General features: G+C 42.0%; 2 protein-coding genes, 1 long non-coding RNA gene and 6 other non-coding genes across 11 annotated transcripts in view; 6 read left to right on the top strand and 3 right to left on the bottom strand.

The window, feature by feature from the left end:
* The first annotated feature begins 857 nt into the window (after positions 1-857).
* LOC116699125 (uncharacterized) lies at positions 858-2,334 on the top strand. Its single transcript, XR_004334373.1, has 2 exons — positions 858-1,837; positions 1,957-2,334. It is a non-coding gene; the product is annotated as an uncharacterized LOC116699125 (long non-coding RNA).
* A 2,741-nt stretch (positions 2,335-5,075) lies between these two features.
* LOC116698873 (double-stranded RNA-specific editase B2) lies at positions 5,076-41,594 on the bottom strand. Of its 2 annotated transcripts, none has more exons than XM_032531097.1 (10): positions 41,363-41,594; positions 19,902-19,988; positions 17,540-18,486; positions 12,806-12,923; positions 11,653-11,821; positions 10,852-11,006; positions 8,027-8,180; positions 7,342-7,523; positions 6,278-6,462; positions 5,076-5,259 (listed from the first exon to the last, which is right to left on the bottom strand). In XM_032531097.1, the coding sequence occupies exons 1-10, from the start codon at positions 41,469-41,471 to the stop codon at positions 5,095-5,097; spliced, it is 2,271 nt and encodes a 756-aa protein (XP_032386988.1). In that variant the 5' UTR covers positions 41,472-41,594; the 3' UTR covers positions 5,076-5,094. The 2 variants fall into 2 exon arrangements, with proteins under 2 accessions (XP_032386988.1, XP_032386987.1); XM_032531096.1 differs by having other exon boundaries at positions 5,076-5,265.
* On the bottom strand, positions 14,578-14,659 carry trnas-uga (transfer RNA serine (anticodon UGA)). Its single transcript has one exon. It is a non-coding gene; the product is annotated as a tRNA-Ser (tRNA).
* On the bottom strand, positions 15,268-15,349 carry trnas-cga (transfer RNA serine (anticodon CGA)). Its single transcript has one exon. It is a non-coding gene; the product is annotated as a tRNA-Ser (tRNA).
* Positions 24,714-24,795, top strand: trnas-cga (transfer RNA serine (anticodon CGA)). Its single transcript has one exon. It is a non-coding gene; the product is annotated as a tRNA-Ser (tRNA).
* Positions 25,295-25,376, top strand: trnas-cga (transfer RNA serine (anticodon CGA)). The gene has a single exon. It is a non-coding gene; the product is annotated as a tRNA-Ser (tRNA).
* On the top strand, positions 25,889-25,970 carry trnas-cga (transfer RNA serine (anticodon CGA)). Its single transcript has one exon. It is a non-coding gene; the product is annotated as a tRNA-Ser (tRNA).
* Positions 26,525-26,606, top strand: trnas-cga (transfer RNA serine (anticodon CGA)). The gene has a single exon. It is a non-coding gene; the product is annotated as a tRNA-Ser (tRNA).
* A 12,714-nt stretch (positions 41,595-54,308) lies between the features above and the next one.
* The window catches only part of LOC116698872 (solute carrier organic anion transporter family member 5A1), a 65,114-nt gene continuing 47,576 nt past the window's right edge, over positions 54,309-71,846 (top strand). The window contains exons 1-2 of one of the 2 annotated variants that reach the window (XM_032531095.1): positions 54,309-54,887; positions 54,981-55,775. In XM_032531095.1, coding sequence (XP_032386986.1) covers positions 54,809-54,887; positions 54,981-55,775 — 874 coding nt within the window. In that variant the 5' untranslated portion in view covers positions 54,309-54,808. Of the gene's footprint in view, positions 55,776-71,846 lie in introns of both variants that reach the window. The other variant, XM_032531094.1, reaches the window with a different exon arrangement.

Genomic DNA, 71,846 nt, shown 5'->3' on the forward strand with positions numbered 1-71,846 from the left:
GGTGTTTCTTTTTTACATCCACAAATCTTAACTTTTTGAACTATTGATTTGTATACAAACCTAACGATGTTACTGAACATGTGAGTCATTGATAAATCCACACAGAGAGAACTCTTTGTACTAACATGACCATTTGGACTGAACTCCCACAAAGCCCGTTAGGTCTTTTTAAAAGAAATTGAGAGATTTACCCACAGTTCTCATGTCGGGGCTGTTGTGCTGTCTTCAATAGAGAGAGGCAAATAATTTGCCTTTGTATCTCACTTTATTGTATATATAGATTAGATTAGATTCAACTTTATTGTCATTACAGGGGTACAAGGCAACAAAATGCAGTTTGGGTCTAACCAGAAGTGCAATAGCAGCAAGTGCAGGATATACAATTTGTCCTATGAATACAATATATAGATAACTAGTATTGTGAACAAGATTTACAGCTGGATATGTACTGAATATGATATAAAGGTAGATACTACTATAAATAGAATTAGTAATAATGAAAGCTAATCTGATTCAATAACAGTGATCCATTTAAAACTGGCGTCAGATTTGATCCTCGGATGCTCAGCCCTGCCGACGTACCGATACTCGACATGAATGTAAAACAACAGCTTTATTTTAAGGTTTACTGTGGTGCCCTTTAGTCGTTGGTGTTGTTGGGGGTTCTGTCAGTGTCACATTTCTTATTTGGTACTTTAAAACTAGAAACTACAAATCTTTTGAGGAGTTTTGTGATGCATTTTGCTGTCCCACTGCCTAGACACACTAAGTGTGTGTGGTGTGTTGTGTGTGTGTGTGTGTGTGTGGGGTGTGTGTGTGTGTGTGTGTGTGTGTGTGTGGTGTGTGTGGTGTGTTGTGGTGTGTGTGTGTGTGTGTGTGTGTGTGTGGTGTGTGGTGGGTGTGTGTGGTTGTGTGATACAAATCAACGTCAAATTGTGTTAAAAGTTGTGATAACAAGCAGGTCAACTATTGTACTCTATGTCTAGATTGTGGAGCGTTTGCTGGTTAGTAAAAAAAGCCCTCATTCAACAGTAGTGTGTGTGTGTGTGTATTTGGTAACACTATACAGCTGCCTTTTTTCTGTTTTTACCCAGCAAAATGTATTTCTAACAATAGAAAATCCTTTTGTTGAAGTGAATTTGGATTTTTACAGGTGTATAAAGGCCATAGTTACATTTAAGATCAAATAAATGTGGATGTTTGACAAACTAAAGTGAATACAGTACTTGTCAAAAGTAAAGTGTTAACACCCTTTTTACGTTAAAACTAACATTTGTGTCATAAATTGTAATATATGAAGAAAGTAGCCCGTTTTTGGCTGTGTGTATTTCAGCTGCAGCAGTTGTATTAGCCTTTAAAACTTCATGACATGTTAGTTCATCTGCCAAAGGCTTTAATAATTTAATAAAGGTAATTTTTTCATTTTTACCAGGGATGGCGATTGTAGTTAAAAGTTTTCATCTGGATAATTATAAATTAGACTGATGCTAATCATCAGTCTGCCTGATAAAAGTCACAAATGTCAGCTGCAGACTAAACTCTCTTAAAAGCAATTTTTCATTATTCTACATTATGTTGAAATACCTATTATTCGTTCCCAGGTGTGTATTTTTAAATTGTATTTTTTTCACTGTAGGAATGCACTTTTTGCTCAAAAGTTCTTCAACGATCTGTAGCTTTATTTTTCACTTTATTTAGCTGCAGTAAGCAATTATTAAAAATAAATTGAGCAGAAATGGGAGATGTGTTTTCTCCTTTCTGAAGGAGTCATCCCTGGTTTAACTGACAACTGTGTGTGTGTGTGTGTGTGTGTGTGGTGGTTGTGTGTGTGTGTGTGGTGTGTGTGTGTGTGTGTGTGTGTGTGTGTGTGGTGTGTGTGTGTGTGTGTGTGGTGTGTGTGTGTGTGTGGTGTGTGTGTGTGTGTGGGTTTGGTTGTGTGTGTGTGTGTGTGTAGAGATCTCTACTTTATCCAATACTGTTTTCTTCCATCGCACTGAACTGCATTTTCTACCAACTCTGAGCCACTACGCTGCCACATTCATACTAATGTTAATAATGTTCAGACTCAATAATCACAATTAAAAACCCGATGACATCATCACCGAGCATCGGCCGTCGCCGACCCACCGTCTGCTAAACCGTGGCTCCTTGGTGTGAACAGTGTTTTGTGTGACCAACGTGGTCGATGTAGAACAAACCCCACGGCTCGCTTCTCAGAAGAAGGAAAACCGCCGTGGGGGATTGACCTAACGGCGGTTTTGTGGGTTCTAGCTGTGTCATAGGTAACGAGCCTCTGCTTGTTAAAAATAAACCGTGTTGTGCTGTTTGAACATTTGGGTGTTTTGAGATTTTTTGGGGGGTTTTCTTTACAAAGCATTTCAGAGATTTTTCTCAGATGTTGGTAGCGACCAAAAACGGAGCTACAAGAGAATTTGACGTACGTTCCTCAGGTGGACGCAGATTCCTAATGAAACATCATGTGGCTTCTGGATGTGTAAATAAGCAACAGTTTGCTAACAAGTCCATCATATCGACTTAAAAGATACGTAATGTTGTGTTCACAGCTCGTTTCCACTGCCCCAAGTGCCATTATTGCAGGTTTTAATATCCTGTTAAAGTGTACTCTTATTTTGAAAAGATGCATTAGAAGAAGTGAACTGGACTATTATGATCCTAAACTCTTTTTAAAATCAGCATTGTAACTCTAACAGGTTTCTTTTAAAAGCAACTCCTTTCTTTCAAATAGGTTTGTCACAATACTATTAGGACATTATTTTAAATTATCTACATTTTGGACATAAGTAGACATCCAGTAACTTCCATTGTCTGAACTGGGGATGTCATCATGTCTTGCGCTTGTGTTTACACACAAATCACACGTAGTGTGTGTGAGCTCAGTGGCGCAAAAAGTGGGTTAGCAGCACAACCTTACTGCATAATAGTTTATCTTATCTGATGCCATCACTAGGCTGATTTAACAGTTTAATTTTCAGGCTGCTGTAATGAACAGTGAGTTCATTTTTTTTATTCAGGTGTGAGGATGGTGGATCAGGAGAGACAGGTGAAGGCATCAGGAAGGTCTCACGTCAGGTGGAAGTGTAGGAGGAGACACTTGATAACAACAGATCCTTTTCCTAATATTAAAATGGAAAAAAACTCAAATGGAAAATCTAGTACATGTTTATTTAACAATATGTTTTAGTGGAGGTCGGCGATGGCATCAAGTAGGAATTCTACTAGTTAGACCATTCAAGGATGGATGGATGGATGGATGGATGGATGGATGGATGGATAGATAGATACTGTAGATAGATACTGTAGATAGATACCATTTAATTATGGTAGGTCTGAAGTGGCTGATATACTTAACCCTCGTGTTGTCTTCCATTATCCATGAACTTGTCCTTCCAGGTCAAAATTGAAAATGAAATTTTTGTTTGCGCTTTTCCGATGTTTTTGTCGCTTTCATTTGTTTTATTTGTCACTTTTTCCAGCTTTTTGTGCTTTAAAAAAAAAAACAAAAAAAAAAAAAAAAACCCTGAGCTGGTTTAATGATAGGTTTTTACATTTATTCTTGGAATTCGTGGTCAACAAACACACGTTTTTAGTTAAAAAGGCGGAAATGATGAATTATTTTGACTAATAGTTAATATCAGAGGATGTTGAGTGGATCTCAGGTGGGTAGATGTCAAAGTTTAGTCCGGATACTGGTTTGAAGCCATTTAAAAAAAAAAAAAAAATGCTATAAGATTAAATTAAACACCCAAACAATTCAATGGAAGTACACATTAAAATTACCCGAGTCATCAATGTTATTTTTGGGCAATTTGATTGAAAGAAATCCATATTCCTGATACAAAACACTTTGAAACGGGTCTATTTGACCTGAGGACTACACAAGGATTAAAAAAAACTTATTTAAAGCCCATACATGATGATGTCTTGAGGGGGGGGGGGGGGGGGGGGGAGTGCCCAAATTGATGCTGCATACCCCTCTGACATTGGGTAGTCTGCCTCATCTTATCAATTATATAAAGTGTTTTTTAAACAGTGTGACGCAATCTTGTAAATGACCATTTTTTACATAACAGATTCGGAGCTTTGAGTCTGAAGTGAAAGAAACAAGAACACAAATAGGATCATTTATTCCCAGTGATAAAAAATAGTACTGACCAATATAGACTACACACATTCTGCATTCCTAAATAATAAAAGTTTACATACCGTTCCACACATCCACACCTTTCAGTAGAAGTACTCTTTTTACATTCCTTTACCTTTTTAGAAAACTATAAATAAACAAGAGGCTAACAACGCGGGAATTTAGTCTTCAGAGAACTAAAAGCCTTTCGGGTGTTTGTAATTACACTGATAATTTAAAGAGATAAATGGAATAAATCTAGAGGGCAGGAAATAAAGGGAAACACACAAAAAAGAAAAACTGGACTCTCCATCTTGTAATGCACACAATATTCCTCTAGGGGGCGGCATGCCTTCACTCCGGAGCCTCATATGCACTCTGGCACTACCCAACACAGTTTAAAAAACATGAAGGGTGAGAACCGTTGACATAACTGAACAGGTGAGACATAGTTACATCAAAGTTACATTACTGAGGGCGACCGGTAGCCCTTTGCTGCATATCATCCCCCCCCCCCACACACTCTCTCTCTCATGTCTTCAGCTGTCCTGTCAATAAAGGCCTAAAAATCTTAGTTACGTTACTGAAACAACAGAACACACATTTTCTGGAAGTAAACAAACACAAATAAGTTGTGAAGGGGAGAAAAATCTGCTTTGTGAGGACCAACATGGGGTTTTAGTTCTTGTGAGGACCCTATTGCGATTTAGTTAAATTTCGCCCAAACACTGTATATTGCTTAGTTACACTCACAGAAAATATCTTCAAAGTTACTCCAGTGAGCTAGCTAGCAAGCTAAGTGGCTAGCTAGTTAATCATGTCTCACGTGAGATGAATAAAGATAAAGTTACCAGCTTTCTCTTCTATCTAGTGTCACATTCTTGGTTCCTCGTTCACTCAATGAACAAACGTACATAAACGTCACTCTCTACATTCAGCTTTCAACAGTTTTGTCACACACTGACGTTGAAGTGACCAAGTTCTGGAGGTTTTCTGAGCCACGACCCCAGCCCCCCACCCTGCAGAGCGCCGGTAAACTGCTGCATCGCCCTTTGGTATCGTCTGGCAGCCATCTTGGAAGCAGAATATGTCCCTGGAGTGGTGTCTGCAGCTTTAAACTGAGAAAGTAAGACAGAAACATGCATCCAGAAATACATTATTGATCCCAGAAGGGAAGTTATGTGTTACAGTTGCACAACGTATATAAATATCAGAGTAGAAATATAAAGTAATATAAGGAGTGTGGACATGCACAGTATTTACACAGTTAAAAGTAATGTAGGTAAAGGTAACGAAATAGTCGACTTACACTAATTAAAAAAAAGTGAGATTTATGGGTATTTTGCAGTTTCGCAATAATATCCACTGTTTCTTTCAGTTTGACTGTGGCGGAAGAAGAACTTAAATAAAAAGTACCCCAATGTGAAAATTATGCACCACAAGTAAAGTCCTGCAAACCTTATTTAAAGGTGCAGTAACACAACGTTCTGTCATATTTGCTAAAACTGACCCTATGTTTGAGTAGAACTACATGAAGCAGGTCATTAAAAAAAAAAAAAAAAAAAAAAAACAGCTCTTCTGGCAGCAGCTTCAGCTTGTGGTGCAATTTGCAAAAACAACACTCACTGGTCAGATTCAACAATTAGGGCCGACGAGGGGGGGGGGGGGCAAACGCATTCATTCTCCCTTGTGTGGGGAGGGGCTTAGGGGACCATTTTGGGCTTAAGCTGAACGGCGGGAAGGACCGGGAAGTTGTCGATGTTCAGATGTTCTGGTCCTGGATTTTCGCAAGCCTACGTACAGCAACTTTAACCCTTGTGTTGTCTTCCTGTCAACCATGAAGAAAACTAATGATTGAGATATTTGGTCACTTTTTTTTAACATCATCATCATCATTATCGTTTTTCCCCCCCCAACATTTTTGTCACCTTTTCAATGTTTTTGGTGTTTTTTTTTCCCCCAAAGTTTTTTAATTTTTTCAACATTTTCTTTTTTAGCGCTTATTCCGACGGCCCATTTTTGGTGGTTTTAACTGAAAACGGGTTAATTTCGCCCTGGGACAGCATGAGGGTTAAGTAAATCAACCACTTCTCTGCCAACCCCCCCCCCCGAGGAGATTCAGGGTCTCGGACCCACCTGCTGCTGCAGCCTCAGCCAGCGTGCGAACATGGAGCGCTTGCAGAGCCGTGACGGCGTCCCTGAGTCCGTCCTCCTCCCAGTGGAGGTGCTGATCTCCTCCAGGCCTCCGTCACCACGGCTCCAGTTCACGCTGACGTTCGGCGCCCGCCCCGTCGGCCGAACCTCCGTGCTGCTGCTCAGACCTGTGCAGAGAGAAAAGGTAAAGGGTGAGAACAGATACCGTGACAAACGTTGGGTGGTTTGCCAGGAAATTTCACACATTCGTGTTCCCCTCGGAATGAATTGGAAGATGTTTGGTGATCCTCTGGCTTTTCATCTCGTGTCATCAGGTCAAAATGTTTTGGTTTACAACCAAATACCTGCAGAACTAATGACATTACCATCAGCCTCAGCTGTATTAATGTTAGCATGCTAAATCATGCTAGATGATAAACATGCTAAACATTATGTGAGCTTGATAGCATGTTTGCATCAAGGTAGCTCAGTCGGTAGGGAGTTGGTGTTGGGAACCTGAGGGTTGTGGGTTCAGGTCCCCATTCGGGCCAAAGTACAGAGTGTGGACTGGTAGCTGGAGAGATGCCAGTTCATTTCCTGGGCACTGCCAAGGTGCTCTTGAGCAAGGCACTGAACCCCCCCCTCAGCCGCTCAGGGTGCTGGTCCGGCACTAGCAGCCCACTCACTCTGACATCTCTCCATCGGTGCATACATGGGACCTGAGCATGTGTGTGTGTGTGTGTGTGTATTTCAGGCCTGTGTGAAGTGTGTAATAACAACAGAGAGTAAAATGTAATTTACACTCTGTTGTAAAGTGTAAATAAGTGTAAATTGTAATTTACACTCAATAAAGAGTATACATTATTATGAAATTATTAAAGTACCACACTGCCTAAGTAGAGTCTCACGTAGTAGTACAGGAAAAATGTACATTTTGAATTTGAAATCGCAATTCTTTCTTTTATTCCTCTCAAATGAAGCGGAAACTTTCTGTGAGGTGATAGTCTGAGTGAATTAAATTGAACAAAGGAGCGTTAATACTTGACGTGTAAAACTTGTGGACCTACAGCCGAGCAGCAGTCGCTGTCGTCGGTACGGGAACGGCAGGTTCTTTACGGGCGCGAGGCGCCGTGCCATGGCCCGGCCCAGGTGACCCGTGTGGTGGAGCGTCCCCACCGTCAGGCTGTGCAGGTAAACCGGCTCCACCAGGTGAGACAGGAGGGCCCCCTGGAGGCCCACGACGCTCCACCTGTCGAGACAAGCGCTTTTTAAAAACCGAGATGCAGTATGACGGCGGTTTGACAGCTTTTCGGCTGAGATTTTCACTCCCAGCTCATCAGTGTTGGACTGTCTAGACCCATCAAGCTGTTTCTCTGCTGTAGGAACTGAGTGAATAAATCTGGGTTCCCCTTCGGAGGTGAAACTTTAAATGATTGTATCTAAAATGTCGGCAATGATCCCTCATAGCACAAGAAAACTGTACAGTAAGTATGGTATGTCAAGGTTAAAGTCAGTTATAATCTGTGATGATGTTATCAACACAGTTTCTATCGGTCATAATTTGTGTAAATTATAAAACTACAAAAACAAGACACAAGTTGTAACTGAAATTATTCTGTCAAATAAAAAGTATTACATCTTTTTTGTAACTAATACATGCACATTTTATTACACTATCATCTGAAGTTCCAACATTATACAGTATTTTATTAAATATTAGACCACCCCTTCCAGGCCGGATTATAAACTCACTTTGCCATCTTGTCAGTGCAGGACATGGTGACGGGACGTTTGCCCTGAGGTACACCGGTCCAGTTCATATTGGCCGTTGGCGCTGTGATGGGCAACGTCCCCTCGCCTCCGTCCACCTTCACCCTGAGGTGACAGTGGAACCTCCTGCTGGGATCTGACATCAGAAGTAACAGAAGATGGAGACTCAGTGGCTGACAGCAGGCGGGAGACTGCAGAGAACTAGACGTGAGGCATCACTGGTCTCCAGCAGGGGGGGACTCCTTAAACCTGCTTTCTATCTGATCTCCAGCAGGAGGAGACTCCTTAAACCTGCTTTCTATCTGATCTCCAGCAGGGGGAGACTCCTTAAACCTGCTTTCTATCTGATCTCCAGCAGGAGGAGACTCCTTAAACCTGCTTTATATCTGATCTCCAGCAGGGGGGACTCCTTAAACCTGCTTTATATCTGATCTCCAGCAGGGGGAGACTCCTTAAACCTGCTTTCTATCTGATCTCCAGCAGGAGGAGACTCCTTAAACCTGCTTTCTATCTGATCTCCAGCAGGGGGAGACTCCTTAAACCTGCTTTCTATCTGATCTCCAGCAGGAGGAGACTCCTTAAACCTGCTTTCTATCTGATCTCCAGCAGGGGGAGACTCCGTAAACCTGCTTTCTATCTGGTCTCCAGCAGGGGGGGACTCCTTAAACCTGCTTTCTATCTGGTCTCCAGCAGTGGGAGACTCCTTAAACCTGCTTTCTATCTGATCTCCAGCAGGGGGAGACTCTGTAAACCTGCTTTCTATCTGGTCTCCAGCAGGGGGAGACTCCTTAAACCTGCTTTCTATATGATCTCCAGCAGGGGGAGACTCCGTAAACCTGCTTTCTATCTGGTCTCCAGCAGGGGGAGACTCCTTAAAGCTGCTTTCTATATGATCTCCAGCAGGGGGAGACTCCTTAAAGCTGCTTTCTATCTGATCTCCAGCACGGGGGGACTCCTTAAACCTGCTTTCTATCTGGTCTCCAGCAGTGGGAGACTCCTTAAACCTGCTTTCTATCTGATCTCCAGCAGGGGGAGACTCCTTAAACCTGCTTTCTATCTGGTCTCCAGCAGGGGGAGACTCCTTAAACCTGCTTTCTATATGATCTCCAGCAGGGGGAGACTCCGTAAACCTGCTTTCTATCTGGTCTCCAGCAGGGGGAGACTCCTTAAAGCTGCTTTCTATATGATCTCCAGCAGGGGGAGACTCCTTAAAGCTGCTTTCTATCTGATCTCCAGCAGGGGGGGACTCCTTAAACCTGCTTTCTATCTGGTCTCCAGCAGTGGGAGACTCCTTAAACCTGCTTTCTATCTGATCTCCAGCAGGGGGAGACTCCTTAAAGCTGCTTTCTATCTGATCTCCTGCAGGGGGAGACTCCTTAAACCTGCTTTCTATCTGATCTCCAGCAGGGGGAGACTCCTTAAACCTGCTTTCTATCTGATCTCCAGCAGGGGGAGACTCCTTAAACCTGCTTTCTATCTGGTCTCCAGCAGGGGGAGACTCCTTAAACCTGCTTTCTATCTGATCTCCAGCAGGGGGAGACTCCTTAAAGCTGCTTTCTATCTGGTCTCCAGCAGGGGGAGACTCCTTAAACCTGCTTTCTATCTGGTCTCCAGCAGGGGGAGACTCCTTAAACCTGCTTTCTATATGATCTCCAGCAGGGGGAGACTCCGTAAACCTGCTTTCTATCTGATCTCCAGCAGGGGGAGACTCCTTAAACCTGCTTTCTATCTGGTCTCCAGCAGGGGGAGACTCCTTAAACCTGCTTTCTATCTGGTCTCCAGCAGGGGGAGACTCCTTAAACCTGCTTTCTATCTGGTCTCCAGCAGGGGGAGACGTATCAGTTGCAAAAGGAGGTCGGTTTCTGTAGAATCTGAGAAAGTGACCCATTTCTCACTTGATTGATTTGTAACCTCAGATTTACCACCTCAGTCAACATTTTCATAATGAGTTTATGGTCTCAATCATTAGTTTTAAGTCTTCTGCAACACAGAATGATGTTGAGTTTTTTTATTTATGGTCTCATTGATTTTAAAATCAGCAAAAAAGCAGGGGCTGTTTTAGGGCGTGGCTATGATGTGATTGCCAGTGAAAGTGTGTAATGTGTAAGGGCTCCTCCCTCACTCCTCCCTCTCCTCTAAAATAGTCAGATAATAGTTTGCCCGTAACGGCAAACTCAACAACTCAGAGCAGATCTCCACAAACCCATGGGTGACGTCACACGTGTGCAATCCATTAATATACAGTCTATAGTTGTGAATGTTATTTTTACAAAGCTCCTCTTATTCATACCAAAAACTGTCCTGTAGCTGTATCATTTCCTGACTCTTCTTCTGCCGAGAAGATGGATTCCCCCCCCCAGGTGTCTTTTATGTTTTTTAACTCTTTAGTTAAAGGAACTGCTGACAACATGTTGGCGTGGATGGTATTTTGCTCAGTGATCTACAAGACGAGGAAATTAAGCTAGAAGTGCTGCTTTTTTTCTTTTTTTATTAATTCATGTTTTCACAGGGCTGAAGTGTTTCATGATGGATTTATCCTTTGAAGAAATAATGACACTGTCAGGTTAGTGGTTTGTGCAGCAGCTAAGAACAGAATATAATTATCTGCAGAACAAATAGATTATTGAAGCTAAATGTGTCCACAACGAAGAACGAATTGGTAATAATATAAAAAAAAACTGACGGTGCTAATGCGCATCTAGATAAGGTACAGAAGCAGAAATGTTAGATTTCTCGACATATTTGACAGAGACAAAACCACATGAGTCAGTGTCATTTATCATCCCCATCGTCTGACTGGGTCTCACATGCAGCTGTGGTCTCGTAGGGACAGTTGAGTCGAGCGTCTCCGCACGGCGACGAGCTGACGTACATGTGGAAGAGGACGCCGTCCTGCAGCCGGACGCCCCCGCCGCCTGGGTTTGGTACGAAGATCGACTGTTCCTCGCTGGCTGCTGGATCACTTCAAAGAGGAAAAGACACAGATAAGTTCAACATAAGACAGAGTCAGGGGGAAAGGAGCAAGACCAACACAAGACACGGTATGAAACGGTGTGAAACTGTGCCTTTTTAATAATTAGTTAATAATAAATGTCAGCTTGTGTTTAATAATCTACCCTTGAAGTTCACTGTAGGCATTGGGACCCCCATTTCGTTTTCGGTGACATCACTGTAAATTGTTGTGGTTTAAATTAAATTTAGAGAAAGTGGAAATTAATCTAACTCAGCTAATCTGCTCGCAATGTGCTCGGAGCTGAGGTTCACAGAGGGAAGTTAAAGATTTAGAAAAGTGTGGACGAAACTATGGCAGCCTTTCGCTCTAAATCAACCCTCATGTTGTCTTCGGGTCAAATTTGACCCGTTTTCAAAGTTTTTTTTAAAATATCTGATATAAAGGAAGTCGAAATACGGTTAAAAATGTTGGAAAAAATGGCAAAATCTATGAAAAAAAAATTAAAAAATACAAAAACTTCATCAAAAAACGTTGTAAAAAGAAACAAAAACATGGAGATGAGGGGAAAAATGTTTTCCATGGTCAAAGGGAAGACCACACGAGGGTCAAAGCTTTTTAATTACCCTGAAGGAAAATTCTCGACTGCGGATCTTACCGGAGCAGCAGCTCCAGCTGAGCATACAGGAATCGAACCAGCGCCCTCCGGCTCAGGACTTCAGCGTGACAGTCTCTGAGCGTCCCGCCGTGGTCCCTCACGTTGTCGGAGTCCAGACACTTGGTCCCCGTGGCCAGAGACACAACCTGCGCTGATCTGAGGTCAAATCCTGGAACAGAAACAGAGGAAATGAAGACGGTCCTCCCCTTCGTTAACCGTAGTCTTCATAAATCGTTTAAAAAAGTTTAAAAGCACGACACAAAGCGGAAGAATCAGTTTATTCCCCCCTGGGAGCTCTTCATTTGGACTCTTCCCTGAGATCAGTTTATTTCCCCCTGGGAGGTCTTCATTTGGACTCTTCCCTGAGATCAGTTTATTCCCCCCTGGGAGCTCTTCATTTGGACTCTTCCCTGAGATCAGTTTATCCCCCCCGGGAGCTCTTCATTTGGACTCTTCCTGAGATCAGTTTATTCCCCCCCGGGAGCTCTTCATTTGGACTCTTCCCTGAGATCAGTTTATTCCCCCCTGGGAGCTCTTCATTTGGACTCTTCCCTGAGATCAGTTTATTCCCCCCTGGGAGCTCTTCATTTGGACTCTTCCCTGAGATCAGTTTATTCCCCCCTGGGAGCTCTTCATTTGGACTCTTCCCTGAGATCAGTTTATTCCCCCCTGGGAGCTCTTCATTTGGACTCTTCCCTGAGATCAGTTTATTCCCCCCTGGGAGCTCTTCATTTGGACTCTTCCCTGAGATCACCAAACTCCATCAAAATAAAAAATACTTTTAGCGTGTACAGAGCCATCATATTTCGACATGTAAATTATGAATTGAGGGTTTATTTAAAGCAAACCGGAGCGGTGATTGGCGGAACAGTGGAAATACAAACCGAGACGGCTTTTTGACTGATTTTTGACATTTAATTTGTTCTTTGACTTTGAATGTTTGACAATGATTAAAAAAAAAATACTGTTTATTTATATGTAGTCTGGTTGGGTTTGGCGATAGCAATTGACCAATAACATTAACACATCCCAGAAATTACCAAGCGACATAATCATTAATTTATCAGGCTGATCCTGACAACAAAATCCCCCCCCCCCCCTCAACCTAATCCTGTGACATCCGAGTTTTGACCTCTGTGTCTCCATCACTCACCCCTGGTCATCACGATCCCTGCCAGGACCTTGTGGCGGGCTTGTGAGGCGGTAGAGAAACCGTCTGTCAGCTCGGAGTATTTCTCTCTCACCAGGTGGAAAATGGACTCTGCAAAGAACTGCAGAAGAAGAAATGGAGAAGACAGTGTTTAAAGAGTGGAAAGGTGCATACTGAACGTCTCAATTTCACCCCTTATCTTAATTTCACATACGCTTATTCAGGATTATTTGTTAATATGCTGAATATGGTTGGTTATTGTCTGTCTTACTTCTTTTATTCTTTATTTTGCCATGGTAGTTAGCTCTATCTACTAAAAAGTGGTTGCTGCACTGGAGTACGTTGAGTTTCAAATACCATTTCAGCATTAAAAAACTAACAAATATCCCTTTTAAAGTTAATTTAGAGCAGATGAAAAATTGCACTTTTAAATTAAAATTGCACTTAATTTGCGATTAATTGTGATTTAATGTTTCAACTGATTGACAGCCCTTTTTTTTCTACAATGTACATAAAAAGTTGTCTGGAGAATCGGCGTGCCACAGTCTGCTAAACCTATATTTAAACCCGAGGACATTGGGACTTCTGCGTTATACTTTTCTCCAGACAACAGCTACTAAAAACAAACAACAAAGGGAAATCTTTGTCTGCAGGGAGGCACCAGCAGCTGTGACACTCGCCTGGACCACGATAGGAAGTCTCCGACAGTCTGTCAGCGATGGCCGAGAGTTTTCTCCCTCTGAACTCCCCCAGTCTGCAGAGGAGGAGCTGTCATAGTCCTGCTTGTCAAAATATGTCTAATTATATTTTTGGGCTGTCATTCTTTTTTTTGGCGTAGTTACACTACAGTTGCTACAATGCAGATTCAGGTTCACCGAAGTGCCAAGAGGAGACTAAAGACACAAACAAGTGTGGAGAATTAATAAGAGGAGGACAAGATAATATAAAATTATATGGACGGCATTTATATACTGCTTATAAAAGTCTTAAAAGCCCTTCTCATGCTGTAGGCTGCTTTACAGACTTGGGGCCCCCTCTTGCATCCGACCCAAGTGTCTTTGCTATTTTAAGACTGATGCATTTGTTAATTTCCCATCCCGCGCTCACGTCGTTTACATAGCAAATGCATCTGCGGCCATCTTTGCACCCATGGGCGTGCTGGTCTTACATCGTGGTGTGTTCAGGTGAATTCTTGGCACATTGCTATCTTGCGGCAGCAGAAAGTGGTTGTCTCGTTGTGTGTGGTACACTATTAAAGGTAGACATTTAGTTATTTAGGCTACACTGTATTCTGTTGTTATCTAATAGTTGTGTATTTGATGCAGTCGGGCCACGTCCTCCTCCTGCGCTCCATAGCGGAAAATGTGACGGTGAGACAGAGCCGATTAAACATTGAGACGTTTTTTTTTAGTTGAGATGTGAGTTTGAGGTGTTTATGGAACAATTATCAGTCAGTACAAGCGCAAATAACACTGCTGGATGTAATCTTTATGTGATAACGTGGATGATATGGCGTGAGGAAACGTGTGTGTGAGGCACCAATATAGGAAAATATTACGAGTAACTGTACTGTCTGCAGTCTGACTCTTATTCACCGCCTCACCATCTGCCTCACCAAATCACATTTTGTCTCCAAAGTGTGCATGCGGTCAGAGGCAAACCATAGGGGACCACATTTTTCTGTTTCTTTCTTTGTGTGGGAATGGTATATGCACATTTTTGGCTTCAAGCAACTGAAGATGCTTAAAGTTGAGTAGTTTTTAAATGATAGAAATTGCTGTGAGCAGGGTTTGAACCTGCATGGGGAAACCCCGTTGGATTTCAGGTCCAACGCCTTAACCACTCGGCCATCACAGCTGAGTAGCTAGCTGTTGAATTACACTGGGAATCTGAAAAGATTAATAGCATACTAATGCCCTTCGATCCACGTGTACTTGTAACAACTGCTGAGTCGAAGTTGCTCTTCTATCGGCTTGAATCGGTCGGCCCGTTCTCCGCTGACCTCTAGCATCAACAAGGCATTTCCCGCCCACAGGACGGCCGCATACTGGATGTTTTTCCGTTTTCACACCGTTCTTTAAAAACCCTAGAAACGGTTGTGCGTGAAAATCCCGGTAACTGAGCAGATTGTGAATTACTCAGACCGGCCCGTCTGGCACCGACAACCACGCCACGCTCAAAATACCTTTCTTTCCCATTCTGACATTCAGTTTGGAGTTCAGGAGATTGTCTTCCCCTAAATGCATTGAAGCAACGGTCATGTGATTGGTTGATTAGATAATTGCGTTAATGAGAAATTGAACAGGTGTTCCTAATAATCTTTTTAGGTGAGTGTCTATATTTTATTTCTGTGTTGAATTATCATGTGAGTTTGAAAGAACATCCAATTATAAATTAAGGGCCTCCTACAGACATTGGGATTTCCAAATCAGAGCCATTTTTTGGGTGTCGTTGATGATAGAAGTCGCTGTGAGCAGGGTTTGAACCTGCGAGGGGAAACCCCATTGGATTTCGAGTCCAACGCCTTAACCACTCGGCCATCACAGCTGGAAAGTTGCATGTCACAGATATTGATTGTGCTAAATGCTCTGAACTCGTCGGCTGAATACTTGAATAACTTAAAAAGGCTGCTCAGTTCATCGGTCTCTGTCCTTAGGTTTGGAGAAAAAGCAGATAAAATATATATTTGACAGTCTGAACTGAGTCCAGATAAATGGTTATGAGATGTGGCACACTCCCACCTTTATGAGGAGGTCCAACATATGTGTAACATTGAAACTCTTCATGTTTTTAACCGCCCCAAACTCCCAAAAATATTACCAAGACCCGACCTCGGTGTCTATAACTATCTTTTTTTTTTTTTTTTTTTTTTAAATGTCTCGCCTCATTTTGTAAAAGCAGGTGTTTTATTTCGTCGGCAAAAGCGAAATTCTCTGGCTCAACATTTTCTGGCTGACAGTGGCACAAGGTCGTGTGTAATGAGTGTGTTAAACAATTATCTGTCAGATTACTATGCTCTTCACACCGCCTTCCCGCTGCACCGCCGTCTCCTCGGTCCGCTGCCTCTCCTCCTTCGTCCCTAATGTGCTGTAATAATGTTCATTAATGCGTCATGGCGCCTGACAGACAGTTCACATTGAATGGGAGATGATGCTAAATGAGCAGTTGGAAAAGCTGCAAAAATAAATCATCTGCTACACAAAGAGGAGGAGGGGAAGCTTTTGATAATTGTTACATTTTTGCCTAATACTTTTGTTCAAATTTAGAGCATATAAAGGGGTTTTTTTTCATCATTTTCCTCCACAATGTACCATTGCATCCTCCCGTCTCTCTTTAAATCTCCCCGGGGTTTAATAAAATATCTACATGTCCGTCTAACAACTCCATTTTCCTTTGCATATTTGGTTGGTTATCTTCAGCTGAGCGAAGCTGACTCAGGAGACAAATCTCCTTTATTCATTAAGCATGACAGCAAAAAGACGTCAAGGACGATTCTCCGAGGCTCAGGGACATAATGGAATTGTTTAGATGCTGCAGACGATGCATACAGGACACCATCCAGCTCTCAGGCCTCAGGACATGATGGCCATGCTGATGTAAGGCACACTCCATTTGGTATCACACGGCGCACCTCAGACCCATTTATCCAGACCATTTAGAAGACGGGTGATTGCTGAAGAGATGAAGGGCCAATTCAGTGTCACCACTGATGTTTCCAAGTGAGAGAAATCTGTCTTTAACGAGATGAAGGGCAGAGAGTCGGTCTACTCTCTCTATACTATACGCTCTGTACATTTCTCTACATATTATACAATACAGTTTATAATATAGTTTTTTCTGTACGCGTTTTGTTAAGTTCGACACGATTTGATTTTCTCAGAGTGTACGAGGTACGCATGAATGCACCATGAGTTTAAGAGGTGAACCTGAATGCACGGTAAAGTCCCGTTGAAGCTGCTCGCTTTATTGTTGGTTGATTGTTTACAGAAGTAAGTGTACGCTGTGTGGTTAGCTGCACGTGATTGGCCGGAGAGCAACACTGTCGTCCAACAACTCCTCACTTGGGGGCAGGAGGAAATAGAGCAGAGAGGACAAGACACACACACACACACACACACACACACACAAACCTGGACTCACATAAATACCTGGACACTTTAACACTTGACTCAACACTGATGCTTTATGATAATTTATGGTAAGAGTCTTTTTATTATAGCCAAAGGTTTTTATTTTATTTTCATTGTTATTATTATTATTATTACTGTTATTAGATTATGTTATTACTGTTATCTTTATACTGTCTTCCTATTTTTCTCTCTTTACTCTATTCTTCTTGCTAAAAGCAGATGCTGGAAATTTCAAATTCCTTACAGTAATACTGCTATCTTTATATCTTTATATTTATGGGAGTCATCCAAAAAGGATTAATAAAGAGAAGTCTAAGTCTAAGGCATTGAAAGCTCATTTTGATCAATTTTGAATGAAAATCGTGACACCCCCAAATATTATGTCTACGCAGTAGTGATTTGGGGGGTGGAGCCACAGTTGCCCACACAGGGCCAACCAATGTTTCTCCCCATTTTTGTAGCATCAAATAACTAATAACAACCAAACTGATCAGACACTTGACACAGTTCTTTCAAATTTGGCAAATGTCCCGTCCACTTTTTGCTGCTGAAAAAAAAGACATCTTCAAATCTCAATTACTGTGGTGCAGTAAAGGGACCTGCTCACCTGAGGTAGCTGATGCTTGGCTCTGCTGCCGTGGAGGCCCAGAACCTTCCTCCCCGGTCCCAGAGTTACGTTGTAAAGGGACTGCAGGGCGGCTGCTGCCGCCTGAGCCTTGGCCAGTCTTTTACTGTGGCCACACCCTTCAAAAACCCTCCCCTCCGCTCGCACCACCATAACAAATCTCCTCGTGTGCCTGCCGTGAACCCGCTCCGTCAGGCACGTGTACCTGAGTCCTGGTCGCAGCTCATTGAGCAGCGCCGCTGGGCTGAGGCGCCCCAGAAGTGAGCTGCTAAGGGCTCGTCTTTTTGGATTGGTCGAGAATAAGTCCAGGGCGAGTTGGACGAGTCGTCTGTGGTTGTAAATGTTGTAGAAAACCTCGTTTTGTGCTGTGTTGCAGTGCAGGAGATCCCAGTTTTCAAACAGCGATGGCTGAAACTCTTTAAGGAGTGAGTCATGGATGTCCAGTTTATCCGCTGTGAAATCCGCAGGAGTGCTGGTGAAGTTCCCCATGGAGGCGTGAGCCTGGGGGGCGTTTGAGAACTGGATGAACGAGCGGAGAGCCAGCTCTGCAGCCCTCATCTTGGCCTGCTTTTTTGTTGGTCCTCTGCCCTCGAAGTGGAAACCGTTTACCTCCACGCCCACGGAAAACAGCGGCGCATGCAGCGGGCCAGTCTTTGACGTGATCTCGTACCGCAGACCGGGTCGGAGCTCATTCAGCTGGACCACCGCGTTCTTCTGAGCGACAGCCCAGGCTGCTCTCTTACAGGTCACGTGGTTTTGGTAGAGCAGCCGGTCTTTCCCATCCGCCAGTGGCTGTTTCCTCTTCAGGGCTCTCGGTCCACGTTTGGGGAAAGTTGTGCAAAAGGTTGACGGATAATACTTCCGTAGTAGGTCACAGTCCACCTGGCTTTGATCATCTTTGTTCTCTTTCACCTCCAAACTGCTTGTACCTGTTGGCAGATCAAAATCACGACAGTGAACAAAACACGTTTCTTTTGTTAGAATCCCAAATGCGTTTTGTGAGTAGTGTTGGAGCTAAATCCTGCTCCATTCTCAGGGTCAACTAGTCAACTAGTAGTCAGAATCTCAGATGTTGATGTGTGAATCCTTTTTATTACATAGGATATCCTGAGACAAAGTTACCTGGATCAAGCTATCACAGCTCTCCCCTTCCTTTGTCCTAGTCTCATTTCCAAAGGGGGGGGGGGGGGGGGGGGGTCTCCAGGTCACAGTGATGTGTCTGTGTGCTTATTCGTTATCTTTTCAGTTGGAATGTGACTGAAAGTTTACGACCCTCAGTTCAGGACTTGCAGAGCAAAAGATCAGTTGGGCTGTAAAAGAGGGACTGGAACCAGACTCAGGAAGCGTCCCTAACAATCAAATCTGCTTCTGGCATATTTAGGAGAGCTGGATTACAACAGAATGAACCAGAAGATCTTATGTTTTAGAACAGAAGTATTGCAAAACAACTTAATGCATGAACAACAAACTTGATGCATGACCAACATGTCTTCATTTATGTTGAAATAATGCTTTTGCCTTTTAGCTTAAATGTATAATGCAAATCACACACAATGTTTAAGCACATATAACATTTTAAATTCCAACAATTGGCCTACATGTAAGTAACAAGTCTACAGCCATGTCAGCTGCTCTGTGAGACTGTACTTGTGAGCTAAATGCTAACATCATCCTAGCTTAGCGTGTAGCATGCTAACATTTCAGCAAAACACAAAGCACAGCTGAGGCTGATGGGAATGTCACACGATTTGCGGAAATCTGGTGATACACCAAAGCATTGGACACAATAAGTGTGTTTACATGCACTTACTGTAAGTAACCAGGTTACCGTGGTTTTGTGTATACACACACTAGGTCAGTAATTACATTTCTCGCCTATGGCCATTGCTTTGGGGACATGGATTTCTTATTTAAGACTTATTTTTCTCTTATTTAAAAGACCCCCTAACAACGCAAATAGGTCTGAATTTATGTTCAGTGGTAGAAACTAACTTTAGACTTTGTGTTAGTTTCACTTTATTATTAGAGGAACAGTCAAGTGATCAACAAAGTCAGTAGGATTCATCATCTGAGGGTCATGAACTTTTGTACAAAATTTCATGGCAATCCATCTAATCGTTAGTGACAGACGTCGCTATATGGTTTTGTAAAGTAAAAATAAATGAAATTAGGTAAATGGTTTGCACCAAAATCAACATCATTTCAACATAATCCACATTGATTGCTTGTTACTTGGCTGCTGAGGTATCTTACTAATCCATCTGAGGTAGCAGAACATGGAAAACATCAGTTTTATTAGCAGAAACCAAAACATTTTTAAAGTGCAAGGAGGAAAAATACGTACTTAAACTGTCTGCGTCCTCAGCTGATGATGCTCCAGTGTCCCAGTGTCTTATGGGCCGGAGGAGCGTAGATAACATGTTGACTTGTCCTGAAAAACAGGATCATATTGTTGGTTTTCCCCCGAATCATACATATCACACAGAGAGAGAGAGAGGCATTATTTCACTATATGTGTTCATATATCTAAAAACAACTCATCTTGGACATTTTTTTTTGTTTGTGAAATGAGCCCAATTCACGATTCTGAACGCTTACACAGCATTCAGTATGGTTTTATATTCACTCCCAACCATAAACTAAATTATGAAATGGAGGTAAACACGTTGACGGCGATAGTGGAAACGTAACGGGTGAAGCCGGGGGGGCCATTAGAGTTCCCACTTAAATGGAGGTAAATGAAAACAAAGAGACAAGGCACATTGAAAGGTGTCAGTGATGAGGACGGAGGCTTTCAGACAGGACGCGTCCAGGGGCTTACAGCTTTGTCTTATTCACCCCGGCACACAGGGTTTTTAAATCGAGCACAATCGTTTTTCATTAGGTTTCAACGGATTTTGGTAAATGCTTTGAGGGTTTCACAATAAAACGCCTTTTTCGGTGTGCTTGAGTTTTTTTTTCTGTTAGGTGGGTAAGAAATAACCTTTTGGTTCTTTGTTCCATAATGACATTTTGTCACATATAACAACGTCTACTCAGATGTGCTGGTTTTCATCTTGACCAACGTCTTTTTTCACTTTGCTCCAGTTATTCTTTAGACCAGGGGTCTTCAACGTTTTCTAAGCCAAGGACCCCCAAACTGATGGCGAGATGGAGCGTGGACCCCCTAATTATATATATTGTATAAAATTGTGTTTATATTAAACTGGTCCTATAGTGCCATGTGTGCACTGATGACTGAAAGACATCTTCTGCCTCCATTTATCTGTTTACTACAGTGTGTTGAGTTCATGTTAATGTGGATTTAAAGACATTTCAATTAGTGGAAAAAATTGCAGGGGGGGGGGGGGGGAATATAAAAAAAAGTCTAATCAACCAAAACTTTCGCGACCCCCATGCAGTACCTCCGCGGACCCCCTAGGGGTCGCGGACCCCCTGTTGAAGACCCCTGCTTTAGATAGATGTTATGTAAAAAAGAGGTTTCGGTCGGATGTTGAAGGGTTTTGGAGAATCATGTGTGCACAATCTAGCGTTTGGCTTCTCAGGATAACATGAGCTTATGTTAAAGGGAGAGGAGAGAAACCAGAGAGACATCCATCCCTAGTTAATGACTGACTTTTCACATACATTTACCAGGAGACACACACGTCATTTACTTGATTTAACGTAAGGATTTGAAAAACGTTGGGGTTACATTAATGGATTGATGAATTAAACTTAAGTTGATATTTATTTTATTGTGAAGCGTTGTTTCTACTCATTTGGCAATGGACGTTGAATTATATAAAATAGTTGCGCACCAAAGCTTTAATTAACTATTTACCATTTATTAATGATGATAAAACGTTAGAAGCATTGGTCTCCATTCCTTTTATGTGCAGGCCTTTCCTTCCTCCTCCACACTCAAACAATCCTCCCCATCTTTTAATTTTGGGATTTGGCTAAAGGAAACCCCCCCAGCTCCAACACGATAATAGCTCAGCTGCTGATCCATGTTGGCCCCTGGACCAGGGGCCCCATCTATCCCTGGTTAGATTCATCTGGAGCCCTGCCACCAATCAACATGCAGCTTTGGTTCAGCAGTGCACGTGGGGCAGAGTATACTCCACATGCAGACATAAAAACAGAGGATATGGGCTGCAGTGGGCATTTCTATTATTGGTTGTGAAACATGCATGTCCCCTCCTGCAAGTTTATCATTTAACAGAAAAACATTAAAACAATGAGTCACTTAAAGACACTTTGAGAAAGTTTCCAGACTCATTCTGCAGCGTTTTGGGATAAATAATTCATTGTTTTTATTAAGCTTAAAATTATTCTCGTATTACAAAAGAGTGCAAGCAACACAAAGCTATTAAATACATAAATCAGATGAAATCAGTGAAAATAGCCGTTATTGCCGTCATCACATTGAAATGAATCTCACAGAAACTGTTAACCAGTGATATTAATATTTAAATGTTATTAAACAATCTATAAGTTTTACTTGCTTTACTGCTTTTTTCGGGTGGGCCAAACAGTGATTCTTGAGGCCACTGCAATGCAAACTAATAGTAATTATCATAATGAGGAATGCACAAGAAGCCATTGAGCATTAACCTTGCACCTCGCAATTATATTAGGCGTGGGATGCCGTTAAGCTGTGGGCTGATACGAGCGAGAGCTGCTAGATGGGATGCGACTGTAATGATGTGAATCCGGAGCTTCTGAAGGTGGAGGTTGGAGGTGTTTTAACGACCTGCACCATCACAGCTGACGGGGACCATTTATTTTGGCAGAGGAAAAAAAGACAATAACTGTGTTTGTCTTGGCTGAGCCCCTCGCACCTTCACACACTCATTTGTGAATTGCAGTGTTTGACTTTCCACTTGGTTTGAGTAGAGGTTAACCAGGTTGCAACGTGACAAATTGCTTTGCTTAATCTAACGGAAATCTTCTTCCCACGCGAATCTTCAATATAAAAAAAAGGGTCTGTGCAGCAATTTGAAAAGTAAATTGCAGCGGATGTTGTGTAACACAGCAGGTGACATTAAGGGCTCCAGTATATATATATATATATATATATAATATATATATATATATATATATATATATATATATACACTACCGGTCAAAAGTTTGGGGTCACTTACAAATTTCCATGCCACTCCTTTATAGACAGGATAGCAGCTGATCTGAGTGGGTGGGTGATCTTTAATGCAATATCTACATTACCCATTATCAGCACCCATTCATCCAATGTTCCAAAGGCTCGTTCTGTTTACTAATCTGATATTATTTTAAAAAACTAACTGAGAAAACACTGGAGAATCCTTTTGCAATTATGTAAGCACATAATGTAATCTAAAAACTGCTGCCCTGGTTAAAAAAAACAATGCAACTGATCTCAGCTGCTATTCTGTCTATAATGGAGTGCAATGGAAATTTCTAAGAGACCCCAAACTTTTGACCGGTAGTGTATATGTAAGTAAAAAAAAAAAGGGATGATATATGAGCACAGCTCAGCAAATAGTGCGCTTACATCATATCAGTCATGTTGCACCACTACAAATGAAAATAAAAAGGAGCAAAAATGTTGGGTTGGATTATTGTTTCTGTCTATTTGGAATTTTTTGCAATTTATTGATGTTGTGTCATACCAGAATATGCTATAAAATACTATTTTATTAGTATAATTATTATAACTATTAATCAATTGGGTTTATTATTTCCTGAAAGCAGGGATTTAAATGTGAGTGTAACAGAATATGCCCTCATTTTTACACAACCCTGTCTTTGATTTAGAGGACTAAGGATTTTATTTCAAGACCGATCGATTTTAGCTAAAGAAAACCACGTTGAATTCAACTGTACTTTTCCATTTTTATCTGTTCTTTATGCAACAATAACCAGAATCAGAATCAGCTGTAATGGACAAGAAAGCGTGGACACATAAAAGTAATTTGACTCCACATCATTGAAAGCAACAAAAACAATTTGTACGAAGGGTAACACTTTAAAGAAAAAGTGTGAATGTGTAGTGTCGTTAAGTAGCCACGAAAGGCAGCGCTAGATCGGCTTAATTAGTGAGAAGAAGAGTCCAAGGAGACGAAAGGAAGCGTCTCTAAAAATAGAGTCGTGAAGGGAAAAGACACTGAGGGTGATCACGAAAGGAGCACTAACATGGACTAACTAGTGTGAAGGTAGTCTCAAGTTTACACTTGTGTTTTATCTGTTTAAAGATTTTATTTCTCAGGATTTTTCTCTTGATGTGAAAATAATGTCGTGTCAGCACACAGTGAAGAAGCTCACATTCTTTCAGCTTAAACCTGCATTTCGTGCTTCACTTACTCTTTTATTCTTCCTGTATAACAGAGAATAGAAACAAGAGAGCAGAGCAGACATGAGAGCAGGAAGATTACTTCAGATTCCAAGGTGCTTGTGTTTATCAAACCTTAGAATTGAAGTTTCTCCATCCTGCCGCTGTTAATGAACCTTATTTAATAGAATAATGAAATTAGGCATGGCAGGGGGGAAGCGCAAAGCACCGACTCACTGTCCTGTGTGTGTGTGTGTGTGTGTGTGTGTGTGTGTGTGTGTGTGTGTGTGTGTGTGTGTGTGTGTGTGTGTGTGGTTTGACAGCTGTGGATAAGCTCATTTGCTAAGCGTAATTAATGGCAAGCAGTTTAAGGACTGTCTTTCCACAAGGGCAAAGAAATATGGAAACTTTTCAGAATAATTACTCTATCAACAGCCTTATCAGATAATTGTAATATAGTACTAGATGTATGAATACATTTTAGATTTAATTGTGTTTTCTTTACTACTTGCTGCTTTGAACTCTGTTAAAGTGTTTAATCTTACAGATATGGCCTTAGAAAACAATGATTTCCAATAATAAGACTACGATGGACTACCCTCACCAAGCATAACCAAGCAAATCAATCGTTGCAAAAAGTAATACAAGACATCCAGAGTAACTTATAAGAAAGTTCCATAAGGTGCCAACAGTGCCTTAGGGGTTAAATAACTGGGACTCCCATCAGTCCACTGTTGATCCTCCAGATCATGTGTCAATTATACTTGTGAGATAGACTCCTTGGTGTCCTTTTGGGAAGGCACTGAAGTTTGTCATGGATTTTGAGTTCTGGAGTATGAAACAAGATCTAGTTTTCCAGCTGTGATGGCCGAGTGGTTAAGGCGTTGGACTCGAAATCCAATGGGGTTTCCCCACGCAGGTTCAAACCCTGCTCACAGCGAGTTAAGTTGGTGCGTTATTTCTGTTGTTAACACACCCATTCACACCCTGTCACTTGACATCTAAACTCAAAAATGATCCCAATGATCCTTCACAGTTATTACAGCTACACATGGATCCTCCAGATGAAGTATGCAGATCATCGGAAGTTGTCAATTGCTTTGTGAGATGGACTTCTTCTTGTCCTTTTTTGTTATTTCTGTTGATGCCACACCCATTCACACCTTGTTAAAAGACAGCCAGGGTAACTAACAAACCCCATTCAAGCTAAACTAAGGTGCCAACAATCCTTTAGAGGTTAAATATGTGGGACTCCCATCAGTCCGCCGTTGATACAGTTAGACATGGATCCTCCAGATCAAGGGCATCAGAATGCAGATCATCAAAAGTTGTCAATCGTTTGGGGGATGGGCTCATTGGTGTCCTTATTGGAATGCACTGAAATAAAGTATTTCAGGGAATTTTCGGCTTTGGAGTTTAAATCAAGTTCTTGTTTTCCAGCTGTGATGGCCGAGTGGTTAAGGCGTTGGACTCGAAATCCAATGGGGTTTCCCCACACAGGTTCAAACCCTCCTCACAGCAAATTAAGTTGGTGTGTTATTTCTGTTGTTGCCACACCCTTTCACACCTTGTCACTTAACATCTAAACTCAAAGACCCTAAAGATCCCAATGATCCTTCACAGTTATTACAGCTACACATGGATCCTCCAGATCAAGTTATCAGTTTGCAGATCATCGGAAGTTGTCAATTGCTTTGTGAGATGGACTTCTTCTTGTCCTTTTTTGTTATTTCTGTTGATGCCACACCCATTCACACCTTGTTAAAAGACAGCCAGGGTAACTAACAAACCCCATTCAAGCTAAACTAAGGTGCCAACAATCCTTTAGAGGTTAAATATGTGGGACTCCCATTAGTCCGCCGTTGATACAGTTAGACATGGATCCTCCAGATCAAGGGCATCAGAATGCAGATCATCAAAAGTTGTCAATCGTTTGGGGGATGGGCTCATTGGTGTCCTTATTGGAATGCACTGAAATAAAGTATGTCAGGGATTTTTCGGATTTGGAGTTTAAATCAAGGTCTTGTTTTCCAGCTGTGATGGCCGAGTGGTTAAGGCTTTGGACTCGAAATCCAATGGGGTTTCCCCACGCAGGTTCAATCCCTACTCACAGCGAATTAAGGTAATGTGTTGTTTCTGTTGTTGTCACACCTTGTCACTTGACATCTAAACTCAAAGACCCTAAAGATCCCAATGATCCTTCACAGGTAAAATACATTGGACATCAATCCGTCTGCAGTTATTACAGCTACACATGGATCCTCCAGATCAAGGGCATCAGTTTGCAGATAATTGAAACTTGTCATTTGTTTGTGAGATGGACTTCTTCTTGTCCTTTTTTGTTATTTCTGTTGATGCCACACCCATTCACACCTTGTTAAAAGACAGCCAGGGTAACTAACAAGCCCCATTCAAGCTAAACTAAGGTGCCAACAATCCTTTAGAGGTTAAATATGTGGAACTCCCATTAGTCCGCCGTTGATACAGTTAGACATGGATCCTCCAGATCAAGGGCATCAGAATGCTATGAACAAAGTTTATGTCACATCATCTAAAGGTGTCTATTGTACTTATGAGATGGGCTCCTTGGTGTCCTTATTGGAATGCACTGAAATAAAGTACGTCAGGGATTTTTGGATATGGAGAGTAAATCAAGATCAAGTTTTACAGCTGTGATGGCCGAGTGGTTAAGGCGTTGGACTCGAAATCCAATGGGGTTTCCCCACGCAGGTTCAAACCCTGCTCACAGCGAAATCAAATTGTAAAAATTTTGTTTTCTCTTATCTTGATTAAATTCAATCACCCTCAAGGTGTCATCACAGATGTAATGCAGTTGTGTGTACTCTCCCCCTGCTGGAGATCAGATATGATGCATGTTTAAGATGTCTCCCCCTGCTGGAGATCAGATATGATGCATGTTTAAGATGTCTCCCCCTGCTGGAGATCAGATATGATGCATGTTTAGGATGTCTCCCCCTGCTGGAGATCAGATATGATGCATGTTTAGGATGTCTCCCCCTGCTGGACATCAGATATGATGCATGTTTAGGTTGTCTCCCCCTGCTGGAGATCAGACAAGGATCTTCCACATTTGCGAGACGGGTATGGCTGCAGCCTGGAGCGTCCCATGTCATCCGGTCTCATACGGTCTCGTCTCATGCGGAGGTGTGTCCAACGGTAAATCCAGAGGGTCAAAATTACGATATTGCGAATAAGTTTCCAGATGGAGTCACGGGTAAATTCGTCACCACATTTGTTGCAATCAATTGAAAAACTGTTAAAGTAAAATTTTTGCCATAGCCTACATGTAGTTTGCTCATTTCTGAATGTTATGCTTGTGTTGTTCCATATTAACGTGGCTACATCTGATGAAACCGGCATCAGCAACGCAGCCGTTTCTGCCAACTAACGGCAGGCTCTCTTGAGGAGGGATAACAATCCACGATCTGCACACACATCAACAAGACTACAAAAATAAACATGTTGCACGCTTTCCAAGACTTTTTAATTGTATAGGCCTATTCTATATTGTTTTCACACTTCACTGGGACATTGCTGCAAATACAACTGCTTATCAGAATGGCGAGAGCGACTGTCGGCCTCAGCTGTCCGGTCTCTGGGACCCGGGACCGAATGCTGCCGGGTCTCTGGGACCGGGGACAGAATGCTGTCGGGTCTCTGGGACCCAGGACAGAATGCTGTCGGGTCTCTTGGACCCGGGACAGAATGCTGTCGGGTCTCTGGGACCCGGGACAGAATGCTGTCGGGTCTCTGGGACCCGGGACAGAATGCTGTCGGGTCTCTGGGACCCGGGGCAGAATGCGGTTCTATTTTTCTACTACCGCGGCATCGGCCTTCGGGTCTCTGGGACCCGTCCTGCATTCGACTGCGTATCTCTGCTGCCACGGTCTTGGGATGCGATTGAATTTTTCTTCCACTTCCGCCAGCGGTTCTATTGTATTTTGTGTTGTGTTGTATGAAAGGGGGACATTTTTTTAAACAAAACCAAATGCTTGAACTCTGTCGGGAGAGAAATTCCTTCTATAGCTACAACTTTGAGCCAAGTTGCAGCTATAGAAGGAATTTTTTTGTTTGCCTATCACCTGCATTTTTTTAGAGACGGACATATATTTTAAAATATTTAAAAACACACCAAATATTTTATTGATTAGCATGATAGTTGACGTGAGCTTTAACTTTGAAAAGAGAGATATTAGGCCTAGTATTTGATTCCAGATGCAAGCTTTTATTTTGAAAAGTAGAAACTCGGGGATGGCAGAAGGATTTTTTTAGTTTGCCTATAATCTGCATTTATTTTATAGACGAACATATATTTTAAGTGTTTTTATTCATCAGTTTGATAGTCAGCATTTCTCTTATAGACATGTTTAGTTAAAAAAAAAAAAAAAAAAACTCTGGATTTACCGTTGGACACGCCTCTGCATGAGACGAGACCGCATGAGACGGGACGGATGACATGGGACGCTCCAGGCTGCAGCAATATACTCTTGACATTCGCAGCAGTTTTTCAAACTGGATGCTCTGTCCATTTATTTTACAGTCCATGGTTTCTAGTCATACTGCGTCAGTGTAGAAAACTGTGATGGCCAAGTGGTTCAGGCGTTGGACTTGAAATCCAATCCCTCGCAGGTTTAAACCCTGATCACAAAGTTGTGCATATTTAAAATTAATATTAATAAAAATTGGATGGCTTATGGGATCTTTGGTCAAGCCCTTTGTTTCTTGATCAAGACACAACATACACAAGTTAAGATCAAAATGCAAGGCTCCTCCAGATTTGGGACAATACTAATCTTATAAGTATACTGTAGAAATGAATCTGCAAAAGAAAACAAGACATGCTCCAGGGGTACATGGGTCAGAGACGATTTACAAAATGCGCGTGTTGGAAACGCCTGACAATCCTCATTTGCATGATGCTTTTATTCAGTTACTGTCTAATTTAATTGTTGCTCTTGAGTGTTTTTGATTTAACTGCAGATCTATATATCTATTTATAAGTATAATTGTCTTTCATGCGCAGTGAGAACACACTACAAAGCTTTTTTTTTTTAACTTTACGTCTAAATCTAGTTTAGTGCAGAAACTATCAAATCCCTCTCAAGCAACAAACGTACTAACGCCTGCTTTCAAATCAACAGACTGATGGTCATTATTTGGAAATGAGTGATGAAATTATTGCCTGAAACATAAGGCAACGTGCAATGAAATTGCCGCGCGAGATAATAACAGTGACGGCAGTAATCTGAGGCAGGCTGTCGACGGCTGACAACGGCCTCGTTTCAACTTGTAATGCCCTCGCCTGCTGCTTTACTGCCACTTTATCACTTTGAAAGATTGGGTTTTATTTTGTCACTAATTGTGGATTGCATGTGTCCTCGTGGTTTTTTCCTTCTTTCGGATTTTGTGTAGAAAAATCAAGTTCTGGGTAAAGCCACAGACTTTGCAATCTGCTGCCACAAAAGCCTGATCAGGGACCATCAGCAGTCACTGGTAAAAGAAACTGGAAGCTTAGCATTGACATGTGTGCAGGTTTACATAGGAAGAGGGTTTCTGTTTCAGTGTCAAGTGCACAACAATCAACACATTCTCATGAATGGGTTTGGGTCCTGGTGTTGCACCGAAAGCTGTGACCCATCAGGAACTGTGACCGCAGAGGGCGCTGTTGCACATCGTCTACCTGTACGTGGCAGACAATGGAGGGCGAAGAAGATATTAATACATTACATCCATGGGTGCAAGTTGTATGATTATTCGTGGTTTGTTATTGCTTCCTAGATAGATAGATAGATAGATAGATAGATAGATAGATAGATAGATAGATAGATAGATAGATAGATAGATAGATAGATAGATATTGATCCCAAGATAAAAGGGAAATTATGGTGTTAGGTGGTGAGAGAGTGTAAACCCTGGTGACCATATTAACCACTTCAGGCATAGTAACATGTGTTTATCTAAAAGTATATTAAACATGTTAAGGTACATTTTCTCTGAAATGTTTATATTTCTTAGTTATTGCATGCGTGAGTTACATTTGTAATAACCTACCTAAAAATAATCATTTTCTACTGTAAAGAAAATAAATAACTAACTAGATATTTAATGGACCAGCACATTGGGTCAGTGAGGGCAAACTCAGTGTGAACTCACTTTAACTTCATAAAGGAGTCAAACCTCAAACGGTTGTTTGGAGTGGTTATGTCATCTCTTCACACTAATGTGGACACGTAGTTTCTTGTTTTCAGTCATCCCAGAGCCAGAACACAGAAGGTCGCCAGGTGAGTTCTCCGACAAAAAGTGAGTGTCCTGCAGCGACGACAGTTCAATTTCGTCACCAAAATGAGTAGTTAAGTTTAGGAAAAAGAGCTTGGTTTGGATAGAAGGAATCCCGAGCAACAGGATTGGCCATCGGGAGAACGGGAGATCCCCCGGGGGGGGTGCTGGTCTGTTTGTAAGGGGCGGGGCTGCACGCCGGTGGAAAGCTTTCTTCTTCTTGTTGATTGGCCCGTAGAGAGGAGAGAGATCACATGATTGGCCCACTTGTGTGTCTCCCAAAAAGGACGATATAAGAGGACAAATTGACTGTGCAATGCAATCCAATATAACGTCACTTGTCTCGGGGATTTGCTGTTCTCCAGGATCAGCTGACTCTGATTCTATAACATTAAATGGTTAAGTGGTTAAGGCGTTGGACTTGAAATCCAATGGGATTCCCCGCGCAGGTTCAAACCCTGCTCACAGCGATCTCCATCTTTAATCGATGATCATCCAAAAATCATACTTCTAAAATTTGCCTACTCTAAGCTACGCATACCTCATGCCACAAAAAAATACCCAAATCATATCCTCGTTTGCTGTGATGGTCGGATTTGGTCACACCCTTTCCTGATCAGGAAACAAAATGGACGAAAGAGGTCACTGGTTTTGGGGATTGTCTGTTCTCCGGGATCAGCTGGCTATGTCTCATGTAAACTCATTAATTTGTGACTGAATCGTACTGTTTTTATCTCTGTGCAAATAGTTATTGAAGGAAAGAAGATCGATGTAATTCTCATCATTCTCATATCTCACTTATTTGTTTTTTATGCATCATTCCCTATTCCATAATGTAATATAATAACATGATACTACTTATCCCATCATCCTTTGCACTATGCTCCACATTTAAATATTTTTTATTGCACTCTTCATTGCACTCATGCCTCTATATTATTTAGAATATGTATATTAGTGTGTGTATATATTGTTTGGTTGTTTTGTGTGTGTAAGCGCTTTGTGAGTAACGATGTTCCAAAGAGAAATTCCTCGTATGTGTCCTCATACCTGGCAAATAAAGCAGATTCGGATTCTATAACATAACTTTTGAACACATTACACTGGTTAAAATTCATAAACGTGTTTTTTTCTTTCTCCCCATTTCAGCCAAACATTGTTTTTGTTGTCAAAATCGTTATTTACCCTCTCAGCTGAGAAGCAAAAATTAAGTAAATGCATTCTTTTTTTATTAAAGCTTGTTTGAGAAAGCACCCAGTGACTTTCACAGCATAAGGCATCAGTGTGTGTGTGTACTTATGTGTGTGTGTGCGTGTGTGTGTTATTTGTATTTTCACTGTGATATTATGATCAAATGTAATGGGAGGACCTTTTAATAGAATTTACTGCAATTTCCCTAAAACATCTCAGACTGACTGGATGGAAATACATTTACAAAATACAGATAATCATGTTTTGTGTCTATTCTGTATTTGTCTTTTTAATAAAAAGCAGATTTTGGATAGTCACTGTTCAAAATATAAAAAATGAACAATAAAAGAGTAGCGCTTACCCCTCCCTCCCCTATTACTAACACTAAAGTGCCCTTGAGCAAGGCCCTTTATCCCGTACTGCTCCAGTGTCTGGATCATATATCATTTTTTAAGTTTTCACTCACAAAAAAACAGTCCCGTTACTCAAATACTGGACTCGAGTACACAGTTGAGATACTTGTACTTCAGTCGTTTATTTCCACTCAATCACTTCTGTTTGGACTTGCTTCCCATGTCAGTGAGCTTATATCTGTGTGTGTGTGTGTGTGTGTATGTGTATGTGTGTGTGTATATATATATATATATAACTCTAACTGTATATCTCCACACTGTCAATAACTCTTTGAACCGTACTCATCTGCCTCGATTGTCTGCGTTTCAGCCCAAATTCACCCACGTCACTAGTCATATATTTCCATCAATTTAGAAGTATTTATGTTATTAATGTTAATGGAGACAGGAAAATCTGAAAAAACAACCTCAAAACTTGGACTTTGGCGCGTACATTCCCTCGCAAACGGCTTCTTCCTAATTGTGATATCTCCTACTACATGACTGGATACAACTGAAAACAACTAATTAAAGCTGTGGATTTGATAAACCCACACCCAAGTCAGAAAGTCAGCAAACGCCTGTAGAGGATTTAGTGTCTCAATGAGTTTTCATATTTTTAGGATGTTTCCGTTTCCAGTAAAGTTCATAATGGAGATGGACAGGAGAAACAAAAAAAGAGAGACAAATTAGTCAAACGCGATGTAGAAAATTCAGATTTTCCCCGTTTGAATGTGACAATATGTCGCATACTCAGCCCCAGTTGGGGATCAAGACTCAAACCCTGGCAGCAACTGCCCCCCTCACACTGAGACCCGGGACCCCTAACCCTCGCAGGGTTAGCGGCGCACTTCACCCGCTCAGCATCCAGCTGCAATTAAGTTAAATGGGCCCACAGACCATATTGCTAATGGTTTCATGAAGCCCGAGCCCCAGAGAAGAGTGGAGATTGCAGAATCCATCAGTGAAATTGCACAATGACGTGCTCCACTGAGTTTGACTGCACGATGGAGCTCACTTATCCAAAATGCATCCAATACACTGACATGTCCAAACGCATGACATGTCCTCAGGAAGAAGAAAAAAAAAGCAACCCACTGACAGGCTCGTCACAGAGAGCAGATGTTTGATCCATGTTGGAGAATTGTAATCCGCGCTGAAAGCGGGACAATCAAATGTTTTCTCCGACTGGATTTTACAGCCAACAAATGCCAGTTAATGACTGTTAAATTTGGACTGAAAAGCCACGCAGAAGGGGATTTTACCGCCAAATGGCAACAACCTCATCCCGTCATCTGGTCAAAGAGACAAATCCTTATTAACAAAATCATTTCATTATGTACTCAATGGACTTTGTCCACTAATTCCCAACGGAGAGAGAGAGTTTAGTTGGTAAAACAATGTTGCTCGCCCTTTTTCATCTATACAATTATAGTTTTGTTTTCTATTTCCAGAGTAGCAGACACACTTCTATGACTTTATTTCAAACAATAGTTATATTTAACGGAGAAAACTTTCCACCAACATTAAACCCGGTTTACTTTACATGTTTAGTTCAGTGTCTTGCTACCTAAAATGTGGTTTATTAAGACTGTTCTGGAGTCAGAACGGGGTTAATTTAGCTGATGGATTTGCACAAAGATACAACAGGACTTCTACTTGAATGTTTGCTGTTCTTTTAAATAAATAAATACATTTAAAGAAACAATAAAAAAAAAAAATATAAAATATAAAGAAGTGTAATACAAATAAAATAAATAAATACATTTAAAAAAAATAATACAATAAAATATATACATATAAAGAAATGCAATACAAATAAAGTCAATACATTTAAAAAAAATAATAAAATAAAATATATAAATATAAAGAAGTGTAATACAAATAAAATAAATAAATACATTTAAAAAAAATAATACAATAAAATATATACATATAAAGAAATGCAATACAAATAAAGTCATACATTTAAAAAAATAATAAAATAAATATATAAAATATAAAGAAATGTAGTACAAATAAAACAACTAACTAAATAAATACATTAAAAAAAAATATATATAAAATACAAAGAAATGTAATAAAAATAAATTAATTAATACATTAAAAAATATATAAATATAAAGAAATGTAATAAAAATAAATTAATAAATAAATTAAAAATATATATAAAATATAAAGAAATGTAATAAAAATAAAACGAATAAATACATTAAAATAAATTAAAATATATAAAATACAAAGAAATGTAAAAAAAAAAGAATGAATAAATAAATAAAATTAAATAATCTGTACTTACAGTGGGTACGGAAAGTATTCAGACCCCTTTAAATTTTTCACTCTTTGTTTCATTGCAGCCATTTTCCAAAAATCAAAAAAGTTCATTTTATTTCTCAGTAATGTACACTCAGCACCCCATCTTGGACAGAAAAAAACAGAAATGTAGAAATTTTTGCAAATTTATTAAAAAAGAAAAACTGAAATATCACATGGTCATAAGTATTCAGACCCTTTGCCGTGACCCTCATATGTAACTCAGGTGCTGTCTATTTCTTCTGATCATCCTTGAGATGGTTCTACACCTTCATTGGAGTCCAGCTGTGTTTGATTATACTGATTGGACTTGATTAGGAAAGCCACACACCTGTCTATATAAGACCTTACAGCTCACAGTGCATGTCAGAGCAAATGACAATCATGAGGTCAAAGGAACTGCCTGAAGAGCTCAGAGACAGAATTGTGGCAAGGCACAGATCTGGTCAAGGTTACAAAAAAATTTCTGCTGCACTTAAGGTTCCTAAGAGCACAGTGGCCTCCATAATCCTCAAATGGAAGACGTTTGGGACGACCAGAACCCTTCCTAGAGCTGGCCGTCCGGCCAAACTGAGCTATCGGGGGAGAAGAGCCTTGGTGAGAGAGGCAAAGAAGAACCCAATGGTCACTGTGGCTGAGCTCCAGAGATGCAGTCGGGAGATGGGAGAAAGTTGTAGTAAGTCAACCATCACTGCAGCAATCCACCAGTCGGGGCTTTATGGCAGAGTGGCCCGACGGAAGCCTCTCCTCAGTGCAAGACACATGAAAGCCCGCATGGAGTTTGCTAAAAAACACCTGAAGGACTCCAAGATGGTGATAAATAAAATCCTCTGGTCTGATGAGACCAAGATAGAACTTTTTGGCCTTAATTCTAAGCGGTATGTGTGGAGAAAACCAGGCACTGCTCATCACCTGTCCAATACAGTCTCAACAGTGAAGCATGGTGGTGGCAGCATCATGCTGTGGGGGTGTTTTTCAGCTGCAGGGACAGGACGACTGGTTGCAATCGAGGGAAAGATGAATGCGGCCAAGTACAGGGATATCCTGGACGAAAACCTTTTCCAGAGTGCTCTGGACCTCAGACTGGGCCGAAGGTTTACCTTCCAACAAGACAATGACCCTAAGCACACCGCTAAAATAACGAAGGAGTGGCTTCACACACAACTCCGTGGCTGTTCTTGAATGGCCCAGCCAGAGCCCTGACTTAAACCCAATTGAGCATCTCTGGAGAGACCTGAAAATGACTGTCCACCAACGTTTACCATCCAACCTGACAGAACTGGAGAGGATCTGCAAGGAGGAATGGCAGAGGATACCCAAATCCAGATGTGAAAAACTTGTTGCATCTTTCCCAAAACGACTCATGGCTGTATTAGATCAAAAGGGTGCTTCTACTAAATACTGAACAAAGGGTCTGAATACTTATGACCATGTGATATTTCAGTTTTGTTTTTAATAAATATGCAAAAATTTCTAAATTTCTGTTTTTTCTGTCAAGATGGGTTGCTGAGTGTACATTACTGAGAAATAAAATGAACTTTTTTGATTTTTGGAAAAAGGCTGCAATGAAACAAAGAGTGAAAAATTTAAAGGGGTCTGAATACTTTCCGTACCCACTGTAGTTTAATAATGTTCACGGTGGAAGAAGCTGACTCTGACAGCTGCACGTTGATCCAAACGTGGTCATGGTGTGCGGTTTTGGTTAGACCCAGCAGAGGAAACCAGTCTGTAGCCAGAAAGATGCAGGTCAGTTTCTCCCCATGCTGTCATTTCACTTACTGTTGTTCTCTCTAGCGAACTGTCTGCGCACGGCAAACAATCGATTTGATTGGCACAACTGTGGAGCTATTGCCATGCTAACTGGATTAACTGTGACCGTCAGATGAAAACTAATGCTCTGTGAAGATAGTTCCTTCTTATTCATTTATCAGAAGTTAGTGACAGGGTTTGGATAGAACCGTCACTCTGCCGTTTAGTGATGCTCGATCTCGGCTTTAATATGTCCAAATCTTAAAATTCCAGCTTCAATCAATCAATCAATCAAGTTTATTTGTATAGCCCTTTACAATAGCCGAAAGGTATCCAAAGTGCTTTACAACGAAGCCATAAAACAATACATAACCCATACAAAAAACATACAGATGCAATTAAAAGTGCTGTAGTGGTGCAGCGCTGCAGGACATTAAAAGCCTTCCAGAAATTCACAGAAAGGAGCAGAGAGAAGGAGGACACCACAGTATCGCCCTAGTTAGAATTCAATGCTTGATGTTTCAGAGCTTTTCCAAAACAATGAAATAAGCCGTGGGGGGTGTGCCAGTCCAGTTCAAATGACCTCTCTGGGAATCACTCGTTTTAAATGTCAACATAGCCAAAGACATTGACCTGGATTCATGTGGATTTTGTCAGACGACGCCGTGACCCTAAAAATAATGATTTGGTCAGTCGGGCTGTCTGTCTTATTCCTCACCAGATGTTGGCTGTGATGCAGTTTTCTTGTTTGAGATGAAAGCAACAAACACACACACACACACCACTTGCTTGATCTCCCATCTATTGCAAGGAATTAAATCCCCTGAAGATGCAGTTTTTAAAAAGACGGAACATGCCTTGGGAAAGGTCCCCGGGTCTAGCCTGGGAAAACTGACCATCCATCCATCCATCTATCTTCATCCGCTTATCCGGTATCGGGTCTCGGGGGCAGCAGCTCCAGCAGGGGACCCAAAACTTCCCTTTCCCGAGCCACATCAACCAGCTCCGACTGGGGGATCCCGAGGCGTTCCCAGGCCAGGTTGGAGATATAATCTCTCCACCTAGTCCCGGGTCTTCCCCGAGGTCTCCTCCCAGCTGGACGTCCCTCCACCTAGTCCTGGGTCTTCCCCGAGACCTCCTTCCAGCGAGAAGTCGGAGTTCCCAGCCTCACTCCACCTAGTCCTGGGTCTTCCCCGAGCCTCCTCCCAGCGGACGTCCCTCCACCTAGTCCTGGGTCTTCCCCGAGACCTCCTCCAGCTGGACGTCCCTCCACCTAGTCCTGGGTCTTCCCCGAGGCCTCCTCCCAGCTGGACGTCCCTCCACCTAGTCCTTGGGTCTTCCCCGAGGCCTCCTCACCAGAAACTGACCAACTTCTGGCAAATTTGAGATTTGTTCTGCAACTCCGTCTGGCCAAGATCCCATTGAAGCCCATTTCCAATTTTCCCAAATCGAGGCCTAAATCACATCCGAGCCAGCAGCTTTTTGTTTACATTCAACATGACCGCCACCAAAGTGCAGCAACCCGTGGATGCCGCTGTCACCGCTGCGTTACACGGATCGGTGGTCTGATTGGTTGAAGGACCATTTGAGCGATGTCCTTTGGAAACGAGCTGTGAGTTAAAGTTCCCGGACCCACACTCAGTTACAACTGAGAAGGGTCAGGGGTCAACCAGGCTACCCTGGCACCAAAACGTCGACAAATAAACCAAATCCGGAGGTGAAAAATTGCGTGCGAGTAGAAGACAACGAACAATCTTTTAATGCTGTTTAGGTGTTTCACTAAGACTGAAGTTTGACCATGCTCCTAGACAACTTAGTCTGCAAGGTGTCTTTTTTTTTGGCTTAAATTTTGTTGTGATGACCCGATGTCCACTCACTCAGAAGTCAGGAAAAAACGAACAAGGGTTTATTTATTTAGTTATTTATTTATTAAATTATCACAAGTGATTCTCATCCAACTCACATACTGCCCGGCCCACTACTGACTTAATTTTCCAATTTGTAAATAAATACAACTACGTTCTCATTACACTCATATAAACTTCAACTATACTTGTGTTCCAGCACTTTAAAACGGAAATAATAGGAAATAGAAACATGACCTTGGAATAGTCCATCTACAATGCGCAATTCAAGCTGTTGTATGAACTTAAATAATATTAAAATGTCGTGCCAACATGAACATGCATACTAAATGATGATAGGTGATTACATGCAGTGGTCTAAACTAACACGGCTGCGAAACGCTAACTCTTTTCATATAAAGGTAGTGTTTTCTGGCCCTCCTTCGTAAAAGGCCGTCTCAAAGCTCTTATTCTGGAGGAGTGAGGAATGAGGAATGAGGAGGGATCTCTGAGGAGCTATGAGCGAGGATACCAGAGAGCAGCCTCCCTGGAAGCCGTCGCTAACTCCGCCCGTGCAGCCGACAAATTCATGTGACGCTTCAGAGGAAAAGGATTTCCTTGTTTCCTTTCTTGCTTTCTTTTCCTCGCGTGTCTCTCCCGTGCTTCATCGGTGGGACGGAGTGAGACGTGAGGAAGCGAAGCAAGTGAAGGAAACGTGGATGCAATTTAACGGAAGTGAGATGCGTCTCTCGCTTCACAGAGATCCCGTATCAATCCTCGCTCCTCGGGGCAGAATAAGAGCTTTGCGATGAAGGAGGGCCACAATAATAATAATAATAATAATAATAATAATAATAATAATAATACATTTTATTTAACAGCGCCTTTCTAAGCATTCAAGGTCGCTTTACAGACAATAAAAGACAGAAACAGGGAACAGAAAAGTATAAACAGTTTTAACAAAACAAAAACAAAACAAAAACAAAAAAAATGACAGGAACAGTGTATTTACAAATAAGCAAGCTGGAACAGGTGGGTTTTGAGTCTAGTTTTGAATGGGGGGGGGGGGGGGGGAGTTGATACTGCAGAGGTCAGGTGGGAGTGAGTTGGGAGCAGAGCGGCTGAAGGCTCTGGTCCCCATGGTGACAAGTCGGGCTGGGGGGACAGTGAGGTGGAGGGAGGAGGAGGATCTGAGGGAGCGGGAGGGGGGGCGGTGTGAAGGAGTTCAGATAGATATGGAGGAGCAAGGTTACGGACGGCTTTGAAAGTATGGAGAAGGATTTTAAATTGTAGTCTGAATTGAACTGGAAGCCAACGGAGCTGCTGAAGGACCGGGGTTACATGATGAAATGAGGGGGTTCTGGTGATGACACGAGCTGCTGAGTTCTGAAGAAGTTTATGGAGGGATTTTTGAGGAAGGCCAAAAAGGAGGGAACGACTTCTGCGTCAAGCGAGGGAGCCGGGAGACGTCAAACCAGAGAGTTTGGGATTCCCGCAGAGAAACTTCAAACATTGTTGAATAACTGTTGGACGAAGAGGGAGTGCAGCAATGTTTCCCGCTGCTGTGCATTCTCTCTTGTAAACAGAGACGTCTGACATTTGAGCAAAAAGATGCCACCTTCTGCTGGCGCAGCTGGCATTAAAGTCCATCTGATTGTTGGAGGCATTAGCTGAGTGCATTCTGGCCCTAAAATAGTGGGATTTGAGGAAGAGGACACACTTTCACTCCAGCGCTGATGTACAAAAAAAGGCCAACGGGTCATCAATGAAAGTGGAATGGGCTTAGTGCAGTTTGAATAACCATTGGACGTAATACGAAAGCCATCACGGAGTAATCTGCAGCGTTTACTGCGGATTAGCATGCGGAGGACAATGCCAGTTTAATCCTAAAAGGATGACCTGTTGCCCAGACGACTGTAATTGTGATTAACCAGGGCTCATGGTGAGACATGACATTTACACACACACATGATACAGAGTAAACAGAGAGGGGAACGGACAGCGCTTTCAGCTTGGTGAGACGCACAAGAAGTCAGCCAGGAGACCAAATACACGCAAATACACATTCTCACACAATATTCACCCTTTCACACCACTAACGACTGCTTTCATCGTCATTTAATCTGTTGGTCATTTTCAGGATGAATAGATCAGTTGCTTCAAGGGGTGTAGGTTTTGTTTTAACATGGGGGGGGGGGGGGGACACATTATAACCGGGGGCTCTGGAGGGTTGTCCCTTGTAAGATTTTAAGCGTCAGAGATATTTTGTTCACCAATTTTGGCCGGATGTCTGTCATTTTCCTCTTTCTTTGTGTTGTAATTCTAACCTGCGGCTGATTTCTGAGGACTATGGTTACCTGGTCCTCAGGTCTCTGCAGGGTAAATCCAGACAGCTAGCTAGACTATCTGTCCAATCTGAGGACTATGGTTACCTGGTCCTCAGGTCTCTGCAGGGTGAATCCAGACAGCTAGCTAGACTATCTGTCCAATCTGAGGACTATGGTTACCTGGTCCTCAGTCTCTGCAGGGTAAATCCAGACAGCTAGCTAGACTATCTGTCCAATCTGAGGACTATGGTGACCTGGTCCTCAGATCTCTGCAGGGTAAATCCAGACAGCTAGCTAGACTATCTGTCCAATCTGAGGACTCTGGTTACCTGGTCCTCAGATCTCTGCAGGGTAAATCCAGACAGCTAGCTAGACTATCTGTCCAATCTGAGGACTATGGTTACCTGGTCCTCAGGTCTCTGCAGGGTAAATCCAGACAGCTAGCTAGACTATCTGTCCAATCTGAGGACTATGGTTACCTGGTCCTCAGGTCTCTGCAGGGTAAATCCAGACAGCTAGCTAGACTATCTGTCCAATCTGAGGACTATGGTTACCTGGTCCTCAGATCTCTGCAGGGTAAATCCAGACAGCTAGCTAGACTATCTGTCCAATCTGAGTTTTCTGTTGTACAACTAAAACTACTTTTGAACGTACACATGTTCTACCAAAACAAGTGGATTGTTGGGTCTTTGTAAATCATAGAGTGTGGTCTAGACCTACTCTTTTTCCAAAGGGTCTTGAAATTTGCTCCTCCTAGGATTTGACACAACACATGAAATTGCATTGAAACTATAAATCGTTTCTGCCTCCAAAACAAAAAGTATAATTCTGTCACTTTAAACCAACTTAACTTGCTGTAATATTGCAAGAGGATGTGGAGATCTTTGACTCGCACACCAGGTAAGACCTGTAGCCTGATGACCCCCAGGTCTTCTTGAATGCTCGATTGTTGAGTCAATGTAATGCAATTATATGGATATCAAAGCTCAACTACAAGCCTACATAATATTAATACACTAGAATGAAAAGAGCAAGCCACGAAGTACAAAAATAAAGTCTCTTAATACACAAATGAGACAGAAATCTGTAGAAATAGGCGTAATCCACAAACTGGCCTCTCCAACACCCCCCCCCCCCCCCTCTCCAATAACCTATTACAATTTCCTTTACATAAATAAAGACATTTGCTGCATATATGGATGCAAATTGTTGCAAAAAATTCACCAAAAATGCAGAAAATTAAGTGTTTGACGTTGAAAATGTGTCTGTAGAGGATTGTTTTAAAGATTAAAATAAATCTGACACAATAAAGTCACTGTAAACCCCCCACATTACTATGAATTTTGGTATTATGTCAGTGTCACAGTCCCGTCCACTTTGCCCGCTGCACTAACCTTTGCCTTTACACCTCCTCCTCCTCCTCCTCTTCCTCTTGGGCTTTCCCTTCAGATTGCGCTCGGACCGATCCATGTTTCCGCTGCAGGTCCCATGCACCGGTGCCATTCCACAGACTCCCCCTTCTTCTCCTCCTCTGCTGCTTCTTCCTATCTTCTCCCTGTCTGAAGCACCAATGCTCAGGGAGGACTGAGAGTGCAGCCCTGCTGCGGGAGGTGCTTCAGGAGGCGAGCGGCTGGTCTGACTGTGACATCATGAGGGGAGGAAGAGCTCTTGGTTCAGCATCACTGACACAAAGTCACTCGGTTTTTAGCCGTGGTACAGCGGCGTGAGTCTGTGGATCTGATTTGGGATTTTTTTTTCCAGCACATGACAAACCAAAACAATGACACATTTAAGAGATATTAAATTAAAAAAAAGGAAAGGAAACCCAGAAACCCCTCAGGGGGCTTGGCATGTTGGGTTCCCCACGATTATTCACCAGAAGGTTTCATTTCATGTGTGAATTTCATTCATAGAGAGTGAAATTCTTTATTAGGAATAATCCCTTGAGATCGACATCTCGTTTTCAAGGAGGTCCTTAAAGGCAAAAAAAAAACACAGTACATTCACAATTGGACAAAACAGTTAACAAAACAGCTTGAGGGGACATAATAAAAATTAAAAAAAACACACACCCCAAACATGCACACATACTGGCAAACAAAAACAAAAGCAGCTCTTCATCACACCAAAATCACCCATCATATAGCACTTTGGTGCAAACTTGTTGACAAAAACACAAGTAAACAAGCATAAAACACATGTATTTACATAGATATAGTGGGAATCTAATGTGATTCAATTAGGATCAAGTTCAGACCCAAATTGAAACTCTTGACGTTAAACAAAAGAAAATTTCCATTAAGTTTTTCGGGGCCCTTTTGCTTTTGTTGTTTGCAAAAATATCTGTTTGATATGATGAGCGTGTTAGGAGCCAATAAGCAAAGTTCATAGCGGTTATCTAAATAACATAAATCTGAATCTTACAACAATCATGATCTTATCAATTCTGCACTGGCCACGCATAAACACATGTACCGCATGTCTGTGTTGTGCATGTAGCAGTTATGAATACTGCATGTCATAGGCTTTGTTCACACACTTATACACATTTATTAAATATTAAAGGACAGCTGGGTTGTTTCTGCAGCAGCAGGAGACAAACTGAGCTTCTGTTGTCATGCAACACTTGCGTCTCCTTTGTCTCTCCTGCTTGTATCTGCAGGCTGCAAGATGAACTTAACATATCTAAATTGTACTGAAAAAACAAAGAAATATAGTAATATACGATACAATCGCTATATGTATGTTTGATTTCATGTATACATTTGCTGTGTCATACTTATATTAAAGAACATGCTGTGCAGCCAAACCCACAGAAGTTGAATTCATTTCCATTCGAGAACCCAAAGTTTCTTTCAAAGACACCTAATATTTCAGGTTAAATTTGGAGAAAATGTGTATAAAATCATACAGAACACATTGATTAGAATATTTGAAAGAATAATTATAAGTTTTGGGTTTTAATACTTTGTTCAATGTACATGAACAACATCGTTATAAGCACAGGTGAGATGCACTTCCGCCAGTGTCTTTTGGGCCAGATGCAGGGTCGTCAGCCGGGTGCCACCCTTCACGGATGAAACATGTCAGGTCCGTGTGTGTGTGCGTGTGTGTGTGTGTGTGTGTGTGTGTGTGTGTGTGTGTGTGTGTTATGTGGTGAATGTGAAGATGAACTGCACCTCCTCTGTCAGGTCTATCCTCTGGAAAGAAATAAGAGGAGAAATCAGACCAATCACAACAGCTGGTCAGTCTGATGTCATGTTGCCTGAGCTCATCACTATTCATGAGCTGGGTAAAGGATGCTGATAGCCAGGCTGTCATTGGCTAGCCGTTAGCCAATAAGAGTCAAGCAGCTTAGCTTGTTGAATATTAATAAGACTGGTACAAATTGAGTCTTCCTGCAGGCTTTCAATACCACGCTAGAATGGCTTGAAACATGGTAACCACGGTACTGTTTCCACAAACAATGTTACAGAGTCCATGGGAGAACTTCAGACACTAACCACAAAGTAATGAAATACGTGTCGCAGGACACCTTTAGTCCACCTCCGAGTGATGGAGCAGTCGCAGGGACGGGACATCTCCTCGCCACCCCCTGCAGCCAGCCTTAGGATCCGTCTTTCCCCCAAGCCTGGTCCTTTCTACGGAGCCAGAGCCAGAAGCTCCCTTGCTCTTCCTCCTCTTCCAGCTCCTTAACAGGCAAAAGAGAGAAGAAATTCTAATTTAAATTGGCGGAAACATCAATAACAACGACAACAATGAGTGTAACAATACTGACAAAGAAACACGTTTTAATTGACATCCTGATGCTAGACCTTCTGCTCCAAGTTTAAACTCTCCACGTCACTATTTTGCATCACAATGACAACTTTGCATAATCTTCCCCACTTTGCTTTTACTCCCAATTAACATCAGCTGTTTAATCCCTGCCAGTCACCCCCCTCAAACTGATGATCTGACTGCGTTACATCCAAGCTAAGATCTAAATCACTCCCTCTGTTTTGCTTCCAAACATCATATTATTGTTGCTATCATCACATTTTAATCCTCCTCCGTGGCCTTTGCCGTGTTTTGATCCTCTTGGTATGCAGGTTTCCAGTGACTGACTCCCTCTTCACAGGATTAGCAAGATGCGGCACCTCTTTGTTTATCTCCAGCTGAAGGTGGCGTGCCGCTGTGCCTTTGGGATTTCTCGTGGCATTTCACCGACTCCTAAAGCTCCACGCGTTCTTCGATGATCGCCCACCGTCTCTCATCGCGTACCGTCACTCATCGCGTGTTCCAACTCTGCAGTAAGAACACGCGGAGGAATGAGCTGAACTTTCCCTCGTTGGTTTCACTCTCCTTGTGGAGGATGATTCTAATTGGTTGAATAGAACAGAAGAGAACAGAAAGCCTTTATTGTCATTACACACACGTGCAGTACCTGTGCAACGAGATTGAAGCAACACCTTTGCAGTGTCAACACGAAATGTACGGATGTACAAGGCAAGGCAGCTTTATCTGTAGAGCACATTTCAGCAACAGGGCAATTCAAAGTGCTTTACACAAAATCAGTTGAAAAAACAGATAAATCACAAGCACAAACAGTTAAAAATAAAACATCAAGGAACAACATTTATTCTATAAACTTGAGACCACCTTCCCACTAATTAGTCCATGTTAGTGGTCCTTTGGTGATCCCCCTCAGTGTCTCTACCCTTCAGGACTCTATTTTTAGAGACGTTACCTTTTGTCTCCTTGGACTCTTCTTCACACTAATTAAGCCGATCTAGCGCTGCCTTTCGTGTCTACTTAACGACCGTCTTTGCGCGATTATTACACAACCTTAATACGTATACTTATTCCTTTCCTCAACAAAATTCATCATAAGAAATTATGAAATCTAAGTAGTGCAGAAGAAGAAAAAAAGAGAGAGGGGGGAACGTGGTGCACAGAGAGCAACTATACACATACAGTATGTAAAATAATGAGAAAGATAAAGGGTTTGTATACACATTATGCAAGACAATATAGTATAAGTTGTATTGTTATTATAGTGTTAGGGATTTGGTTGTCTTCTGAAAAGTGACTAATATGAAAATAAATGACGTAGCCCCGAGTTAGGCTCCCTAACTGTGGGTCCTCCTGCAGGGTAGGAACAAACAACCTAGATCTTCATGTGAAGGACGTTTGTATTTGTTTGACCCGTCCCTACCCCAGCCTACCAATTATGAGGACCTTGACGCTTTTATACTTTCCTCCCGTCATAGTTACTGCGCCCATAAACGACTTATGTGGCCGTTTTTTTGGGGGGGGGCGACAGTCTCGTACAAACACATGATATGCAGCCAATGCAGAGATGTGCAGCAGATGTGACCGAATAACAACATGTCCGTCATGTCCTCCAGCTGTTTCCAGACAAACAAACTGTGAAAGGTAAAGTCAAAATTTATTGAAATTTATTGAAAAATATTCTAGTGCAGAATATAAAGTCCTCTATTGTAGACTCAAAGCAACACAAAACAAATAAATACATTCACATTTTAACAAAGTATTTCATAAAACACATTAATTTCATGATACATTACATCCAGCCTATTTAAAATAATTAATTGAAGGGGAATTTCTTCTGGAAGCTCGTTCCATGATTTTACCGCATGTGAAAATATTCGTTCCCTTTTCACACAGGCAATTAATTTCATCGACAATATTTCAATTCAATTTTGCTCAGTATTATTTTTGATATACCGTAAGATAAATGGTAATAATTTCATTTAACCTAACTTAACTTTTAACAAAAGCAGATTGCTTTTGATGGTTTTATTTAAACTCTTGATCCTTGAATATTTATTAGGCTATGTGAAATTAAAATGAAATTAAAATAAGAAAAAAAAAACAATCATTGAATTGCTGATTGAAACTGCATCTCTGGGGGTGTGAAGTTTGGTGAAAAGTCCTAGTTGGGTTTGCAGTTTCACCATCAACCATCAGCCTCCCTTGAGCGTCATCAGACAGATTCCCGTATTTCTCCTCGTGCTTCGTCGTTTAGCGGCGATTCAAATTATGATCTTTAAACACAGCAACCTGGGCACCACAGATTTACCTTCAATTTCTGTAAAGAAATACTTGGCAGTCCATGTCTTGTTGAAAACACGGCGTTCGTCATCAACTTTTCTTTTTTTAGCGTGAGCCGACATCTCGGGGGGGTAACCGGGCATCTCGGGGGTAACTGGACATCTCGGGGGTAACCGGGCATCTCGGGGTAACTGGACATCTCGGGGGTAACTGGACATCTCGGGGGTAACTGGACATCTCGGGGGGGTAACCGGGCATCTACGTCCTGCTACGTCTTGCTATGTCCTGCTACGTCGTGCTACGTCCTGCTACGTCGTGCTATTTCCTGCTATGTCCTGCTACGTCCTGCTGTGTCCTGCTACGTCATGCTATGTCCTGCTACGTCCTGCTACGTCCTGCTACGTTGTGCTACGTCCTGCTACGTCCTGCTACGTCGTGCTATGTCCTGCTATGTCCTGCTATGTCCTGCTACATCCTGCTCAGTCCTGCTATGTTCTGCTACGTCCTGCTACGTCCTGCTACGTCCTGCTGTGCCTTGTAATGCTGCACAGTGCCCTGCTACGCCATGAACTACTACAAAGAACTGCTACAAACTACTAGTTTTTGTGACTGTTATTGCCCCTCTTCATTCTAACCCCTTCATCCCCCTCTTCATCAGACACCGCCAACCAAGAGCCTGGGTCTGGGTCTGGGTCTGAGTCTGGGTCTGGGTCTGGGCCTGGGCCTGGGTCTGGGTCTGGGTCTGGGTCTGTCCTAGGTTTCTGCCTAAAAGGAAGTTTTTCGTCGCCACTGTCGCACTGTTGCTCGCTCTAGAACTGTTGGGTCCTTGTAAACTATAGAGTGTGGTCTAGACCTGCTCTATCTGTAAAGTGTCTTAATTCAAAATTAAAATGAATTGAATATTCCTTTACAAGCTTACACACTGGAATCACATCACCTCTGTATCTCCACAATCAAGTGTGTGTGAGACCCACCAGACAGGCTATTACTGCGCCTGATAAAACACAGAGAGGCTGTGCTGTATTGCAGCCCGTGGCTGAGATCCCACTGGGCACACAGAATGAACCGCTGTGTGAAATGAGCTCAACGTCTCAGCCAATAGGACGCAGCGGCTTCCTCGCGCGCTCCTCGGGCCAAAACATCACGCTGTACATTAGATCCATCTCTCTGTTCCTCTGTGGAGAGCCTGCAGGAACGCTCTCTCCGGCTGCATGTGCAGGATAAATGAAGGAAGGCGTGTTGTTGACTCAAAAAAACAAACAAACAACCACTGTGTGTTTCCATATTTTATGTAATAACTTTATATTTGTTTTGGTAGTAGACAACATATAACAAATATACAGATAGCACATAGCTACATAAGGAACAACAATCACATCCTCTATGGCAGTTGTAATCAGTCGATAGCAACAACCTGTAATCATGATGTTACTGTCAAGCTGAATCACAGGAATGATGCTCTATCAAAGAACTTCACTTCCCAGAGAGCACCAGCCGCAGCAAACTGGCTGCTTTGCACCTGATCAGTCATTATCACTGATAATGATGTGGAGCACCTGGTAAGACATGGAGGTGCTCAGTCAGTCAGTAACACAAACCTCAAAGAGAAGACACTCCAAGTTAGGGTGACCAGACGTCCCCGGTTTCCGGGGACAGTCCCCGGTTTTGGTGACCTGTCCCCGGCTGGATCTGTCCCCGGATCTGTCCCCGGTTTCCACTGTGACTGACAGACCCGAAATTGGAGTGAAAGAAAGAAAACCCTGACCAAACGGAGCCGATAGTCGCTCCAGACAAGCTCAGAGATGTTTTAGAAAGCCGTGTTTTACGATGCTAAAATCACTGATTATTTACATGGAGTCTGGTGGGTTTAGCCAACGCAATTTCGCGGACTTTTATGTTTTAAAAAAAGGATCTTAATCTTTAACAGAAAGGTCGACCTCCTTAGAAATCCTTTCCATGGTGTTGTCTGTTGGGGGGAAACAGCTCTAGGCCTACGTCTACTGTCCCCGTTTTAAGTTTTACAAAAATAAAAACCCGACGTGTTTTGGAGGTAGCCCATATTTGCTTCTGAGCTGAAAATGTCCCCGGGATTTTGTCTGAGAAATCTGGTCCCCTTACTCCAAGTTCACTCACAAAGTTCAGTCCAAAGACGCCAATGGTCGGTGAAATGTCTACTTACTTTGTTTAACTGCTGGGTAGATTGACTCAATTGACTTAAAATTGACTTTTGTGTTAAATGGGTTTACGCTAAAATATTAGTTCATTTTGAGTTTGAAAGACATTAAAAAGTAAAATAAAAAAAAGAATGGAAAATGTTAAGTTTCTGTTAAAACGTTGGAGCTTTAGTACCTTTTGTAAGATTGTGCTTAAGATTAAGAAATTGTCTTCTTTTTCAATGTGTAACGTTTGAATGGTTCTGGCATTTAAAAATGTAAATTGTTTTTGGTTCTGTTTTCGAAGGTTCACAACCTAATCTACAACTGCTCCACTGGCAGACCAATCAAAGACAAAGCCAAATAAGAATAAAGAGATTAAGTTGGAAGTTTGAGTTGTACTTGTGTCCTTTTTGGGGAGCTGAACAAGGGGAGGACTTGACAGTTACCATAACAATTAATTATAACAAAAACATAGAGAATAAGCAACATAATACATTTGAATTTAAGTAACATCTGGGCATCAGCTGGGGCTCATTGAGACCGTGATGGCAGGGTGGGGGTGAGCCCATTGGCATTGATAGATAGAAGAGAAGTAAGAAATGAATGGGTTATTGAATGAATTTCTCTTGCTTCTTATCTCTTAGATATCTTATATTTTCAAGATGGATGCAACTCGTTAACCCCGTGTGTTGTCCTCAGGTCAACTTGACCCGTTTCAAAGGGTTTCGTATCCGAAATATTAGATTTCTTTCAACCAAATTGCCCAAAAACAACATGGGTGATTCCATACAACGTTCTTCAGGTAAAATTGATGATTACTTTCATTAAATTTGTTGGGTGTTTAGTTTAATCTCATAGCATTTGAATTATATGAACAGTATGGGGACTTAACTTTGACATCTACCCATCTGAGATACACTCAACATCCTCTGATCTTAACTATTGGTCAAAATAATTCATAATTTCTGCCTTTTTAAGTAAAAACTTGTGTATAGTTTGATATAAATGAGGTTTGTTGATCATGAAGTCCAAGAATAAGTGTAAAACCTGTTATTAAACCAGCTCAGGATTTTAAAAAAAAGCACCAAAAGCTGGAAAAAAGTGACAAATTAATCAGAAAAAATGACAAAAACATGGGAAACGCAAAAAAAGAAATTAAATTTTGACCTGGAAGGACAAGTTAATGATTAAAGGTACAACACAAGGGTTAAGTCACGCACGTGTGTGTGTGTCTCGTTGTGTGTGTGTGTGTGTGTGTCTCGTTGTGTGTGTGTGTGTGTCTCGTTGTGTGTGTGTGTGTGTGTCTCGTTGTGTGTGTCTCGTTGGTGTGTGTCTCGTTGTGTGTGTCTCGTTGTGTGTGTGTGTGTGTCTCGTTGTGTGTGTCTCGTTGTGTGTGTCTCGTTGTGTGTGTGTGTGTGTGTGTGTGTCTCGTTGTGTGTGTGTGTGTGTGTGTGTGTGTGTGTCTCGTTGTGTGTGTGTGTGTGTGTGTGTGTCTCATTGTGTGTGTGTGTCTCGTTGTGTGTGTGTGTCGTTGTGTGTGTGTGTGTGTGTGTGTGTCTCGTTGTGTGTGTGTGTGTGTCTCGTTGTGTGTGTGTGTGTGTGTGTGTGTCGTTGTGTGTGTGTGTGTGTCTCGTGTCAGTGTGTGTTTCTCTCTCCTGTGTGTATGTGTGTGTGTGTGTGTTTCTCTCTCGTGTGTGTGTGTAGTTTTATTGTTTTTGAGAGTCAGCCTCAGCCCCCCCCCCGGTCACGGCTGAGTGAGACTCATCCTGCTGTGACGTACCGATCCCTCCGTGATGAAGCTGATTAGCCGTCATGAATCTCTGAAAACCAAACAGCTGATTAAATATTTCCTCCTGACAGACGGACCGATCTCATCACGTGTCCCAGAGGACGGACTGTCCTCAACTGGAGAGTCTTTATGCATTAACACTACTCTCTAAAATCGTATAATCATCAATGTAATTATTGTCTGATCAGGTTTAAAGCTTCATTTACAGGAGACACGGAGCTCTGGCGCCCTCTAGTGGCAGCAACAAGCAACTACTGGTTCTGGGAAATGACGTCAGGAACACACACTAACACGAGAACAGCCTGATTTTTACTTTAAGTGGTACTTTTACCTTGCGTGTCTGAACAGTTGAGTCAATTCAAACAACTTTATTTGTTTTTTCATCCTGTTGGGATCGGGGTGTGTCGTGTAAAAGCACGAGGAGTAGTTCTGACAAGTAAACACACACAATGTACCATATGTGAATGAAATATCAATGAAAAATAGAGTAAAAGTGCAACAAGAGAAGAGCAGCAGCGTTTGATAATATGTAGAAGAGACATTCTGCAGGCAACATATCAAAGAAAATGATCACGTCTTAAAATATTAAGACGGCCAATATACTCCAGTTACATGCTCATTTGGGAGGTTTATAAAGTGCAGTTCTCAAGTAAATGTATTAAATGTATATTGTATGTTTAAATGATAGTAATGAGGGGGGGGGGGCAGTAGCTCTCAGTCCATGGGGAGTTGGGTTTCGGAACCGGAGGGTCGCTGGTTCAAGTCCCCGTATGGACCAAAGTATGGCGGTGGGCTGGTGGTTGGAGAAGGTGCTCTTGAGCAAGGCATCGAACCTACAAATGCCCCCCCCCCCCCCCCCCCACTCTGACATCTCTCCATTAGTGCATGTATAGGTCCTGAGCATGAGTGTGTGTGTAGTTCAGGCCTGTGTGTAATGTGTGTAATAACAACAGTTATAGTGTAATTTGCAATTTCATCACCTTGTGGGATTGATAAATTATATTTAATATTTAATAATAATTAATAATTTATACAACCCAAAAGGGGAAATTACAATGTTTTCATTCTATTGTTATTACCATAGACCGTTAATATTATTATACTATGTATATATATATATATATATATATATATATATATATATATATATATATATATATATATATATATATATATATATATATATATATATATATATATAATGTACAGTCTATGGTTATTACACACAGGAATTAAACTTAAGTACATACACACTAATGGAGATGTCAGAGTGCCAGGAAGTGGACTGGCACCTCTCCAGCTTCCAGTCCACCACCGGACCTCGGCCCATATGGGGACTTGAACCAGCAACCCTCCCTACACACTGAGCTACTGCCATGTAGAGAGCGTGCTTGCTTGTGGTGAAGCAGTTGAGCGCCTGACTCTAACATTTCTCAGTTTAACCCTTGTGTTGTCTTCCCGTTAACCAGGAACTTGAAAAAAAAATTGTGGTGCTTTTCCCATGTTTTTGTCATTTTCTTCTGATTAATTTGTCACTTTTTCCGGCTTTTTGGTGCTTTTTCGAAAACCTGAGCTGGTTTAATAACAGGTTTTACACTTATTCTCGGAATAAAAAAAATATTCATGGTCAAAAAACCTCATTTATATCAAATTATACACACGTTTTTAGTTAAAAAAGGCAGAAATAATGAATTATTTTGACTAATAGTGAAGATCAGAGGATGTTGAGTGGATCTCAGATGGGTAGATGTTAAAGTTTAGTCCCCATACTGTTTGGAAACCATTAAAAAATAAGAATTCAAATGCTACAAGATTAAATAAAACAACCAAAAAAATCAATGAAAGTAATCACTAATGTCACCTGGAGAACGTAAGGAATCATCCATGTTACTTTGGGGCAATTTGGTTGAAAGAAATCTAATATTTCTGATATGAAAACACGTTGAAACGGGTCAGTTTGACCCGAGGAACAACACCAGGGTTAAATAATCCTTCTTATCTTTGGGTCTGACGTTGCTTCCCTGTCAGCTGTTTGCACATGTTGACTTCTCCACTAGAGGTCCCTCTCCTCATACGGGTTGCATCATCACTACACTTTCCAACCCACATTTGGGGTGAACTGGAGGTCTTAATGGGAGAGTAACATCCTTGCAGCTGGTTCCAACATCTGGGGGAGAGACTGTAACCTGATTGGTGGAGCCTGTTAAAACCATTCTATGTGGACATCGGGACACTTTGCAGCAACAAATGTGCACATAAACTGCTTAAATACTTATTATAAATAGCAGGTTTTTATTCAAATAATCCTTTGAATTTGCTTATGAATTTCTTTTAAATAGCTGTTCGATATTTTGAACTGTCAAAGACTTGGATGAAACGCAAGTATGTTCCTTTTATCATTGTCAAATGTATAATAACAGAACATTTATGACATGATTTTCTGTAGTTGATATTCCTTTTGCTGCATGATTTGATGGTTGTTATGAAATAGTATTGAGTAAAAGTTGACAAATTCCAGCCTGTTGTTATCCATCATCATCCATTCCTTTCATTTTAGTCTAAATAATTCCTAATTTCTGCTTTTCTAACTCAAACATTAGGTATAATTTCCTATAAATGAGGTTTTTTGAACATAAATTCCAAAAATAACTGTAAAACTAAAGTTAATAAGTATGTGTGTCGTAGTGTTAAACATGAAAAAAGTGACAAAACTTTAAAAAAAAAAAAGGGAGTGGGTGTTGAAAAAATGGTCAAAAAGGTAAGAAAAAGTAAAAAAAAGAAAAAAAGCGTCAACAAAATTGACTTAAACCCTATGTGTTTTATTTTGGTATTTCGAAGTGTTTCCGGTGCGTTCTGGGTAATTACCTCCGGCTTGATGCGGTTTCATGAAAAGATATTTTGTAGGTGAGGTTTTTTTTAACATTAACGTGTTTTGTCCGGTTCTAACCGCCTGGCCTCGCGGGGCTCGGGCTATAACTCGGACATGACGGTTTAAAGACCCGTGTCATCGCTTCAGAGTGTCAGGTGAGTAAAGCGCTTTGTCCCCATTGGTGTTGTCGTTGTTTTATCCATCGGCGACCGTTACTCGGCTGGTTAGCTGCAAGCTTACTGCTAGCTTGGATGTTAGCATAGACGGTAAAGGACGACTTCCGGTTCTACCTTTCAAAGTAATACAAGAACTCGACAAAAAAAAGCGACAAAAACGTGGAAAATGCGACATGAACGTCGATAAAAACTCAATGAAATAAAACTGCCAGTTAACAGTTGTTTTGCCCGAGTCAAAATGCTGCACGTGTCGTATAACATACCGCAAAAACGTGTCTGAATGCGTCTTTGTCTAATGGTAAATTCTGCACATAATAAGACGTTAACGTCACTAAAGTCGTCCTTCGTCTGCTTTAAGCAAAGTCCGACCTTGTTAAATGTGACTATTGGTAAATATAGAACCTCAAATCAGTAGTCATCGCCTAGTAAAAGTTTTTAATTAAGTTTTTTTAGATCAGTCATGGGATTCGGCGACATTTCATCATATTTCGTTTGCGTTTATTTGACGCTTTGCAGGATTACTGGGGGCTTACATTTTGAAAAGAATTTGTAGGGAAAATAATGCAACTACACTTTGTTAAAACCCCCCTCCAGTTCGCCATTTCAAAGGCCTAAAAATACGCCTAAAATGTACCACGCATTTTATCGTACAATATACATTGACCACGTTGTTTCCGCGTTGTGATCAATTTCATAAGACGTACGACATATACGGTGATTCAGCACAAACTCTACGACCAATTTGAAACATCGATGGGCTTAGGATTTTGTTTACACACCTCACTAGAATTGGAGAAAATTAAATGTTACGCTTTTATTGTGAAGTACACGTTTCCGGTCTTCCCGTGTAGCTATCTTAGCTTGACGCATTTATTTGTTAAACAGCGACTGCGAGCAGCTGAGCACTGCGGTGTTCTGAGCAGCGCTATCACCGAGGAGCCTGGTGACGGACTTCTCGTTCCACGCTCGTTTTTACTCGACTACCGTCTCCTTTACCGATTATAATTATTATTATTTTCCATACACATCTTCACGGCTTTACACGGAAATCTAATCACTAAATGACAGGCTCGCGCGCCCGCTGGGACGACAGCTGGTGCGGCGATAACGGTTGGAGGTGTTTGGGGCGGGGGGGGGGGGGGTGATGCCCTGACTCTGGGAGGAGAGTTTGGTAGGGAAGAGGAGGAGGGGAGGGGGGGGGGCAACATCATCTGATGTTCCGAAAACAGTGACATTGTAAACTGTGTGATTCTTCATTGGCAGGGTGGTGGTGGTGGTGGTGGGGGGGTGGTGGTGTCAGGGATGTGGCGCACGATCCGCGAGGTCATTTCATCCCTGCCCGCCGTGGAGCAGCAGCAGCAGTGTCCGGAGGAGAGAAGCCATCGAGTGGATATGTTGTGCATCCGCAGGGAGTCCTGAGTCCGGATCCCCCGACTCTGGAGCCCCGCCGCCGGTCGAGCTGAGGAGGCCCGAGCGGTCCCCATCCCGGGACTAGATCGTGGCTGGAGGCACGTGTGCATGACAAGATAAACAGAGGCTGTCCAAGCCCAACGCTGCAGATAAGCAGAAGCTGTGAGTCCACTTTCCCTTGTTGCTTTATTTTGGGCCTCTTTGTGTGCCGGACTGTGTCTGTGGGACTAGATGTGCCCCATTAATAATACATGTAACGGGCAGCAGCCCCTGAACTCTAAATGTAGGCTTGGAACCGGGGGTGGTTTATTCTTCTAAAACCCCTAAAAAAAAAAAAAGAAAAAAAAAAAAGAAAAAAAGAAAGGAGCGATTGACTGGGAATAATGGCGGACCACGAGAAAGCGGAGTCGTCCGAGTCCCTTCGGAAGGAGGACGGGTTTTCCAGCGAGATTGAGGAGCCAGGTACGGACTTGAAATGTAAAAGTTTGCCTATTTTAAATGGAGAGGCGCCTCAAGAGGAGACCTTACTGACTAGTTCTGTGTCCATTACTGCAGAAGAGAGCACAGAATTTATCCAGGTCCCGGGCAAGACGGGGTCCTTTAAGGCCGAGTCCCCCGACGACGACGACGGCGACGGCGGACTACCGGCCCAAGCCGGGGAAGTCGGCGCTGAACAGGCCCAGCTCCTACATGGAAAAACGGAGATCCGTTGGAGTAAGACCGTGGCGCGGAGGAGGCCCCCGGGGTTTTTCGCCTCCAAGCTGGCTCGGATCCGCCTCCCCAGTAGGAAGTACCTGGGGGTCCTCCTGCAGGACTCGCGCTGCTTCCTGTTCTGCATGTGCTACCTGACCTTCATCCAGTCCCTCATGGTGTCGGGGTACCTCAGCAGCGTCATCACCACCATCGAGAAGAGGTACAGCCTGCGGAGCTCCGAGTCCGGCCTCCTGGTCAGCTGCTTCGACATCGGCAGCCTGGTCGTGGTGGTCTTCATCAGCTACTTCGGGGGGCGGGGCCAGAGGCCTCGCTGGCTGGCGGTGGGCGGGGTCTTCATCGCGGTGGGCGCCGCCCTCTTCTCGTTGCCCCACTTCATCTCGCCCCCCTACCAGATCCAGGAGGTGAACTCATCCTCCGGCAACGAGGGCCTGTGCATGAACAGCAACGGCAGCGGCAGGGACCGCGTCGACATCACTTCCTGTCCCCGGGACCAGGAGGGCAACGAGCACAACCTGTACGTGGCGCTGTTCGTCATCGCCCAGATCCTGGTGGGCATGGGGTCCACGCCCATCTACACGCTGGGACCCACCTACCTGGACGACAACGTCAAGAAGGAGAACGCCTCGCTGTATCTCGGTAAGAGCTTGTGTGTGTGTGTGTGTGTGTGTGTGTGTGTGTGTGTGTGTGTGTGTGTGTGGGGTGTGTGTGTGTGTGTGTGTGTGTGCTGCTGCCGACCAATCAGGGACACCGGTTCTGCTGGGATTGGTTTGGGTGAAACCGGCAGGTGTTTTGGTCGCAGGGACTGTTGTTTTTTTGTTTGTATTCTCTGTTTTCCAAGCCACTGACATCCACACCTAGCATGATGCATCGCCTCTAGACTAGACTAGACTAGACTAGACTAGACTAGACTAGACCCCAACCGATACAGGATCGGATTGAAGGATTTGAGGCCGATATCGACACAAATATTTGGTGATTTTAAATTAATTTTTTATGTGACAATTGAACTTCCCCACATTTGACAAGCCGGAACCAGAAGGCTTTGGCTCCATTGGTGGAGATGAGCTCTTGTTCAGCAGCTAGTAGCGGAGGTTAGCGGTGGGGGGGGGGGGGGGGGGGGATTGGGGGGATGTACGCTGTGTGAAAAATGCAACGGATGTCAAGCTTGTTTCCCCCCCCCCCCACAAATGTACATCGGTGGAGCCAGACTAAGCCTAAGCATATAATATGACAACAATAAATTATGAACAATAAATGTCACTGACATTGAAAAACATTGAACACATATTACAAATCTGTATTAAAAACCCACTAAAATACATTATTTGACAATTAATGTGACGATAATGCCGATACTGACACTCTACACGGCCAACAGGATGCTGATACCTGAACATTGCATCCATGTGCGATTGATGATTCTGACATCCCCCCCCCAGTCTCAGGGAGAGGCTTTCCACCAGATGTTTGGGAGCTGGCTGCAGGGACTTGATCCAACAGCCATGCTCTGCGTGCACGCCAGTCCGGTTCCTCCACCCCAAACTGGGAAAAACCATTTATCTGCCAAAAACCTACTGTTGGCACAAAGTTGGAAGCACACTTAAAGATGATTTCTTTGGGTATTTTTCCCGTTTATTTTAGCTTGACATAGACTAGAGAGATGGGGGACGATACGCAGCAAAGGGCCGCAGGTCGGATTCGAAACCCGGGGCCTCTACAGAGGCCTCAGCCCACGTGGGGGGGGGGGACAAGCTCTTGCTGGGAGAGCTGGAGGTCGCCCCTGGAAACCCACTATTGTCTGAAACATCATTGTCTGAAGCTCAAAGACACACTGGTCCGGCGCTGTCAGCAGCTGTAGACAATGTGTGACCGCACACGCGTTCCCCATTGGGGCCGCTGCGTGCGTTTCAGCAGCGTGGCTTAGTTTGAAGATAGGGTGGGACAAAGTATCCATATAAGGGGGGGGGGGATGGGGGGTCACAACCCTTCCCCAATAATCAAAACTGGCCAATAGGGTTGCACAATAAGTCGCAATTTCGTGGAAATTGCAATATGGACTGGTGCAATATCCAAATCGTAGGGGGTGCGCAATATTTGTTAAAGGCAAAATACTGAATGTGTTGAAACTGTCGGTACACGATCCAGATGTGCAGATGATGATCATGATGTACGAGGATTTATGATTTATAGACAGTCTATGGTTCCACAGTAGCGGTCTGCCGTTAGCCTCCACCGGAAAGCTAACGACGCTAGTTTAGCTAACAGCTAATTCGGCTAACCGCTAGCTTGCTGGCAGCTTGATTCAGTCTAAAATAACGTCACTCAAGCTAAACAGCTCCAGCTAAATTAAGACTTTACAGTAACAATAAAGACACGTATTGAGTGATTGTGTTTTAAATGAGCACAAGTAAAGTAGAACTGACGGAACAGCTGCTATTTATTTGAACGGTTATTTTAACTTTTGAGGGTCTTTTACATGCCGTCTCAGCTAGCGGTTAGCCGCATTAGCTGTTAGCTAAACTAACGACGTTAGCTTTCCGGTGGAGGCGAACAGACTTTCTTTAACTGTCTATGGGAACAGATCGTGCAGCGTCGTAAATCCTCGTACATCATGACATCATCATGACATCATCATGATGATGTCATGATATCATCATGATGATATCATGACATCATCATGATGATATCATCATGACATGATGATGATGATGTCATGACATCATCATGATGACGTCATATCATCATGAGATGTCATGTATACATCATGATGATATCACTGACATGATGATGTATGTCATACAATACTCATCATGATGATATCATGATGATGTCATGATGATATCATGACGTCATCATGATGATGTCATGATGTCATCATGATGATAGCATGACGTCATCTGCACATGCGCAGGACGGATCGTGGACCGACAGAAACCGTTCTGTCGTGGTGCTGCAGAGACTACGTGACTATAGTGCATTTTTATTTGTGTTTCAATGAAAATGATGATCCAATCAACATCGTGAATCATATCTCAATCGCAACATCGGTCAAAATAATCGCAATTTTGCATTTTCCTCTTATTGTGCAGCCCTACTGGCCAGTGCAACCCCCCCCCCAAAAAAAAACAAAAACCTAATATAATTTTCTTGACATAAATAAAGACATTAGCACCATAAATTGATGCATAAAAATTCACCAAAATGCAGAAAATGAAGAGTTTGACGCTTACATTTAAATTTGGCTCAAAAGTGGAGATCTCAACTACCTTTTCTTCCTATCTTTTTTTGGCCTAATCTTACTTTTACTCGACTTTTTATTTTGTGTATTATGCTTCTTTATACATTTAGTGACATTTATATTTTACTTTTTTTATTTATTTTGCCCTATATTTGACCGTGAGCACCTGCAACTTAACAATCACAGATGAGAGGATGACTAGCAGGTTGAAGTTACTGAGTAGGACTGAGTTTTCTGCTAAAAGGCACATCAGCAGCAGAGAGTTCCTGTAGTCCCGTGCTTGTCACCGCCGTGTACATGATGTCGGACATCGCTCTGCAGCTGAATCGATGGTGTGACCTGTTGAACCCCCCCCCCCCCTTTCCCTTTCACATGCTTCCTCAGACGTTCTCGCCCCAGTGGACTCAAACAAGGTCCAGCCTAATTAAACCAACAAGTAAGAGCCGGGTTATGAAAGAGATGGTGGGAGGGCGGGGGGGCGGGGTGGGGGGGGGGGGGGGGAAGGTCTTATGTGCATTCCTGTCCTTGATGGCAGTGAAAGTCCCGCTGAGGCCCGGCGTTGGTCCGAGACCCTTTTTTTTGTTTTTTCTTTCTTTTCTTTTGTTTTTTTAAAAGAGAGAGGCTTTGACCAGTGCAGCAGCCGGTTGGTGGTACGATGTCCCCTGGAATGGGACGGGACAGGGAAGGGGACAGGGAAGGGGACAGGGAAGTGGACAGTCAAGGGGACAGTGAAGTGGACAGTGAAGTGGACAGTGAAGTGGACAGTGAAGGGGACAGTGAAGTGGACAGTGAAGTGGACAGTGATGTGGACAGGGAAGTGGACAGTGGAGGGGACAGGGAAGCGGACAGGGAGGGAGACAGGGAGGGGGTCAGTGATGTGGACAGGGAAGTGAACAGTGGAGGGGACAGTGGAGGGGACAGTGGAGGGGACAGTGAAGTGAACAGGGAAGCGGACAGGGAGGGAGACAGGGAGGTGGACAGGGAGGTGGACAGGGAAGGGGACAGTGAAGTGGACAGTGATATGGACAGTGAAATGGACAGGGAAGTGGACAGGGAAGTGGACAGTGAAGTGGACAGGCAAGCGGACAGTGGAGGGGACAGTGAAGTGGACAGGGAAGGGGGATTGGACACGTTCCAGGTTGTAGAGTAGAAATTACTGAATGATTTTGAGGAATAAGTTTAGAAATGTTCCCGTCTCTGGCTGCACTTTGCCAAATGTTGGATCCCTTTGGTCCTAAGGTGGAAAATACATCTGCATGAATAAATAAATAAATAAATAAATAAATAAATAAATAAATAAAAAGAAACTATGAAGTCCCGTATACAGTACGCCGCACGGCCAAAAGTATGTGGACACCCACATTTTTTTCTATTGTGATTTTCATGCACTGAAAAAGTCTTCTTTAGCAACATGTTAAGGAGTGCAGAAGAACTTTTAATTATAATTTATCAACAAAAATACAAATCAACTCAGCTGCAAAGGCTTATCGAAGGTTCGATTAGTGGTCAACTGTTCAATCAATCGCCAAGTATTTTGATAATTGATAAAATTGTTTTGAGTTATTTTTGTTTTGTTTTACATATTCTCTAAATCCAGCTTCCTAAATGGGAAGATTTTCTAGTTTCTTCTCTCCTCTGTGACCATGAACTGACGTCATCTTGGGCTTTAGGGAAACAATGATTGAAAAGTTTCCCCATTTTCTGACATTACATAGGCCAAACAGCTAATAGAATAGATTAGAATACACTTTATTGTCCCCAAGGTAGTGGGGGGGGGGGTGGTTGTCTTGGACATAGTGCTACAATCTAGCATAGACAGCATGAACATGTAATGGAAAACCCATTCTAAAAATCAACATATACATAAAATCAACATGAACATATGTGTCGTAGGACACATGGGACAGCACATACGACGCAACATCCTGAGATTGAACTACTACTAATTAACCTTTTTTTTTAATATGATCTTTGGATTGTTGTTGGACACAAGATCTGCTCCACGAGCCGTTTTGGCGAGGAACCAAAAAAGTGGTTTTCTGTCGGTCGAGACCCAGTCCACCACTTCACTCTGGTGTTCGGTTGCTTTTGTGACTGCTGAATGAAAATAGTTGTTTCCCGGACTTAACGGGCGAGGGCCAGCAGCGGCATACTGTCGGGCTGCTGAAACATGTCGATGTGGTCGTTGGGTTTAATGGAAACTGACAGCTTCTCCAGCCACTGGAATGAGGCCGCTGGCCATTAAAACACCGTCACAGTCGAGTCCAGTTACCTAAAAAAAAAAAAAAAAAACAGCTAACGGCTGCCAGTTTGATGCTGGGAAATGTTGCGTGATAGTTTAGTTGCACTCAGTAGACCCAAACAGAATCTGCAGATTTTTGTTATTTGAGCGGTGATCCAAAATGTAAAACGGCAGAATATAGCGGTGTGTTTTCACATTGTTTGTCTTTTGTGGAAATTCTGCAGAATTCGGGCTCTCCAGATTCTGTGTTGCCCTTTTTTTAATCCGTTACCTATTTTAACCTATTTCTTGCCATGATGTAAAATTGACTTTATATCATTTAATGTATTCCTTATTGCTTCACTTTGGTGTTTCGTGACAACATAGAACGTAAATGGACTTTTTAGCCAAACGGCACAAATTTCAAATATTTAACAGTCTTGGAAAGCCGAAAGAATGTCGAAATATTGCAAGAAAAAAAAGAGGCCCCCCCCGTGGTTTAATAGCAGCCGGCTGGAGAATTAGTGCCACCAACTGTTAATCTTTAACTCCTAGTACTCGCGTAACAGTAGTGGATTTAACAACCCATGCATTTACATGTTCTGTTGCAGATTATCGGACCGCTGTACAACATTTGTGTAATTGTCAGTTGAGTAAACCTGCTCAAGAGGGAGCATAAAAAGGGTGCTTGAAAGATCTTTAGATGCAATTTGTTCAAAGTAGCTTGTATGTGTTTTAAAATGCCACTCTCTCCTTCTCTTTTGCCTCAGTTGAGATCTACAGTGTCTGATATTGTCCCTGAAGGGTGCACAAAGGGATGAGTGGACACAGATAGGCATCTTATGCTACTGAGCCTACTTGGGTTACGATGCTAGTGGTAGAACATGAGATGAGCGGAGGCAGATGATGTCTTTAGTAAATCTGCAGCTGGATGTGGATTCAGCAGGATTTCTACATAGATAGACCACTGCCGTTTTCATTCATCCCACTGCTTTGTCATTGCAGACACTTTTAAAAACACGGATTAATCAAGGGAATTTCCTGTCACAGCATTGTGTTAAACGTGAACTTAAATCACTCGGTACCATTTGTCTCGCCATCCCTTCTCAGATCAAAGGTGTCTTCTGGTTTGTCTCAGCTGCTAATTGAGATGGAGAGCCCAAGTGGGAGGGTGGTAGGGCTGTGCAATTAATTGAATTTCGGTTTCGGTTTTGATTTCGGCTCCCAACGATTACCAAAATAGTACAGTCGAGTAAAAACGATTATTTTGCCATGTTCTGTTTTGTAATTTCCTCTGTGTGTCTGAATGGCGCACGCGCACACACGTCATGCGCACATCCGCACGTCCCGAAGCCAAACGCTTTCAGCCTACACGGTCAGGGAGGCAGGTCGCGGCATGCACCCGCTGGAATTTAAAACTAGCGAGAGTAAAGATGGCAGAAGGGAGGGCAGCCACAGCAAGCGTTTGGTAAGCAAAAAAGGCAAAAAACCAACTCCATTGTCTGGGAACAGTATTCCGCTACAAGTTCCTCTTCAGAGAGGTCTTTAGTACAAGTTCCTCTCCAGAGAGGGTCTGTAGTACAAGTTCCTCTCAGAGAGGGTCTTTAGTACAAGTTCCTCTTCAGAGAGGTCTGTAGTACAAGTTCCTCTTCAGAGAGGGTCTTAGTACAAGTTCCTCGCCAGAGAAGGTCTGTAGTACAAGTTCCTCTTCAGAGAGGGCTTAGTACAGTTCCTCTTCAGAGAGGGTCTGTAGTACAAGTTCCTCTTCAGAGAGGGTCTGTAGTCCAAGTTCCTCTTCAGAGAGGGTCTGTAGTACAAGTTCCTCTCCAGAGAGGGTCTGTAGTACAAGTTCCTCTTCAGAGAGGATCTGTAGTACAAGTTCCTCTTCAGAGAGGGTCTTTAGTACAAGTTCCTCTTCAGAGAGGGTCTGTAGTACAAGTTCCTCTTCAGAGAGGGTCTTTAGTACAAGTTCCTCTTCAGAGAGGGTCTTAGTACAAGTTCCTCTCAGAGAGGGTCTTAGTACAAGTTCTCTCAGAGGGGTCTTTAGTACAAGTTCCTCTCCAGAGAGGGTCTGTAGTACAAGTTCCTCTCCAGAGAGGGTCTGTAGTACAAGTTCCTCTCCAGAGAGGGTCTGTAGTCCAAGTTCCTCTCCAGAAAGGGTCTGTAGTCCAAGTTCCTCTCCAGAGAGGGTCTGTAGTCCAAGTTCCTCTTCAGAGAGGGTCTGTAGTACAAGTTCCTCTTCAGAGAGGGTCTGTAGTACAAGTTCCTCTTCAGAGAGGATCTGTAGTACAAGTTCCTCTTCAGAGAGGGTCTTTAGTACAAGTTCCTCTCCAGAGAGGGTCTTTAGTACAAGTTCCTCTTCAGAGAGGGTCTTTAGTACAAGTTCCTCTCCAGAGAGGGTCTTTAGTACAAGTTCCTCTCCAGAGAGGGTCTGTAGTACAAGTTCCTCTTCAGAGAGGGTCTTAGTACAAGTTCCTCTTCAGAGAGGGTCTTTAGTACAAGTTCCTCTTCAGAGAGGGTCTGTAGTACAAGTTCCTCTTCAGAGAGGGTCTGTAGTACAAGTTCCTCTCCAGAGAGGGTCTGTAGTCCAAGTTCCTCTCCAGAGAGGGTCTTTAGTACAAGTGGAAACATTGTCACCTGCTTGCGTTCATCTCTTAAACCAGATCATGTTAACAGATTGGTGTTTCTGGCTAGAAACATTTAAGAGATTATTTTAGCAACCCTACTAACATGGTGACTTAAATCCTTTAGTTGTCTCTAGTTAACTTATTAGCTGTTAATATTTTATATTTTATATTCCTGGATTGAGTTGCTGGAATTTGTTTATATCTTGCCAAAATGTTGCCTACTTGTTTGAAAGAGATTGTGGAAGTAAATACAGGGAATAAATACTTTTATACTTTGATTTGAAATTTATATTTATATTTATTTTAATAGTTCAAAAAGTACAATAAATGTCCAATGTTTTACGAATTGTTGAAAGGTGTCTTTTTATAATAAATGCAACACGTTTCCAAAGTCATGTGAAATAATCGTGTTACATAATCGTGATTTCAATATCGACCAAAATAATCGTGATTTATGATTTTTTCCCAAAATCGAGCAGCCCTAGAGGGTGGTTTAAACAGATGGCCATGCCCACTGGGAACGCTGCCAGCCTAGCAGCAACCCAATGCAACGTATTCTGTTCGGGTCCCGCCCGGCCTGGAATAGTAAGAACTTTGGACGTCACTCCGGGGTAAAGATGGGGTTTATCCCTTTGTTATGAAACGGGGAATCCAACTCAACACAAGCCCATATTTGCAGACATCTGCCGCTACTGATTGGTAGGGGGGTGCAAAAACATCGATTCACATTTGTATTGCAATTCAAGCTCTACAGATTCAAAATAGATTCAAATTTGTGTAAAAAAAAAAAAAAAAAAATTTTTTGTAATGGCGTGTATACTATCACATGGGAAAAGTACATTTACATACTGTGAATCGTTTTTTAATTGAAAATTGTGTTTAAATTGAAAATCGATTATTTTTTTTATTGAATCTTGAGCCTAAAAATCCACATTGAATCATGACGTTTTCTGACTTTTACACCCCTGCTGATTCAGGTAGAACGGAGCCTGTCGGGGACAAAACGAGCACTTTTGTGGAGGTAAATACAAGATTAAAATAATGGATTCACCCATTTTACAACATGTCTTTTTTACAACAGCTAGTGCAAGCTGGTTTTGGCCTTTCCACCAGGTGTTGGAACCTGTCTGTAGAGATTTGCTCCCATTCAGAGACTAGAGCACCAGTGAGGTCCAGCACTGATGTTGGGCTCACAGTTTGTCAAATTATGAGAGGTAAAGTCAGCGAACGTCCTACGTTTTGTGGCATTGCCACACTGTTTTTTTCCCCAGTATGGGTGCAGGCAGACTTGCTGTCTGCTGGAGAACAAACAATCTGGTCCATTTCTGGCTCGGCTTTGCGTTAGCCTACATATGAGATCATGCCCAAAGGCGAGCCAGACATCCATTGGAATAATTCAGCACAATATTGCTTTGTAACCCCAATAAGAGATGCTCTGTTTGGCTCCCATGTCCCATCAGGACACACGCTGCAGCTACTTGAAATTTGAATATGCCAGCTCACAGATGCATTATGGTCCAACAGCGCGTGATTGGCACGCTTTTACACGTTACTGCATATGCAACCAGAGACCTCTGTATTTTGGGTTAATGTGTTTTTATGGCTAGGCTATAGGTTATAATTAAGAGTCAATTAAATGATACACAGTTCTAACCACCACCACCCTTTTTCTGGATAAGATATAAAGTCACGTTACACTCCTGTTTTCTCAGAGAATATAATCAAGGGTTTTTAAAACCCAGCTATCAAGTTGGGCTGTGTTAAGCGTCTGTGAGAAGCTTTATCTGAGTGATAAACAACCAAATGGTCCCTCCTTTAATCAGCCTGGCGTTGTGTTCCTGCAAGCTGTTTCCTGTTTGGGTGGGGAAGTTATTTTGTGTTATTTCTGACCCCCCTAACATCGACACCGAGGCTATTAATGGTTTCTGTGTGCGGTTAACTTCATGTTTACATGTCAATTTTGAGATTCAGTGGCCTAACCTTTTCCGCTGTCTCAGTCTCATCCGTGCTGCCGTTTTCTGTGGCTGGATTTGAAAGATTTTGTAGTTTTTCTAGCTTATTACTGCCCACAAAGCTCTGATTGGTCGGGGGGTGGAAAAACATCGATTCACATTATTGTATCACGATTCAAGCTCTACAGATTCAAAATAGATTCATATTTGTATTTAAAATTATTTTTTTTGTAATGGCGTGTATACTATCACATGGGAAAAGTAACTACATTTACATACTGTGAATCTTTTTTTTTATTATTGAAAATTGTTTATAAATTGAAAATCGATTTTTTTTTTTTTTTTTTTTTTATTGAATCTTGAGCCTAAAAATCGATATTGAATGTGAAATTTTCTTAATTCTACACCCCTGCTTATTCAGGTAGTAGTCAACGAGAACTGAGCCAGTTGCGACAAAACGAGCACTTTTGTGAAGGTAAATATAAGCTTAAAATAATATATTAACATGTTTTCTGCAATGGAAGTCTATGGGAAAATCAGCTCGAGCTGCATTTTGCTCCCCAAAAATACACAACCTGCAAACCGAGGACTAGAAACACTGTCATGAATTAAGGACTCTAAGCATTCAACATTTTCTCTCCTGTTGACGAGCTACACAGCAGCCAAACCTGTCGTGAGGTCTGGTTATCGTGTTCCCTGGTTTATCGGGGGAACGGTTTCTGTTCACAAATATTGATCAAGCCGTGCTCAGCGATGGGACGTGAGTGGTAGCGCCGTCTTTACGCCACTCGGTTTAATTCACACGGCTTTTATCGACCGACGCGAGGAGACGATGAAATGAGAAATGAGCTGCGAACAGTTAAATCGAGGCACATAAACAGACGAGTTAGTGGTTCCGACACCTCCCGGGGTCACTAATAGCATATTGTTGTGTATGCACTCACGGTGTTGCCGGGTACTTTGGATAAAAGCTTTTTACCAAAGGGTCTATCTTTTTTGTTATGACATTAAAATCTATAAGGTCGTAAAATCCATTGGTTGTACTTGCACGTGCTGCTGTAATTCTTGGCTTTGCACGGCAGTCTGAGATGTTATTTTATGATCAATTTCAGCTAAAAGAAAAAAACCCATATGTGCTTAAATAATTGGCCAATTAATGGATTAGTCAGTCAACGTGGATTCATCCAAAACAATTTCAATAATTAAATGTTCGTCATTAATTAAGCAACAATGCTGAACAACAGATCCATCTTGAGCTGGTTGTCTGTAAACCTGAGAGGCCAGCAGACATTACACGTTCATCTACAGTAGAAGTGGAAGCAGGTAGAGACAAAAACACAGTTCCTATCAGCTTATAGAGCAATTTCCTCCTTCATTGTCAACTTTTCATGTCAATCAACTGTACAATTTGTGTGATATTTTGGCTTTTGTACCAGGTGAAGAAAGGTGGACAGAAATGTACGTTATACTGACTGACTTTTGAGCCTTTAATTCAATTCAATTTTATTTATAGTATCAATTCATAACAAGAGTTACCTCAAGACACTTTACAGATAGAGAAGGTCTAGACCACACTCTATAATTTACAAGGACCCAACAGTTCCAGTAGTTTTAACTTTAACTTTACATGACTCAACTTCTAGTCCTTGCAGGTTTGCATCTCCCGAGTGTACAGGGAGCGTATGTAGGTTAAAAGATGGAATTGATGAGATTGATGTTGTTAATTTGGCCTTGTATGTTGGTGTTGAGCTCAGTGCTGGGACACTATGGACTTTTTATCTTACCGTGGTTGAAAAGCAAGAAAGTCCGGCGCTATCACGGTGTAACGCAATCCCGAACAAGGTAAATTGGAGCGAGAATGGCAGGGTGCTTTAGGTGAGTGACGTCGGAGAGCGAGTGGTGCGAGTGTCGCTGTGAGGATGAGAGAGGAAGGGGAAAAAGAGTTGGCGAAGTTGATGTAAAGTCAGTTAAAAGTGAACTTTGTGATCCACCAGGAACTGTAGGAGTGGAAGGTTGTTTATTGCGTTTCCTAACTAGTGTAACAAGAAAACGAGATTAAAACAAAGGATTCTTGTTGAAATTTGTCGATTGCTTCGCAGCATTTCATTATTAAAAACATCAGAAGCACACCACAGTGAATAAAAAGAACAGGATGACTGAGAATTGTTTCAAATATAGTAATATAGAATATATTGAATGTGCACTTTGTTACTGTACGTTCATTTTTCGCATATCTGTACTGTACTTAAGTAGAATCAATAGTGCATACTTTTGACTTTCACTTTGCTGCATTTTGCATCAGTTATCTATACTTTATGGTAAAGTAAAGCTGGTGAGCACAATTAAATTAACCTAACACTAACTTAATTAAAATGCCACAGCCCATGCTGTTTTCTTTGTTTGTTTTTTAATTATTAGAATATAGAAATTAAGAGAATAAATCGATATGCAAGTACTTTTTACTTTTAAAACTACATTTAGAATCAGGTACTTTTCACTTTTACTTAGAGCAACACTGGAGAACCTTTTGTACCTTTTTATTTAAAATAATGTTTTCAAAATCATTTCAGTGGTTCATCAACTCGTAACAGGGTGAACTGCACCTCTGCTTTCACTTTGCAGCTCTCTACCGGCTATAACCGCACCATGCAGGTTTGCCAGATCAGGTAGTGGATCTGTAGTTCCACTGAGCATCTGTAGTTCCAATGAGCATCTGTAGTTCCACTGAGCATCTGTAGTTCCACTGAGGATCTGTAGTTCCACTGAGCATCTGTAGTTCCACTGAGCATCTGTAGTTCCACTGAGCATCTGTAGTTCCACTGAGCATCTGTAGTTCCAATGAGCATCTGTAGTTCCAATGAGCATCTGTAGTTCCACTGAGCATCTGTAGTTCCAATGAGCATCTGTAGTTCCACTGAGGATCTGTAGTTCCACTGAGCATCTGTAGTTCCACTGAGCATCTGTAGTTCCACTGAGCATCTGTAGTTCCAATGAGCATCTGTAGTTCCAATGAGACGTAATGGGACAATTCTGCTTCCAACCTGTAGGGGGACCAAAGCGGGATAAGTTCCCTGGTGTTGCTTTAAGTAGGGTTGTCATTGTGGTACTTTTACTAAAGTGATATTTCTCTGGTTATTTGTACTTTTACTACTAAGTACTGAGATTTAGTACGTCCTCCACCACTGAGAGGAACAGTTAAACCCATTAAAGGGAGTTTTAGGTTGCTTTCAGCCATTTTTCAATGCTACTAGTGCAGGAAGCCTGTTCACAGATTTCATGGAGGCAGTTTAGGCGGTTTTCTTTACATTTTCCTTAGTAATCAGTTATTATTATAATTATAAGGGTTGCACCACTATTAGATTTTTCACACAACTATTCTTATCATGATGTCTGGCTACGTTTACATGCACTTTATATTCCGGGTTTTGCCCTTTTATTCAGAAAAAGACAATATTCCCACTAAGTTTTTCACATGGTTAATGAAAGAGAATGTAACATCAATATTCCCGTTTACATGCAGCCGTGCAAAAATGGGATTTTTAAAAAAGTTTTCCTTGGATTTCTTCGACCGTGCGAATACAGCGTCCCACTTTTAAAAGGTCAGCGTTGTTGCAATGTTTGGGAAAAGTTCCCTGGTTTTGCTTTAAGTAGGGTTGTCATTGTGGTACTTTTACTAAAGTGAATATTTCTCTGGTTATTTGTACTTAGAAGTACTGAGATTTAGTACGTCCTCCACCACTGAGAGGAACAGTTAAACCCATTAAAGGGAGTTTTAGGTTGCTTTCAGCCATTTTTCAATGCTACTAGTGCAGGAAGCCTGTTCACAGATTTCATGGAGGCAGGGAGTCTGATGGCGGTGCTGGACGCCCATTGGGAAGTTGCAATGAGACAGTGCTGTGTCATTTACGCTTTAAAAAAATAATCGCTCCAAATCGTGATCGCGATTAAAAATTTGATTATTTGTGCAGCCCTAATACAGTATTAATATAGTATAATAGAAACGCGCTACAAGAATACATACCAATTTCATATTAGCCTAAAGGATATAAAGGCTATTACACCAGTGTTGTCTAAACTTAGAAGTGTATCTACAGCAGCTTTTCAGAGGCTTGACTAGGGCTTTAATTATGTGGTTCTCTGACTTGTCAACAACATATGAAACTAAACATCCGTTGTCTTAACCCTTGTATGGTATTCGGGTCAACTTGACCCATTTCAAAATTTTTACAAGAAGAAAAATGGTACAAGTACATTTTTTTGTACCTGAAAACCAACGTCCTTACCTTTTTTTCAGTGATCAACATGTATTCCTGACTTAATTCAGAAATTCTTTTCTGGATATGACCTTTCAAAGATAATAATGATCACATAGTGGATTTTTAACATGAATTATAACCTTATGACAAAAACCGAATCACATTTCCATTTTTAAATGTGTGCTAGTAGAGACTGATTGCATTCCCTAAACATAGATGTCACATGCTTTGTAATCTATTAACAAATATTGTCTTTATCTCAATTTCAAACGATTGAGTTAATGACAATATTTGTTAATAGATTATGAAGTGACTTCTTATTTCAGAATTCTTTTAAAAACCAAAATAAGTCTGATAGGATACGAGAGTTTCCCGGTGGTGGAGACAACACCAGGGTCAATAGAGCTTAGGTTGTCACCCCAACGACGACATCTATGGACTATTTCCAATTTATGTTATATTACACTGACTGTGATGTTTCCAGATGTTTGACATCAGGACGATGAGCTGACAGAACTGACCAGCTGAGCGTTGTCCAATCAGAAGGGACCCACCTCGGGGACGTTTAGCGTGAAGCTGCTGGTTTAACAGCCGACTCTGAAGAAAGCCAACGCTTTGACGAGAAACTCCATCAACACAACCGCATGTGGAGTTAAACTGGACGGGCCCAAAAACCTCTGAATAGTTCAACTAGTCGTTAAACTGCAATGTGAGCCAACGGGGGGAATGGGGGGGGGGGGGGGGGGGGGGGGGTGGCTTTATGTCTGCAAGATCATTTAAAAGGCAACCGCATCTACATTGTGATTCTGTCCTAAATCTGATACTTTGGCGGCAGAAAGTGCCATAGCGGGCCGCCACTACAAAAATCAACATAGAGGAAATATACTATATATATATATATATATATATATATATATATATATATATATATACACTACCGTTCAAAAGTTTGGGGTCACATTGAAATGTCCTTATTTTTGAAGGAAAAGCACTGTACTTTTCAATGAAGATAACTTTAAACTAGTCTTAACTTTGAAGAAATCCACTCTATACATTGCTAATGTGGTAAATGACTATTCTAGCTGCAAATGTCTGGTTTTTGGTGCAATATCTCCATAGGTGTATAGAGGCCCATTTCCAGCAACTATCACTCCAGTGTTCTTATGGTACAATGTGTTTGCTCATTGGCTCAGAAGGCTAATTGATGATTAGAAAACCCTTGTGCAATCATGTTCACACATCTGAAAACAGTTTAGGTCGTTACAGAAGCTACAAAACTGATTTTTCCAGATTACCTCAACAAATTAACCGCTAGAATGCCGAAGGTCTGCAATGCTGTAATTGCTGCAAATGGAGGATTCTTTGACGAAAGCAAAGTTTGATGTAAAAAAAAAAATCTTATTTCAAATACAAATCATTATTTCTAACCTTGTCAATGTCTTGACTCTATTTTCTATTCATTTCACAACGTATGGTGGTGAATAAGTGTGACTTTTCAGGAAAACACAAAATTGTTTGGGTGACCCCAAACTTTTGAACGGTAGTGTGTGTGTGTATATATATATATATATATATATATACAACCTAACCCAATCCACCCTTCTCTAAGTTCATCTGCAGAGATGTTTAAATATACTTTTGAAGCACTGAACTGCTATATTATGTAAACTTGTCACATTCTCTTGAATATATTTGCATAAAGGCTGTGGATGTAAACCGATTGATTGATGTTATTGATTGCCATAATTTTAGATAATTGCCTAAAACTCGCAGCAGATAATGTTTGTAATATTTGGATAAGAGTGCAGAAACCAGAACAGTGAATATAATTTTCCTACAAAACCCAAAGTTCTTGAATGTTGAATGTCTTCTAAACACAAACGGCTGTAAAAGAAGTTAACCGAACTGTAAATAGGCCATTTACGAATCTCACATTTAGCACTCGTGTGTCAAAGTTACTAGTCCTTGACTACTTTAGAAGTCACACCCTCTTCAATATGTTCTCATAAAGGGCGTTGATGGGTTTTCTTTACACTTTGCTGAAACTGGACGCTTCACATCTCACACTCTCTCCTTCTGTCTCGCTCTCTCTTTCAACCATCGGCGTCTCCGTGTCTTTCAGTGTTTATTCACAGATTCATTGTGTCTCCTCGTATCTAAGCGGTTGCCGGTCGGCCTGGGCGTCTCTCACCCCTCTGCCGATGCTCTGCATCACGTTGTGTAACGCGGCAGCCCGCCAGCCGAGGGCTTTCCCTTTCCTCCTGCTAGATAAGGGATTATCCACGATGCCGCCGGGTCCCCTTGGAAAACCCAAGCCCTCAATCCCATCCCGATTCGTTATCATCCGGGCCTCTGGCTCTCTCGGCCCGATGATGTAATAGTCTCGTGGAGAGAGCGCAGGCTTAGAAAATAT

Source organism: Etheostoma spectabile, chromosome 12 (genome assembly GCF_008692095.1).
Source record: "Etheostoma spectabile isolate EspeVRDwgs_2016 chromosome 12, UIUC_Espe_1.0, whole genome shotgun sequence".
NCBI classification, from domain to species: domain Eukaryota; kingdom Metazoa; phylum Chordata; class Actinopteri; order Perciformes; family Percidae; genus Etheostoma; species Etheostoma spectabile.

Excerpts from the sequence above, each read along its gene's own strand:
- LOC116698873 (XM_032531096.1), bottom strand. The coding sequence starts at position 41,471 with ATGGCACCGGTGCATGGGACCTGCAGCGGAAACATGGATCGGTCCGAG. Across the intron at positions 19,989-41,362 it reads GAGGAGGTGTAAAGGCAAAG|GACAAGTCAACATGTTATCT; the intron begins GTTAGTGCAGCG and ends CCTGTTTTTCAG. Across the intron at positions 11,822-12,805 it reads AGGGATCGTGATGACCAGGG|GATTTGACCTCAGATCAGCG; the intron begins GTGAGTGATGGA and ends TTTCTGTTCCAG.